We start from the raw sequence: 72,089 nt of genomic DNA on the forward strand, positions 1-72,089 counted from the left end.
TCATGATTTCTATGTGAATGATGGGTATACGGAATTCAGAAGGACCTATAGGCATGATTTCTATGTGCATATGCAGAATTCAAAATTCCTATAGGCATGGTATCTACCCTTTTTGCATACATAGTTACCCGTCCCTTTTCACTAACCATCCCCAAGAGTTTATTACAAGTTATTACAGCCCGGAATAAGGTAAAATACATCAGAACGAAAATAAATAAAGTACAACCAAGGAGAGCCTGATTTAGACTTCATGTTTGAAATATGAGGTAAACCAACTCCAAGAGATCATGATCCAAAGCCTTTCTCTTATTTGAGTGTGTCAAAGTTCCCCAAGAGCCTCGAAGGGACTCTGGGCAATGCTCACACCCAAATGTATTATCAGATTGGGGATGACAGTGCAGAAGGGCCAGCCCTCAAGTGTCCAAGTTCAGAGGGAACTCAATGGGTCTCAAGGCAGGGCTCACCAGAGGGGGGGCAGAACTTAAAGACTAAGAAAGTGTGCAAGTGCAGAACAGAATGCTAAAAAGGGGAAAGGGAGAGGGAAACAGCTACAAGTAAGCACACATAAGGGGTTCGGGGGAATATGGAGATTGTAAAGAGCCTATTGGTTAGGCAAGGGTAGACTTTAGGCATGCCCAACAATGGAGAGTGCTAGCACACCTATAAGCCTGCCAGAACACATACTTTTAGAGGCTAGGATCCCAGGGGATCAAGTCTGATTCATGGACAATAACTTGCAGTATGCCATGCCTCAAACCATAGCTTAAACACATAGGGGGGTAGGGGTTTTGGATTCATAGTAGAACAGGCAGAAAGAAATCAGTATGCTAGAGTAAGTGTTGAATTATACATAAGCAGTAAGCAAACATGGGTACAAAAAGCAGTAAGAAAATACATTGTTGTGGTGCTACAAAGCTTAAATCAGGACATACCAGTTTCAAAGAAGCAAATGGAGAAAGCAGGCAGCAAAACTTGTAAACATGCCACAGTACAAACAATAAGAGAGAATACTTTTTGAGTGTGTGTATAAGTTCAGAAAGACTACGAATGATGGGGTCCCCTGTGTTAATGAAAGAGTCGTGTACTTATAGTGTGAAACACAGGCAGAAATAAGGTAAGAAAATAACTAAGGAACTGGGTATCAATTAAAATCAATCAGTGCAAGACTTTCTTTAATTAAGGAATTCAGACTTACACGGTAATGAGCAAGAAAATTATTTAAGAAAAGAGATCAAACAAGTATTTGTGCAAAGTAGGCAATTAGGGGTAAATACATAGGAGTTTATTTAAGGGCAGAAATTTGAAATACACGGTTACATAAATAAGGTAGAAAATCAATTAGTACACAGTAAATCAAGGAGTCAGAGGTTTGTAATTATTGGTCCATGAATAAACCAAGTCAGAAAAGCTAAGGAAAGTTTTCGACTCAAACCAAGCTATAGGAAAATCAGCAAACAAGGAAAGAAGATCAATCCGATTTTCACAAAGGAAGTTTGAAATCAATCAAAATTGAAAGCCATTTTAGAGGGGAGTTCAGCACATATAAAGAGCACACAAACATGCTAAGTTGAATTTAGGGCTAATAAACGTCATTCCATTGCAAAGATGGTAGTCACATAGGTCAGCGGCGTAGAAGAGAGATAGTATCAAATAGTATACAAAGGGTCCAGTATAAGGACCTTAGAAGAGTTTAGTAGAGAATCAGAATTGCCTAAAGAAATAGAGATCGAAACAAAGATTCCAAGATTCAGTTGAGCAATAGAGGAAACAAATTTAGAAACTCGAAATAGTTAGGGTTTCTGAAATCAAACAATTTCCAAGATGAAGGACAAGCATACCACATAGCTAATGGTCTCAAAACTCGGATGAACCCCCAAATTCTAGGGTTTTTATAATCAATCGAGCGTAGAGATGAGAGGACAAGTAATCAAGGAAAAAGATACAAATCGAAACAGGTTCAGGGGTCTCAGAAAAGAACTGAGACCTTTAACATGCTTTTTCAGTAGCAGGAACTCATGAGAAGCATAGTAAAGAACAACATGCGAAACACAGTAGAAGAACTCAAAGAAACATAGTAGAAGGAACTAATAAGAACACAGTAGGAGAAACTAATAAGAACACAGTAGGAGAAATATATAAAGAAGTATAGTAGAAGAAACAAGAACACAGTAGAAGAAACTTAATAAGAAACATAGTAGAAGAAGCACACAAGAGAAAAAGAAAATCAGAGAAACATCTAAATAACTCAAAAACCCTAGATCGGAAAAATAAAGGTTTTGAAAGCATAGTTTTGAAAGAAATATCTAGAATTCATTTAAAAGTTTAGGGAAAACACGGATCTAGAACAGATCTAAAGAACTCAGAAGAACCTCGAAAACTAGGGTTTCAGAGGAACCCAAATGGTGAGAAAGGCTTGGATAGTCGTTGATCTAAGCAGGAGGAGTCGAGGTCAAGCTCGAGACAGACATGGCTTGCCGGAGCAAGGCCGGGGATGGCCATAAAACTTGAATCAAGCAAGGTCTGGATGAAGCTTCTTCGTGGTCAGGCCATGAAACTTCAGCAACCAAGCGTACAGGAACCATAGAAGGCTGGTAGGTGGTGAGACCACCATGGATTCAGGCCAGGAGGTGGCCTGAGAAGGCGAGTGAAGCTCATCGGAGCGGAGGAGAAAGAGGAAGGTTCTAGAGAGAACCAGAGATAGAGAGATAGAGATAAGAATCGGTTGAGTGAGGAATGAGAGGGGTTTGGGGGGGTCGTTTGTTTAATTTGGTAAGAAAGGATCTAGACCGTTGATCAAAATTGATCAGCGGCCAAGATTTAATCGGACTGGGTCGGGTAGATTTAGGGATTGGGCTTGGGTCTTTGGGCTGGTTTAGTTAGGGGATATGGGCTGGTTTAATTAGGCTAGATTAGAAAGCCAAATCTGGCTATAAGTTATATAGACCTTTTTCCCCATTTAATTTATAGAAAATAGTAAATAAATTTCTGAAAACAAATTGAAAGCACTAATATGATTTATAATATATAATTATCAATTTAAAAATATGAAATTCCATTTTATAAACATGAGACGAATTTAAACCTAAAATGGCTAATATTACAATTTGCAATTTTATCCTTCAAAATACTAAATAAATTTGTAAAAAATATGTAAAAATATCTTAGCTATATTTTAGTATAACATGAGAATCAAATAAATGAATCACCAAAAAATGATAATTTTGGGGACAATAATTGGTTTTTCTTGATAAAATAGGGCAGTAAATTGATTTAAAAATCTTCGAAAAATTAAGGAAAAATAATGAAACCTTGGGATATGCTTACATATGCATATACCGACCGTTTTGAAGGTATTTTGCATATTTAAAAATACAGGGAAAAATTGGGTATCAACACCGGTTATGCACGTTGGCCCAAGTAATAGCCGGATATTCGATCAGATTTTGCTTCAACTGATGTGAAGCCCCGAGCTTCGAAAATTGAGTCCCTGGGTGAAAGCTTCAACAACCCAATCACCAGTGACCGGTGTCAGATCCATCCGTTCCATTTGAAATCGGGACATAAACTCTCTGAGCATCTCATTATCCTTCTGTCTTACTTTGAAAAGGTCTGACTTCCTGGTTTCGACCTTGATTGCCCCAGCGTGTGCATTCACGAAAGAGTCTGCAAGCATAGCAAATGAGCCAATAAAATTAGGAGATAAGTTGTGATACCATATCATAGCTCCCTTTGACAGGATCTCTCCGAATTTCTTTAACAAGACAGAGTCGGTCTCATCATCCTCCAAGTCGTTCCCTTTGATGGCACATGTGTAGGAGGTAACATGCTCGTTTGGGCCGGTCATTCCATTGTACTTAGGAATCTCGGGCAAGCAAAACTTTTTAGGGATCGGCTTTGGAGCCGCGCTCGGAGGGAAAGGTTTTTGCACGAACTTCTTGGAATCCAGGCCTTACAGTATTAGCAGCGCTACCGGGATTTGGTCGACCCTGGAATTGTTGGTTTCTACCTTTTTGTCATTTGCTTCGATTTTCTTCTCCCCTGATTCTACCCGTTTTGCCAGCTCCTCGAGCATTTTTATAATCTCAGGGTTAGTCCCCGATTCATTTTCTTTTGACCTCTCTACGACCGGTTCATCCCTACGGGTGACTTCCCGGGACGGATCGGGTTCAATTCTGCTCTGTGTACGACTTTGGTTCTATAACTTAGCTATCGCCGCCTGTTGAGCCTGTAATATTTCGAAGATCATCCTAAATTGATCCCCTCTACTCCATTGTTTTGTGTATTTTGAGCTACCGAACGGGCTCTAATAAGTAGGGATTTTGACTACTTATTCGCACTCTTTTACTTTCGTTTTAGACCAAAATCGCTGAAAGATATTCCCGAAAACTAATGAAATGTGCTTGCTAGTAGGGGTGTTAGAACATGAGCTAAAGAGATAAAAATCAACTCAAGAAGGAGTAATTTTGGATAAGGACAGAAACAAGGCTAAAAGGGCACTGTGCGAACCACACAATATTGAGTGCGGCCGCAGATCACGAAGAAGACCTCTGACAAGAAATGACATGCAAAGTGCGAACCGCACAATTCTGGTGTGACCACAGAAGACAAAGATTAGAGAGATAGGATTTTAAGTTCAAGAAGAAATGCGGACCGCACTATTTTTCTGCGGACGCATAATCAAAAGCGTGGCCACACTCATTTTTATGCGGTCTGGAGAAGTCTCACACAGCCAAATTCAAAGACCAAGGAGTGCGGACCGCGCTATAATTGTGCGGCCACAGAAGCAAGAGTGCGGCCGCACTCATAAATGTGTGGTCCGCAGAAGTTGAAGGAGTGCTGCCGCAATCCAGAATTGTGCGGCCACAGAACTGGAACCTGTCAAGCCAAGTCTTATTGTGCGGACCGCACACATAATTGTCTGCAGGGGTAATTTTGTCAAATATTTTTTCAGTTTAGTATAAATAGAACTTTTTGTCATTTTTAGGTCAAGTATTGTTTTAGAGGAGCACCTGAGCCGTTTTTCTTTACTGTATTGGGTAACATTGTACTAGTTTAGCATTTTAACATTAGATTTTCTTCCCTTAATTATCTATTATGGATTTTATCTTAGTTTTTTCTTTAATTTCTTTAGTTTTCACGAGTAGCTAAATTTTTAGCTAGGGTTATAGCCCAACCCTAGTGTGGGTACTTGATGGGTGTTTGATTTAGGGCTTGTTTGTGATTGGGTTAGTGATACTTAGCCTAGTTCTTGCTTGAATTCAAGAATTAATGGTTGCAAACATTGATTCATGCCTATTTGACTTAGTCTTTACTTGAGAGAGGGAGAGATATTAAGTCTAGGAAAACTTGGCTAACAAGAAATTGGGGTGAACTCAAGAAATTGATAGCCCCAATTAAATGGTTGAATCTAGAGATAGTAAGACCCGACTTGAGCATTTATCACTTGTTTTGTGCAATACCCATTTGGACTTGAGAAAGCCAAATTGAGCAAAATCACTCAAACTATCGAGAGGTATTGAGTGGGTAATTGCGTGTGATTGTTATATTACAATCCCGACCAATCAAACTTGCCCTAGATTTACAACCCGTTAGGTGACCACCTAGGTGGAAGTCACGACCCTAGATCATTTATCAACTTGAGAAACAACAACACTAAAAATATTGTCTTTTAGCTATTCATTTACAAACATTAGCATAATCAATAGAAGTAGAAAGAAACAACCAAATATGTGGAAGTGCAATCTTGGGCACATCATATACCTGGTCTAGACATATACCTAATCCCATATCTAACTCATGTGGATTCGACCCCGACTTGCGTTGGATTTTTATTTTTGTTTCGACCGCCTCATAACTTATATTTGTGGTGTGAGTTTGGGCGACATCAGGCTCCACCACGGATGCTATTCTCAGGGTCAGTAGGTAGATTTGTATTGATAGCCACATGCGAGTTAGTGTCAAATGGGTCCGCGACTGAAATTCCGACGGGATCAACAGGCGGTACCTCGTTACCGGGTGCTATGTTGTTATTTTCATCGTGATAACCGGACTCATTGTCAACATGCAGGGGTGTTGATTGAGAGTTTGACATATTTGAGTTTTAACATGAATTTAGAGACACTTCAAAGAACAAGTGTAAAGTAGTGTGCAATATGGAGATTTGTATCAAATAATCACTATTATCCTTAGCCCAACGGTGGGCGCCAAACTGTTTACCCTCAAAATTGGATAACAATTGAATTTGTTAGTGGTTTTAAGGATACGTGGATTAACTTGACACGGAGCGATAAATTAAGTTGTAATTGAAATAAACAATGATAAAGTAAATTCAAACCACACGAATGAGAAAAATTTCAATCTTGGAAGGTCAACCGCCCTCGAACTGGATGTCCCTTGATCAGTATCAAGATACAATAGAGCGAGCTTAAAGAGAGAAATAATAATATATTGCTTTGGAATGCGTGTTACAATGTGTTAACGAATTATCAGACCCCCTTTATATAGTGGGGGAATCCTACTTTAGGCACAACTCTATAAGAGCCTGTTTGGAAAGCCACCTTGGAAATGGATTGGGTGTAATTGGATGTAATTACACAGTTTGGCATGTTTGTTTGGCCAAGTAATTACTTGGTAAGCATGGAATTGGGTGTAATTAGAAAGGTGTAATTACACTCTCCAATTCTCAAGGGGGAGGTGAGAATTGGTGGTAATTACACTGTGTAATTACAAAGTTATTTTTTAGTTTCTTTCGTTTTTGTTTTTATTTTAATTTATTTTCTTTATAACTTTTTATTTCTATTATTTTAATTTTTTAATTTTTTAATTTTAATTTTACTTTTTAGTTTCTTTCAAAATTTTAAAATATATTTTTCTTTGTACATTATTTATCTTTTATTTCTCTATCTTTACTTCTCGTGATTCCATGTAATTGCATATATTTTATTTTTTATTTATTTTATTATTCTATTTTTTGAAACTATACCCCCTAATATTAGAAATAACGAGTCATTAACAAACTTGGCATATAATGAGTGATGCAATTAAAGTGAAATTTCGTTGTTGAATGTGGTTATAAACTTATCATGTTTGCTAATCTTAAGTTGTAGTGGAACTTACTATTATTATGTCGGAGACATATGTAAAACAATTTTTGTTTTTGAAATTTGAAATTGTGTTATATTCATGGTTCCAATTTACTTATTTTAGTAGTATTGGCTCACATTGCATGTTGTTCATTTGTAGTTAGAATTGATAGATTAGTTTTGTCAAATATTTGAATAATGTTATGATATTATATTTATAAATATTAATTTATTTTATCAAATATGAATTCCATGATGTTCTTACAAAATGTATATTTTTAGGTTTTGTAAGTATCTAAAATAAATATTATTAATTTGAAATATATATATATATATATATATATATATATATATATATATATATATATATATATATATATATATATATATATATATATATATATTATCTTTACAATATTAGTTATAAATATATGCTTACTAATTAATGTATATTCACGAAGAAATATACTTCTTAAATACAAAATATACTACCATTTATACTTATAAAAATTTATAGGCATATATTTATTTTATTAACTTTTAAGTTTTGGTAATTACTTAATTTAAAATTGAATCTAATTATGTAATTACACTTGTGCAACAGTAAACTTATAATTACACTGTAATTACACTATGACAAACAAACATGTCGTCATAATTACACAATTGTGTAATTACTAGGCTGTGTAATTACTACCCTAATAATTTCACCAATTCCAATTACCTGGTGGCTTTCCAAACAAACCCTAAAAGGTAAAAATCACTTGATTTGCTGATTGCCGGTTCCTTATTGATACGTACCGAGATTTCCGCCGTAATATCCAACCGGTCACGGATATTTCGGTCTTTTGTTGGTTATGCTAACAATATTTCTTCGAGCTCGTTCGGGGTTAGGGTCGATTCCGAGATCACGGACTCAACGTTCTCCGAAGACAGGCATTCTGACCCCGAGTAGTAGTTCGGTGGGACTTGGGGTCGATCTTCAGTCCTTCATGTATACAGTTTTGAATTTTAAATTAGCAGCTTAAAAAGTCAGGATACTTATAGGGTGTTTGGCTAAGCTTATAAGCTAGTCAAACTAGCCTACAAGCACTTATCGGCTTATCTACGTGTTTGGTAAAGTTAAAAGTGTTTATAAGCCAAGTACTTATAAGTCAATATAAGCCAAAAACCATAAGCTGGTCACACCCAGCTTATGAACTTTTAGCTTATAAGCACTTTAAGTTTGACCAAGATTTTTACTATTTTATTCTTAAAATATTCATTTTTAGAACAAAACTCCTACATCGGTACTCACTACCTCAAGTATTCAACCTAAGCCCCCCCCCCCCCCCCCTCCCACACCTCTTCAAGTCTGCAATTCTCATTGACTATTTAAGATAAGTAAATTCTTTATTCCTTTGCATATTTATATCTATGTGATTGTGTATTAATCTGTAAACGATTTGTAATAAATGAGGACATATCAAATTTTGGGTATATTGCTTTCTAAGTGTTGTGGTGATGAAGACAGTGTTTGTTTCTCTTCAAATATTTTGTCCTGTTTAGGTTAATTTTTTACTAAGAAACTTTTGTCAATTTATTAAGTATTATAACTTATGTTATATGCTTATGATAAAATAAATTATATTTATCATAAAAATTATCTTATCAAAGCACAGTTGTATTTAAAATAAAATGACAAATAGAATATTTTGTATTTGAATTGATTTGGAATCTAAAGTTTTGAAGAAATTACTCTCTTATAAGTGTAAACAATTATAAGGTTATTTAAGTCATTTTAACAGAAAAAGAGCTTATCAGCACTTTTTTATCAAATATTGCATCAACTTATTATCAATTTCTGCACTTATACCCAAACACGTAACTGCTTATTTATTTAATCAGTATCAGCACTTAAAAGTGCTTTTCAGCACCTAATGCTTATCAGCTACTTCAAATCAGTTAATCCAAACGGGCTATTAGTCCTGCAGTTTGCTGAATTGGTTACCATTATAAATTATGAATATATTTTAAATAGCAAACTTAAAAGTGACTACGTGCACTTCTCCCGATTTTCCTCGGGGCATTGGGCCACACACATATCAGAGATGCAGCTCTTGGGGCATATTCATCGTACAACGTGAATGAAAAAGCCAATACACAACTCCCCGTGGATATATAAGTTGGAAGTTCTTAAACAGGGATTAGCTAAAGTGGAAAATGACACAGCAATAATCTTTGTGGAAGGCAGAATGGTAGACATCTTTAATTTTGTCGTTGGTTTTTGTGTTCAAAGGTAATAAAGGCAGTTTTGGTGAAGTGCATTCTCTTTTTGTACGTCCACTTGGAGAAAAGGAAGGCTTTTGGGGTTCCTTTTTGGTTATTGAATTAGAAAGAAACTTGCTCTGCTTGTACAGAGGAGGAAGGTGTATTATGACAAAAGAATGTGATACTTTTCTTATCGCAATGACCACCCAAGCCCCGCGAATATGTTTTTTTCCGCGAAAAACATACCCAAGCATTCTCAAAGTCAAATAAATAAAATATGCAAGACGGCAAGTCATTTTTGATTAAAAAAAAATTATATTAAAGTCATTTTCTTTTACCAAATGGAGGAAATGACTTCTCTCACTTTGGCTGAAGCTATTTTCTGTACTACTATCTTAATCCTAACTTCATTTGTTACTTGTTTAAGCTAAATTCCTGTTGTTATTACTAAATTAATACTTAAAAAGTTCATAAAAGACACAACCCACTAATCCACTTTGCTAATATTAATCTTTAATGTTTATGTTAAATGGAAAATATTTTATTCATCAATATTTTGTTGTTGGTAAGGTCTGCATACAGACTACCCTACCCAGACCCCACATATTGGAAATATACTGGGTTATGTTATTGTTGTTATCAATATTTTGCTGAAGTTCGTTCTCATGGAGTAACATTGTAGGCTAGCTACTCTAAATAATAAGCAACACGGGGGCTAAATTGACAAACTAGTGAATAAATGGCTGTGTACCAGTGAATTTGGGATTTTAATTATTGATATACGCGTACATAATTAGATTGATATATATACGCGTACGTAATTATTGATCTTGTGTTTCTTTCATTAATTCAGGTCTGTTAATTAAGACAAGTTTCTGAGCACTTTACTAATTAAAATAACAACATTTTATGTTGTCCCGTATCAGTATATGATTGATCATTCTAAGTGGAAAAGCTCTTTTAATAAATTGATTAAAGGGACTTCTAGTGAGTGGCAATTAATATACGTTGAGTGTACTTGATAGTGACATAAAGCAAAATGAACGCCACTTTTTTCTTTTTCTTTTTCGGGCCTAAAAAAAGAAAGAGAGTTTTGGAGTTGATAAATATAAAGCCTCACTTTAGGAGCCTTTAGCTTTACATGAGGCAAATATACCTACTCACCATTATCGTCTCTTTTTGCTGTAGTCAAAAAGTGGAAACCTTGTTTCTTAACCTAGTAGTTTTCTTTGTGTAATTAGGCTTCTTAAATTTCCTTTAACACACGTGAGTTTGAGATATGTTGGATGTTGGGGACTAATTAAGTGGCGCTAAATCTAATTGGCGTAATTTTTTTAATTCAAAGTTCAAATTGTGAAACTAAAATTCCTTGGTTAAACTTCAACTAAGTTATGGCCATACTTTGGTAAAATGATTGTAAGGTATGCAGAGGCGGACTTAGGATTTGAAAGTGGCGGGACATCACTGTCGACTAAAAATTTAACCAAATACTGGAGCGGAAATCAAACCAAGACAAAAAACTAAAAGTCAAGATGTAAGCCTCAAATCAACCAATGCAACTGCCTAAACTTTGAGTCTTACTATACGAATCAAAATATAATGCACGCTTACCGAAGTAGTGTCACGCGACACCACTTCGTCAGAAAATTTTACTAAATATATGTATTAATACTGTACGGAAACGATAAGTAGGAAAAAATAATACCACTTGACATAAATTGTGTCTTGGTGTGTTGATTATGTGTTTGATTTTGCTCTATGAGGTCAAAGGTTCAAACCTTAACTAGCACATTTTTCTTTTGCAAATATTTGAGAGAGCCTTTATGGAAGGACTGCTAGCAGTGAATTTAAATCTCACACCTCTTGAGATTGAGACAGATTCCACGGAGGTAATCAAAATTCTTGAACATGGTTCCCACGCTTGAGACATTAATTCGCGATTGCAGGTCTTTAATGCTCCAGTTGCATAAGGTGGTAATCAAGCATAACTTCCGAGAAGGCAATAAAGTAGCTCACTTTTTTGGCAAAAAAAGCTCCTAGTCAGTCCAACATCAACAAAACAACTCACTTTTCAGTTCCGCTCCATTAGTAGAATCTATAGTTCATTCTGATAGAGAAGGAACGCATATTGTGAGAATAATTTCGGATAGTATATGCACCAAGTTGGCTGAGCTTGGTAATCAAAATGCCTTAGAAGGCATTTCTATGATTTTGTAATATCTCTGACATCTTTAAGCGTTAATATAAACATTTCTTATTCTGTAAAAATTGTGATAAGTAGAATTGAACTCGTGACATTTTCTAACTTAAGACTCAATAAAATCAATAGACTAAGGCTATTTCTTGTCAAAAAGAATGATAATCAAAGTTATAATTCAGTTCTTCTATAAATTTCGATACCGCTTACAAACCCTGCCTGTAATTTAAGATATATACACATATATTTTTTCCGAAATTATTGAGGGCAATCAATAGGAAAAAAGTTAGAAATGAGGAAAAAAGTAAAGTTAATAAGAGTTGCAATCAATCAAAGGGCATCGTGCTATAACCTGCAAATGCGATTTACGGACACTACGTAAATAATCACCTGTCAGAAAGATTCATGCAGACAATCTAACGTAGAGCTGAAAATCTTAACGGACACGGACCATGGTTAGCTTTATTAACCACTAACCATTCCTAGCCACCTCAGCAATCTTTTTACATGTAACACGTGGCAGTGTCTCATTTGGTACGAAAAATCCACTATAAGTATGAATAGACAGAGAGAGAGGAGAGCCCGAAGTTCCATTATTTTGCTGCTATTTTTTTCTCTTTCTCTCTCAACAATAAAGCTCAAATATTTCCCGGTAAACTCAAATATGGAGAAATCCAATTTCAAATCGAATTCCAATTCCAATTCAAGTTCCAACTCCAATCACAGCTACCACCACCGGAATTTTCACAGGCAGAATAGTCACATATCAATGTCGGACACCGACTCACAGGTGAGTCAAATGGACTCGTTCCACTCACCTCTCCGATCCGACTCACCTCTCCGTTCCGATGAACCCTTTCCCGATCACCGCTCCACCAAGTCACTCTCCTCAAAAGCCTTAGTTTCAGTCGACAAATACTACTCTCCACTTCGATCTCCCCGTAAACCTTCCTGGGAGAATTTAAGCTTACCTCCGACACCTACTCCGCCGTCGGAAGCCGGCAACAAGGATCGGGATTCGGCGCGGACGATGAATTTTAGTAGGGCGGTTAGGGAGGATATGACTACCGGGGTGACGAAGGTGGGACCCGTTCGTGGTGGTGACGTGGAAGGTGGAGAGGTGGCCGGAGGGGAGAGGCCGCCTCCGAGGACACCAGGGCGTTCGAAGAGGGAACTGATGCTGAACAGGGCGGCGTTAGGGTTTAGGGTTTGTGAGTTAATTTTGTGCTGTATTTCTTTCTCGATCATGGTATCTGATAAAACTGAAGGTTGGAGCGGTGACTCTTATGATCGGTACAAGGAGTACAGGTCTTAATTTTCTTTTCCTTATTTTTACATAATACAGTATTAAATATGCGTATTAATTATTGTTGGCAGCTGCTAATTCCCTGTTTCTCATTTATTATTTTCCAATAATTACTTTCCATGACATTTTGTGATGTTAGACCTTTTATATTATGTCACAGGTATTGCGTCGCTGTTAATATTATTGGATTTGTATACTCTGCATTTCAAGCATGTGATCTAGCATACAATTTGGCAAGCTGGAAACACTTTTTCTCTCACCACGTGCGATATCATTTTGATTTCTTGATGGATCAGGCAAGTAATGCCGTTTGAACTTTTCTACTTGGGTAACATGTACTTCTAGTTTGAGTATTGATTTTAGTACTTGGGTTAGAATTGGATTATTGGATGTTACTTCTTCATTGTGGCTGTTACTATGCTGCTAGACAGAAAGGTCAAATAAACTGCTTCTTTGGAGAAAAATGGCATTCCTTGACCTTTTCAAATGTCCAAGCTTTTTGGAGCATCTTAGTGCATTTTAGATCAGAGTCCTCTAAGTTCTTGTTGTGGTTTTGTTCTGAAGAAAAACTTTTGTTCTTAGGAGCTAGCAGATAAGAAAATCATGTTGATGCCTCATTTACACTTTACAATACCTAGTTCAGCATTTAAAGACCAAGGTTATGTGTGGTTGCACTATATCATGAGATAGGAAGTGTGAGGGGAACCCACCCTTTACAAGGGATCAGCGATACAATGAATTTAAACTCATAGTATGCCAGTCATGCTAAAAAGAGAGATTGGTGAGGTGAACCAGATAAAAGAGATGCCGGTCATCTACTATGCTTCCTTGTTTTTTTGGGGGGTGGGGGTGGGGGTGGGGGTGGGGGTGGGGGAGGAGGGATGGCCTATACTTCACTAATCCTATGTTTTCACTGGTCAATTTAATTTATCATGAGAGCTCTGTTGCATACGAAAGTATATGAAACTATCTTGATATGAATTGAATGTTATATACTATCAATGAATAAGCTTTGTGGCACAAATCATTTCGTTTAGATCACGTCTTAACGACTAAGGCTTTCATCACTGATGTAGATGAAGATAGGTCCCCCCGCCGCCTTCAGCCTCCAGTGGACTTCTTGACCATTTTATCTTTTTCGTCAATTTGTAGTAACCACGAAACTATTTAAATAAAGAAAGTCAATGTCTTTTTATCTGATAATGTTCCTCAGCTTTTATCTGAAAGACTTCAAACATGGTACCAAATTCTCTGTTTACTTCGTTGAGTTTCAAAAATTCATATATGTAACCATAAACCTTGTGTCATATGTGAAAGGTATTTCCCAGCATGCGTGTTGGCTTACAAAATTATACTCATTTTCCTGTTTCCACTAGGAGAAACCTTATTAGGAGATGTTAGGTTGCAGCATATTTTAGCATGTTCTAGTTTTCGTATGCGAGTTTTTGAACAATTTTAGAATTTAATGGAAAAACTAGCAAAGTCAAAAAGCTGTGGTTTTCATGCATGCAGGAGAATTGAGATATTCTTATACTGAACCTCCTAGAAAAGTAAAATATGCACTTAGCCTTAACCTCCTAGAAAAGTAAAATATGCACTTAGCCTTAAAAATCTTTCCTTACTTCATAGTGGTGATAGAACAACTGTCTTGAATCCTGGTCACTACTCTGCTTCTTACTTCTGCTGCTGTTTTATGTATTACTGGCTCTCAATTTTTGCTTTTCTGTACAGATATTGGCTTATCTTCTTATGTCAGCATCTTCTTGTGCTGCAACGAGGGCAGATGACTGGATATCAAATTGGGGAAAAGATGAATTTACAGAGATGGCAACAGCATCTATTGGGTTATCCTTCCTGGCTTTTATAGCCTTTGCATTTAGCTCCCTCATATCTGGTTACAACCTCTGCAACCGTAATTCCTCGTGACCCGAGAATGAGTTCATATTAGTCGTTGAGTATATTTGAGTATCGCTACATAAAATTTTATTTCTAGCTGGAAAAGCTGTACAGATTTAGCGAATAGAATCAACTGTATAACTGTTCTTTTCCTACTACAGATAAATAAGATGTGCAGATGTAGTTAGCTAAGTACTGTGTTGGAGTATGTATAAAATGTGAGGGAACCCAAGAGATGAACCAGAAACCAATAGCGAAGAGGTCGTATTCTCAACGTCGTCCTTTTGTTTTTTGGTTACTAAAGCTAGAATCACAGTTAATGTTAATATTTTTTTGGCAGAGAATGAGAAGCCCCTCAGTATCCTTGTAGTATTCAGAGTTGTGAAAACAAATTAAACGGATATTATTTGCTAGTCGTGTCTCGATTAGGCGATAAAGCACTACATTTAATTAGAAACACCAGAAAAAACATACCCTCCGTTTCAATTTAGATGAGGTATTTTGAATCGGAGTTTAAAAAAAAAACTTTTGAAATTTGTTGTCTTAAAAGCATAAGGGGTAAAAGCTTTGTGGGGCCATGATATTTTTGTGGTTATAAAAACTTCTCATTAAGGATAAAATGGATAAAATAAAGAGTTTAAAGTTGAATTATTTCAAAATTTAGAAATGTGTCATTTATTTTGGAACGTTAAAAAGGAAAGTAGCTCAAACTACAAGAGTTTAAAGTTACAATAAGAAGTTGCTCACACACAGAGAAAATGCAAGCCAGGAGAGTGGCCTTTTAAAAAGTCTTGAAACGTAGTTGACGCTTAGATAAAGGTCCTTACAACTCTGCATTCACATGTTAATCCAATATAGTGGCTTTGAGCTAATGTAAAAAAGAAATAGAAAAAAAAAGTATTTCTCTTAAAGAAACACTAGGAAACAGCAAAAGGAAAAAGAAAAACAATGGGATATTCACATTTCTCTGCTACGTGAGAGAATTTCCATGGAAAAAGTATTCGGGATCAAGAGATGTATGGTAAGTAGATATACGATTTGATATCCCAAATCAGTAAAATATCACATTGGAACAAAGTTATTGATCTTGTAATTGAGGGGAAAAAGTGATCCTGTTATATTGGATGGATTAGTCTTCGTTCAGCTTAAGATCGGTATGATAAAATAATTTTTTATAAAAATACTTATTCAATATATTTTCCAAAAATAAATTACTAGTATACATATCTTCTAGATATCTATTTAGTTAGAATAGGATTAGTATTATACTCTTATGCTAGTATTTATTTATACTGCATTAGAGAGTTGTAAAAATATGCTTGTATTCTTGTTGGGTGGACAACTTATAAATACAAAACCCTTACCCTGTTTAGGGGAAGCACAACATTTGTACAAATTATCATGGTATCAGATACAAGCGGCGATCCTGAGTATTAATTCCGTCATCGTTCGGTGTTTCTCTCTCCGGCGACTTCGTCTTTCCGTTACTCCGTTGTTGTTCTTCTTCTACGTTCTCTGCTGCTACGGGCACTTCGTCGGCTTCGGTTGTTAACAAGTCCTTCTAATTCTTTATCATATTTGCTTATTCACGTTGAATTTAAAGTGGAGTTTCCTCTATCTACACCTATTCTTTGTGTCCTCATCGACAGCGGACAAACTCTAACGATTATATCAATTGAGTTTAGGTACTGCCACCGTTTTTTTGTTATTGATTAGGTGTTATTAGTTGGGTAATCTTTTTATTGGAATTGTATTTAACTTGCTTTGGTGGTTCGATTACTTTGTGCAACGTGATTCTTCTTGGATTAGCATTATTCTGCTTTTACATGATGGCATCTGCAATCCCTTTCTCTGTTCATATAAAGGATTTGGTCCCTAAAATATTGCACCGAACTAATTATTTGAAATTAACTCACTTACTTCAATCGGTGTTGGAGATGTATGATCTCATTGGCCATATTGATGGTTTTAATGTGACACCTTTACAATTTCTGTCTGTTACTGAGGGTTCATCATCTGTTCAGCAAATTAATCCTGAATATGCAAAGTGGTGTAAGGTTGACCGTCTTATTATTACTTGGATTCATGCTACTATACATTCTGATCTCATTCCTTTACTCTATGATTGCCCTACTGGTGCTGATGCTTGGTCTAGGCTTAAAATACATTTTCTTCATCAGTCTACTGCCCGTGAGATGCAGTACAAACATAGTCTTCAGACATTTAAAAAAGGAGACCTATCTATTGATTCATACATGGCAAAGATACGTGAATTTGCTGATTGCCTTCATTCTATCGGTTGTGGTGTGGATGACCCTGAATTGGTACGTTGTGCTTTGAATGGTCTTCCTGTCTCTTATGAATCATTTATTGTCATGGCTTCCTATATGCACCCTCCTCCGACTTTTGCAGAGCTGTGGACTATGCTCAATACCCACGAGGTGCGCACTCTGCCTACAAGTGATGTGGCCTCTGCTCCTATGCCTACCACTTTGTTAGCTCATTTTCTGATGTTACTTCATCTTCTCCTGTTGGTCCATCTTCTGGCCGAGGTAACTTTGGTCGTTCTAGAAACTATCGTGGGCAATCTTATCGTGGTCGTGGCTCTGGTCGACGAGGTCGTGGTTCTCCTTTTCAGCTGTCTTATGGAGGTCATTATCAGCATAATGTTCGGCATCAGTCCACAGTTCCTCATGGATATGATAAGGGTGTTCTTGGTGCTTCCCCTATTCAGCTGCCTCCATTTGCTATGTCGAACCCGACTACTCCTATGGTTACTTGTCAGATTTGTAGTATGACTGGCCATACAACTATCTCTTGCCCGCAGCGTCATAATTATTCATTTGCTCCCACCACAGCTCAAGCACACTTGGCATCATTGTCTCTCCATTCCTCGACTGACGGGAATTGGTACTTGGATTCGGGAGAGACCTCACACATGTCTTTTGACCAAGGTAATATTTCTTCTCCTACTCCTACTTTCAATAATTCTATACTTGTTGGCAATGGTGAATCAGTTCCTATTCATTCTATTGGTTCTTCCTCCTTGTCCACTTTGTCGCATACTTTTTTCTTGCCCTCTGTCTTATGTGTTCCACTTCTTCGTAAAAAGTTACTTTCTGTTCGTCAATTTATCAAAGATAATATTTGCTCAATTGAATTTTTTCCTAGGGGTTTTGTTGTGAAGGATTTGCAGACGGGGAAAATCCTCCACAAATGCCATAGTGACGGGCCTCTCTATCCATTTTTTCAACTTGCTCCCTGCTCGTCTTCCTCTTCATCAGAAGCCCCCGCTGTCTCCTTGGTTCCTGCATCAGATTGGCATGCTCGTCTTGGTCATCCAGGATCACCAGTCCTTGCGTCACTTAGGTTTAGAAATTTTATTTCTTTTAATAATACCCTTGGGTCGTTCTTTTGTAATTCTTGTTTAACTTCTAAGCATTCTACTTTACCATTTTCTATTAGTACTTCTTCTTCAACTCATGTGTTAGAATTGATTCACTCTGATGTATGGATGTCACCTATTTCCTCTGTTACTGGATTTCGATATTATGTTATTTTTATTGATGACTTTTCCAAGTATTTGTGGCTTTATCCATTGCGGAGTAAAAGTGAAGTTTTTCATTGCTTTTGTGCATTTTAAGCTCGTGTGGAAAAGCAATTTTCTGCTTCTATCAAATATTTTCGTTCTGATGGTGGGGTGAATTCACTAGTGCGCAATTCTTGACATTTTTTTCTAGTAATGGTATTATTTTTCAGCACTATTGTCCTCACACACCACAACAAAATGGTGTAGTTGAGCGCAAGAATCGCCATCTTGCTGATATGGCTCGTACTCTCCTTTATCATGCCAAAGCTCCGCTAAATCTTTGGGTTGAGGCTTTTGAAACAACCACATACTTGATAAATCAGCTATCGACTCCCTTACTCAATTGTTCCTCTCCCTTTCGTCTTCTTTTTGGGATTGATCCCGACTACTCTATTTTACGTCCATTTTGGCTGCCTCTGTTACCCCAATTTGCGCCCTTATCGAATTCACAAACTAGATAATCTCTCATCTCCTTGTATCTTTATTGGCTATAGTTCCAATCACAAAGGACGATGTCTCCGTCTTGATATTCAACGTGTTTATACAAGTCGATTTGTTCGCTTTGTCGAACATCGCTTTCCCTATGCCACTCCACATCTTCGTCCTTCTTTCCTTAATTTTTCTTCCTCTACTTGTCATACCCCATTGCCTCAGCCCTCCCGCGTTGTATCACCTACTACAGTACACTCTAATTCTCCCTCTTATGATGTTCTTGCTCCTCCTACATCTCAAGTTTTGCTTGACCATTCTTCTATTGCTCCTCAGAGTTCTTCCGCATTGCCTTCGTCTAGTTCCACACCATCTATACCTATATCTCCTGATCATTCTACATCAATTCCCTCCGTGCCTCCTACTTCACCATTGCCACCTCCTTCTCATCCTATGGTTACCATGTCAAAAGTTGGTGTTGTCAAACCCAATCAAAAGTATGCTTTACTTGCTCAGTCTCTATCTGAATTACCTGTTGAGCCATCTTGTTATAGTTCTGCGGTTAAGGATTCTCGTTGGCGTACTACTATGGATGATGAGTTTAATGCTCTTCTAGCTAATCATACATGGTCTCTTATTCCCCGCCCTCCAAATATCAATGTAGTTGGTTGTAAATGGGTATATCGGGTTAAGCAAAAATCTGATGGATCTCTTGATCGTTGTAAGGTATGTTTAGTAGCTAAGGGATATACACAGTCTTATGGTGTGGACTATGGTGAGACATTCAGTCCGGTGGTTCGTCCTGCTACTATTAGACTAGTTCTTTCTATTGCCTTATCTCGTGGATGGCATATTCGTCAATTTGATGTTAAAAATGCATTTCTTAACAGTTTACTAACTGATACTGTTTATATGGAGCAACCACATGGCTTTCAGGATTCTCACTATCCCCATCATGTTTGTAAGCTTCATAAGGCTCTCTATGGTCTTAAGCAGGCTCCCCGGGCTTGGTTTGCTCGATTTGGCCACTTTCTTATCTCTCATGGATTTTCTAACAGTCGAGCCGATAGCTCCTTATTTGTTTATAAATCTGGAGAACGATATTTATATCTTCTCCTTTATGTGGATGATATTATCCTTATAGGGTCAGATTCTTCGTTGTTATCATGGTTTTCTGACATGCTACATGTTGAGTTTTCTATTAACGATCTTGGAGATCTTTATTTTTTTCTTGGAGTTCGTGTTTCTCGCACTTCCGCATGTCTTCATCTTTCTCAGGCTAAGTATGCTCGGGATATTCTTGATAGAGCTGGTCTTATTGGTTGCAAGCCAGTTGCTACTCCAGTATCTTCTTCTACTTCTTTGGACTCTTCACTCTCTTCTGCAGTTGACAACTCCCTTTATCGCAATTTGGTTGGTGCTTTGCAATATCTAACATTAACGCGACCAAATATTTGTTATGCTATTAATAGTGCCAGTCAACATATACAGTCCCCTCAGTCTCATCATTTTTCAGAAGTCAAACGCATTTTAAGGTATGTTGCTGGTACATTGCATCACTGTCTTCTGCTACGTCCTTCGAATTCTATCTCATTAACTGCTTACTCTGATGCTGATTGGGCTGGTTGTCCTGATACTCGACGCTCTGCCTCTATTTCTCTTTTATTTTTTGGTAATAATCTAATCTCTTGGTCTTCTAAGAAGCAACACACCGTGTCTCGCTCTAGCACAGAGGTTGAATATCGTGCCATGGCACACACTGTTGCTGATATTCTTTGGGTTCAGGAATTATTGCGTGATCTTCATATTTATCTTCCAGATCCTCCTCTTGTTTATTGTGACAATATTAGTGCATTATACCTGACTGTGAATCCTATCTACCACTCACGGACAAAGCATTTAGCTGTTGATTTCCATTTTGTTCGTGAACGGGTTGCTTCTGGTTCTATTTTGGTGCGCTATTTACCAACCTATCAACAACTTGCTGATATTCTTACTAAAGGTCTTGTTTCCCAGAAGTTTAAACATCTTAGAGACAATCTCTACATGCATCCATGTGTCGATTGAGGGGGCGTGTTAGAATAGGATTAGTATTATACTCTTACGCTAGTATTTATTTATACTGCATTAGAGAGTTGTACAAATATGCCTGTGAATGTACAGTGGACAACTTATAAATACAAAACCCTTACCCTGTTTAGGGTAAGCACAACATTTGTACCAATTCTATCATTTAGCGCCGACTCTAACGTTATCACAAGTAAGGCTTGTACCTTAGGTGTCACGACCCCAGTTCACCCTCCATGAACATGTCGTGATGGCACCTAGTTCCTACAACTAGGTAAGCCTATCAATGCGGAAATAACAACTTAACTAGCGAAATGGTTAAATAAAGCTAAACATGTTAAAATAATAACTGCATATAAGGCCGCTCGGCCTATACAACTCAAAAGAAATGCGGAAGTCTACAACTCAATCCCAAAACCCGGAAACTCACGGGAACCACAGGCTAACAGAAACATAGTACGCTGCTCCAACTCCTGAATATCTAAACAACTGAGAGAAAAGGATAGAATAAATACTAAAGCTGGAACAGAATAGAGACTCCTGGTCTGCGGACGCGGCAGATATACCTCGAAGTCTCCGTGTATCTCCGCCTCAAGGATAATGCGCCTGAGAAGAGGTACCTGGATCTGCACATGAAAAACATGCGCAGGAAGGGCATGAGTACACCACAACGGTACTCAGTAAGTGCCAAGCCTAACCTCGGTTGGGTAGTGACGAGGAAGGTCAGGGCCCTACTGAGGTAAAATATAATAATAATCAACAGTATGAAATTCTGTCAGAAATAATGAGTACAGCATGAGATAAGACAGGTCAACGAGGCAATAACAACTACACAAAGAACAAAATAAACACAGAATGACTACAGCTCAATACCAAGGATAACAATGAGGGTCTTCCAGGATACTTTCCTGTAGCCCTTTCCTCAACTGTCCAAAGGATCTCCCGGGATACCTTCCCGTAGTCCAACTCATTTGCCAAACCGAAGGATCTCCCAGGATACTGTCCCGTAGTCCAACCATCAATATGCAGGGGGATCTATCGGGAATCTAACCCGCAGTCCCAAAGTAAAAGTGCAGGGGGATCTACCGGGAATCGAACCCGTAGTCCCAAAGTAAAAAACAAGGGGGGAGCTACCGGAATCCCACATTCGTAGTCCCAATATAAATGCACAATCACAACCAGAAGGTACACGGAACCGAAGTACAAAAGACAAGCAAATAGGTAGTACTGGCCTAGCATGCTTCACGTAGTACAGTCAAGGCAACTTAAACAATTAGGCAAGTTAAATCAACTAAACATGCTTTCCTAATCTAGCACAGGTTATAATTGCAAGTAGAATAAAGTAAATATGAGAGGAACTCAATCTCACTATCGTAAGTAAAATCAGGATTTTCAACAATTGGCTCAAGTACGCGCTCGTCACCTCGCGTACAAGGCACTCAAAATAACAAATAACAAATCCTAAGGGGAAAGGTCCCCCACACAAGGTTAGACAAGCCACTTACCTCGAACCGGCTCAATATCAACTAGAAACCACGCCCTTACCACGAGTATCCGACTCCAAATGACCCAAATCTATTCAATTCAATTATACATTGTAAATAACATCGCAAATAACTGGTTTTGCTATTTAATTCAAAGCTATGGCGTGAAATTAGGTGAAATGACCAAAATGCCCTTCAGACCAACGTCTCGAAATCGAATAATTTTCACTTTTTCATAAACCTCGTACTCTCACGAGTCTAACCATATAAATATCTCCCAAATCGGAGGTCAAATGCTCACTCAAAACTCAATAGTTTAGCCTATGAAGTTTTACCCAATTTCTTCCAATTTTGATACCAAATTCGAATTTTAATGATGGATTTAACTACAAAATGATGAAATATAACTAGAAGGGATTAAAGGAACGTTACCCAATAGTTTTCTCTTCAAAACCCTCTGAAAATCGCCCTTACCCGAGCTCAATTTGGTTTTTCTAACTTATGAAATCAAACCCTCGAATTTTCTATATCAGAACAGGCATTTCCGCTTCTACTTATGCGGTCCCGCTTATGCGGAAACAAGCCGCTTCTGCGGTCTACAGTTAAATGGTCAGGACCGCATCTACGAGAAATGAGTCGCAGGTGCGAAAGCGCATCTGTGAGGGACAATCCGCTTCTGCGGAAACTAACGAAACGCTGGAGCCGCATCTGCGATGCCTGAGCCGCTTCTGCGGCTCCGCTTATGCGAGAATAGCACTGCTTCTGCGGTTTCTGAGGGAAAGGAGCAAAGACACTTCTGCGGTTATTTAGCCGCCTCTGCGGCGCCGCATCTGCGGTTCCCAAGCCGCAGATGCGAAAATACCAGAGGCAGCAATGGTTCAGCTGTTGCAACACTTCAAAATTTCTTCCGTTAACCACCCGAAATCATCCCGGGGCCCCCCGGGACCTCAACCAAAAGAACCAATAACACCTAATACCTCATTCAAACTTGTACCAATCCTTAAACCACCTAAAACAATGTCGAAAACTCGATTAATTCAAGGATTTGAGCCTAAGAACTTCAAATTCCATCAAAATACATTTTCGATCAAAAATCCAACCAAAACACGTCCGAATGACCTGAAATTTTGCGCACATATCCCAAATGACACGACGGAGCTACTGCAACTTCCGGAATTCCATTCCGGCCCTCGGATCAAAATTTACTATCGGACTGGAAACTTCAAAAATTCAACCTTCGGCATTTCAAGCCTAAAAGAGCTACGGGCTTCCAAAATACATTCCAAACACGCTCCCAACCCCGAAATCACCTAACGGAGCTAACGGGACCATCAGATTTCCATTCCGAGGTCGTCTTCACACTGTTCCGACTACGGACCACTTTTCCACACTTAAGCTCTCATTTAGGGACTAAGTGTCCCAAAACTCTCCGAAACTCAACACCGAACGTCCCGGCAAACCAAAATAGCAGAAATGAACTTAGGGGAAGCAGTTAATAGGGGGATCGGGGCGTAAATTCTTAAGACGACCGGCCGGGTCGTCACATCCTCCTACACTTAAACATTCGTTCGTCCTCGAACGAGCATAGAGAACATACCTGAAGTAGTGAAAAGATGAGGGTACTGGCTGCGTATATCCCGCTCGGTCTCCCAAGTCGTCTCCTCGGCCGGCTGACCCCGCCACTGAACCTTCACTGAAGCAATGTTCTTCGACCTCAACTTTCTGATCTGTCTGTCCAGTATAGCCACTGGCTCCTCAACATAGGATAGATCCTTGTCCAACAGGACTGAACTGAAATACAACACGTGAGACGGATCACCGTGATACCTCCGGAGCATCGAAACATGAAATACCAGATGAACTCCAGCCAAACTGGGAGGCAAGACAAGCTCATAGGCAACCTCCCCAACTCGCCGCAAGATCTCAAAAGGGCCAATAAACCTCGGACTCAACTTTCCTTTCTTCCCAAACCTCATGACGCCTTTCATAGGCAAAACCCGAAGCAGAACCCGCTCACCAACCATATATGAAACATCACGAACCTTCCTGTCCGCGTAACTCTTCTGTCTGGACTGAGCTGTACGGAGTCTATCCTGAATCATCTTAACCTTCTCCAATGCGTCCTGAACCAACTCTGTGCCCAATAGCCTGGCCTCACCCGGCTCAAACCAACCCACCGGAGATCTACAGCTCATACCATATAAAGCCTCATACGGCGCCATCTGAATGCTGGACTGATAGCTATTGTTGTAAGCAAACTCCGCCAATAGCAAGAAATGATCCCAAGACCCTCCAAACTCAATCACATACGCACGGAGCATATCCTTAAGAATCTGAAAAGTGCGCTCGGACTGTCCGTCCGTCTGGGGGTGAAATGCTGTACTCCACCTGAGTGCCTAACTCCTGCTGCACGGCTCTCCAGAACCGCGATGTAAACTGGGTACCTCTGTCTGACATAATAGAAACTGGAATACCATGCAGCCGGACAATTTCCCGGATATAAATCTCTGCCAACCGCTCCGATGAATAAGTGGTACGCACAGGAATGAAATGAGCGGATTTGGTCAGCCGATCCACAATGACCCAAATGGCATCAAACTTCTTCAAGGTCTGTGGGAGTCCCGATACAAAGTCCATGGTGATGCGCTCCCACTTCCACTCTGGAATCTCTATCTGCTGAAGCAACCTACCAGGGCGCTGGTGCTCATACTTCACCTGCTTGCAGTTGAGGCATCTAGACACATAACCAACTATATCCTGCTTCATCCGCCTCCACCAATAGTGCTGCCTCAAGTCCTGATACATCTTCGCGGCACCCGGATGGATGGAATACCGCGAACTATAGGCCGCTGCTAGAATCAACTCTCGAAGACCATCACCATTGGGCACACAAATCCGGCCCTGCATCCTCAATACCCCGTCATCTCCAATGGTCACATCTTTGGCATCTCCACGCTGAACCTTGTCCTGAAGGACAAGCAAATGAGGGTCATCGTACTGCCGCTCCCTGATACGATCAAATAAGGAAGACCGGGAAACCACACAAGCTAGAACCCAACTGGGCTCTGAAAGATCCAATCTCACGAACTGGCTGGCTAAGGCCTGAACATCCATCGTCATAGGCCTCTCTGAAGCTGGTAAAGATGCCAAACTCCCCAAACTCTCTGCCCGGCGACTCAAGGCATCCACCACTACATTGGCCTTGCCCGGGTGATACAGGATAGTGATGTCATAATCCTTCAGCAGCTCTAACCACCTCCTCTGACGCATATTAAGATCCTTTTGCTTGAGTAAGTGCTGCAAACTCCGATGGTCAGTATAGATCTCACAAGGCACACCATACAAATAATNATCTGCGAGAAATGAGCCGCAGGTGCGAAAGCGCATCTGCGAGGGACAATCCGCTTATGCGGAAACTAACTAAACGCTGGAGCCGCATCTGCGATGCCTGAGCCGCTTCTGTGGCTCCGGTTATGCGGGAATATCACCGCTTCTGCGATTTCTGAGGGAAAGGAGCAAAGCCGCTTCTGCGGCCATTTAGCCGCCTCTGCGGCGCCGCATCTGCGGTTCCAAAGCCTCAGATGCGAAAATACGAGAAGCAGCAATGGTTCAGCTGCTGTAACACTTCAAAAATTCTTCCGTTAACCACCCGAAATCATCCCGGGGCCCCCGGGACCTCAACCAAAAGCACCAATAACACCTAATACCTCATTCAAACTTGTACCAATCCTTAAACCACCTAAAACAATGTCGGAAACTCGTTTAATTCAAGGATTTGAGCCTAAGAACTTCAAATTCCATCAAAATACATTTTCGATCAAAAACCCAACCAAAACACGTCCGAATGACCTGAAATTTTGCACATACATCCCAAATGACACGACGGAGCTACTGCAACTTTCGGAATTCCATTCCGGGCGGGTCGTCACATCCTCCTACACTTAAACATTCGTTCGTCCTCGAACGAGCATAGAGAACATACCTGAAGTAGTGAAAAGATGAGGGTACTGGCTGCGCATATCCCGCTCGGTCTCCCAAGTCGTCTCCTCGGCCGACTGACCCCGCCACTGAACCTTCACTGAAGCAATGTTCTTCGACCTCAACTTTCTGATCTGTCTGTCCAGTATAGCCACTGGCTCCTCAACATAGGATAGATCCTTGTCCAACAGGACTGAACTGAAATCCAACACGTGGGATGGATCACCGTGATACCTCCGGAGATCGAAACATGAAAAACCGGATGAACTCTGGCCAAACTGGGAGGCAAGGCAAGCTCTTAGGCAACCTCCCCAACTCGCCGCAAGATCTCAAAAGGGCCAATAAACCTCGGACTCAACTTTCCTTTCTTCCCAAACCTCATGACGACTTTAATAGGCGAAACCCGAAGCAGAACCCGCTCACCAACCATATATGAAACATCACGAACCTTCATGTCCGCGTAACTCTTCTGTCTGGACTGAGCTGTACGGAGTCTATCCTGAATCATCTTAACCTTCTCCAATGCGTCCTGAACCAACTCTATGCCCAATAGCCTGGCCTCACCCGGCTCAAACCAACCCACCGGAGATCTACAGCTCATACCATGTAAAGCCTCATACGGCGCCGTCTGAATGCTGGACTGATAGCTGTTGTTGTAAGCAAACTCCGCCAATAGCAAGAAATGATCCCAAGACCCTCCAAACTCAATCACATACGCACGGAGCATATCCTCAAGAATCTGAAAAGTGCGCTCGGACTGTCCGTCCGTCTGGGGGTGAAATGTTGTGCTCAACTCCACCCGAGTGCCTAACTCCTGCTGCACGGCTCTCCAGAACCGCGATGTAAACTGGGTACCTCTGTCTGAAATAATAGAAACTGGAATACCATGCAGACGGACAATTTCCCGGATATAAATCTCCGCCAACTGCTCCGATGAATAAGTGGTACACACAGGAATGAAATGAGCGGATTTGGTCAGCCGATCCACAATGACCCAAATGGCATCAAACTTCTTCAAGGTCCCTGGGAGTCCCGATACAAAGTTCATGGTGATGCGCTCCCACTTCCACTCTGGAATCTCTATCTGCTGAAGCAACCCACCCGGGCGCTGGTGCTCATACTTCACCTGCTGGCAGTTGAGGCATCTAGACACATAACCAACTATATCCTTCTTCATCCGCCTCTACCAATAGTGCTGCCTCAAGTCCTGATACATCTTCGCGGCACCCGGATGGATGGAATACTGCGAACTATGGGCCTCTACTAGAATCAACTCTCGAAGACCATCAACATTGGGCACACAAATTTGGCCCTGCATCCTCACTAACCCGTCATCTCCAATGGTCACATCTCTGGCATCTCCACGCTGAACCTTGTCCTGAAGGAAAAGCAAATGAGGGTCATCATATTGCCGCTCCCTGATACGATCAAATAAGGAGGACCGGGAAACCACACAAGCTAGAACCCGACTGGGCTCTGAAAGATCCAATCTCACGAACTGCTGGCTAAGGCTTGAACATCCATCGCCATAGGCCTCTCTGAAGCTGGTAAATATGCCAAACTCCCCAAACTCTCCGCCCGGCGACTCAAGGCATCCGCCACTACATTGGCCTTGCCCGGGTGATACAGGATAGTGATGTCATAATCCTTCAGCAGCTCTAACCACCTCCTCTGACGCATATTATATCCTTTTGCTTGAGTAAGTGCTGCAAACTCTGATGGTCAGTATAGATCTCACAAGGCACACCATACAAATAATGACGCCAGATCTTCAAGGCATGAACAATGGCAGCTAATTCAAGGTCGTGGACAGGGTAATTCTTTTCATGTATCTTCAACTGTCTGGACGCGTAGGCAATCACCCTACCGTCCTGCATCAACACCGCTCCAAGGCCAACTCTCGAGGCATCACAATAGACAGTATAAGACCCCGAACCGGTAGACAACATCAAAATTGGGGCTGTAGTCAAAGCTATCTTGAGCTTCTGAAAGCTCGCCTCACACTCCTCTGTCCACTGAAATGGGGCACCCTTCTGGGTCAATCTAGTCATAGGGGCCGCAATCGATGAAAATCCCTCCACGAAGCGACGATAGTAGCCCGCCAAGCCAAGGAAACTGCGAATCTCTGTGGCTGAGGACGGCCTGGGCCAGCTCTGCACGGCCTCTATCTTCCTCGGATCCACCCGAATACCCTCACTCGAAATCACATGGCCTAAGAATGCCATAGAACTCAGCCAAAACTCACATAATGAGAACTTTGCATATAACTTCTTCTCCCTCAAGGTCTGAAGCACGGTCCTCAGGTGCTGCTCATGATCTTCCCGATTCCGGGAATACACCAGAATATCATCAATAAAAACAACAACGAATGAGTCAAGATATGGCCTGAACACGCTGTGCATCAGATGCATGAAAGCTGCTGGGGCATTGGTCAACCCAAATGACATAACAAGGAACTCGTAATGACCATACCGAGTCCTGAAGGCAGTCTTCGGGATATCTGGCTCCCGAATCTTCAACTGATGGTAACCTGAGCGCAAGTCAATCTTAGAAAACACCTATGCGCCCTGAAGCTGGTCAAACAGATCATCAATGCGAGGCAAAGGATAACGGTTCTTCACTGTAACCTTATTCAGCTGGGGATAATCAATACACATACGCATAGAACCATCCTTCTTCTTCACGAACAAAACAGGAGCACCCCACGGTGAAACACTGGCTCGAATAAAACCCTTACCAAGCAATTCCTGTAACTGATCCTTCAACTCCTTCAACTCAGGAGGAGCCATACGATACGGAGGAATGGAAATGGGCTGGGTGCCCCGCAACAGATCAATGCCAAAATCGATGTCTCTATCGGGCGGCATGCCCGAAAGATCAGCTGGAAACACATCGGGATAATCCCGTACCACTAGAACTGAGTCAGCAGAAGGGGTATCAACACTGACATCTCTCACATAATCTAAATACGCGGCACACCCCTTCTCAACCATACGCTGAACTTTAAGAAAAGAGAACTCTACTGGGAGTGTGATCCAAAGTACCACTTCACTCAATACGCGGAATACCTGGCATACCCAGCGTCACGGTCTTGGCGTGACAATCAAGAATAGCAAAATGGGGTGACAACCAGTCCATGCCCAAAATAATGTCAAAATCCACCATACCGAGTAACAATAAGTCTGCTCTGGTCTCAAAACCACGAATAGTAACCAAACATGACCGATAAACGCGGTCCACAATAAGAGCATCTCCCACAGGAGTAGAAACATAAACGGGGGCACTCAAAGAATCCCGAGGCACACCCAAATAAGGAGCAAAGTAAGAAGACACATAAGAATAAGTAGAGCCCGGATCGAATAGAACCGATGCCTCTCTTTGACAAACCAGTATAATACCTATAATGACGGAGTTGGAGGCAACAACCTCAGTACGAGCAGGAATAGCATAATATCTGGCCCGGCCCCTCTCTCGAGGGCGACCTCTATCTCCCCGACCTCCGCCCCTAGCCGGCTGGGCAGGTGGGGTAGCAGCTGGAGCTGTGACCATGGCCTGAGAACTCTGAGGAGCACGTTGTGGCTGAGCAGTCTGTGAAGATGCACCCCTACCAAGTCTGGGGCAGTCCCTAACCATGTGCGTGTATCACCAAACTCAAAACAAGCTCTGGGAGGATGCGGTGGCTGTGACTGACTAGGGCCAGGTCTGCTGGACTGACCTCTGGAAGCACCCCACGCAGGAGGCGCGCTAGAAACTGGAGGTGCATAATAAGGCTCCTGAGGTGTAGGTGGAGCTGGAGTACTGCCGGCTGCTGGAGGAGCTGAATGAACAGGGCGACCCGCATAACCTCTGTCATAACGACCTGCTGATGGGGTACGGGCACCAGAGTAGTGACCCGACTCTCGAGACCTCTTGGCCTCCCTCTCCCCTCGCTCCCTGGCGAGCATACCCTCAATCCTCCTAGCAATGCTCACTACCTGCTGATAAGGAATGTCCGTCTCCAACTCTCGATCCATGCTAGATCTGATGGGTGGAATAAGACCCTCAATGAACCTGCGAACTCTCTCCTGAACTGTAGCAACCAAAGACGGTGCATGCCTGGCCAACCTGGTATAACGGATAGCATACTCCGAAACGGTCATAGCACCCTGGCGCAAATGCTCAAAATCTGCGCGCCATGCATCCCTGAGACTCTAGGGGACAAACTCTCTCATGAGTATATCCGAGAACTGGGTCCAAGTGAGTGAAGCAGCCTCGACTGGACTGTCTATCTCATAAGTGCGCCACCAATCATAGGCGGCTCCCCGAAGCTGAAAAGCAGTAAAAGAAACCCCGCTGGACTCCTGCCCATAGTACGAAGAATACGATGACACTCCTCTAGAAATCCCAAGGCATCGTCTGATGCTAATCCACTGAACACTAGGGGATCATATTTCTTGAACCTCTCAAGTCTCCGTTGCTCGTCCTCTGAAGCAGTTGACCCATCCTCGGGCTGAACTGGCGCTGCAGGCGGTGCCGGAATAATCTCGGGAGCCTACTCAACCTGCACTCGCTGCTCAGCAGTGCGGACGGCGGGAGTCTGTGCTCCTCCCCCGGCCTGGGATGTGGCTGCAGCAAGGGGAAGCAACCCTGCCTGAGCCAAGGTGGTGTACATACTCATGAACCGAGCTAAAGTCTCCTGGAGCGCTGGGGAAGTAGTGGCAGTAGTAGGTGTGCCAGGTGCCTGGGCTCCGGCTGGATCTGCTGGTACCTCGACGGCAGCTCGCGCAGGTGCTCTGGCTGCACCACGTGCGCGTCCTCGACCTCTCCCCCGGCCCCGGCCTCTGACGGCTGCAGTAGGGGGCGCGGGTGCCTGCTAATCTCGAGTGGCACGTGTCCTCACCATCTTTGAGAGAATAGAAGTCAGAAGTTCAGAATTGATGTCAAAATATCGCATGACAAGGAATTCAAATGAAAGGAAGATTTTTCCTAAACAGTTACATAGCCTCTCGTAGATAAATACAGACGTCACCGTACCGATCAACGAGACTCTAATAAACCGGCCTGTGTTCCGTGACTCCTATGAACCTAATGCTCTGATACCAACTTATCACGACCCCAGTTCACCCTCCATGAACATGTCGTGATGGCACCTAGTTCCTACAACTAGGTAAGCCTATCAATGCGGAAATAACAACTTAACTAGAGAAATGGTTAAATAAAGCTAAACATGTTAAAATAATAACTGCATATAAGGCCACTCGGCCTATACAACTCAAAAGAAATGCGGAAGTCTACAACTCAATCCCAAAACCCGGAAACTCACGGGAACCACGGGCTAACAGAAACATAGTACGCTGCTCTAACTCCTGAATATCTAAACAACTGAGAGAAAAGGGATAGACTAAATACTAAAGCTGGAACAGAATAGAGACTCCTGGTCTGCGGACGCGGCAGATATACCTCGAAGTCTCCGTGTATCTCCTCGCCTCAAGGATAGTGCGCCTGAGAAGAGGTACCTGGATCTGCACATGAAAAACATGCGCAGGAAGGGCATGAGTACACCACAGCGGTACTCAGTAAGTGCCAAGCCTAACCTCGGTTGGGTAGTGACGAGGAAGGTCAGGGCCCTACTGAGGTAAATATAATAATAATCAACAGTATGAAAATCTGACAGAAATAATGAGTACAGTAGTGAGATAAGACAGGTCAACGAGGCAATAACAACTACACAAAGAACAAAATAAACACAGAATGACTACAGCTCAATACCAAGGATAACAATGAGGTCTCCCAGGATACCGTCCTGTAGCCCTTTCCTCAACTGTCCAGTGGATCTCCCGGGATACCGTCCCGTAGTCCAACTCATGTGCCAAACCGAAGGATCTCCCCGGATACCGTCCCATAGTCCAACCATCAATATGCAGGGGGATCTATCGGGAATCTAACCCGCAGTCCCAAAGTAAAAGTGCAGGGGGATCTACCGGGAATCGAACCCGTAGTCCCAAAGTAAACAAACAAGGGGGGGAGCTACCGGAATCCCACATCCGTAGTCCCAATATAAATGCACAATCACAACCAGAAGGTACACGGAAACGAAGTACAAAAGACAAGCAAATAGGTAGAACTGGCCTAGCATGCTTCACGTAGTACAGTCAAGGCAACTTAAGCAATTAGGCAAGTTAAATCAACTAAAAATGCTTTCCTAATCTAGCACAGGTTATAATTGCAAGTAGAATAAAGTAAATATGAAAGGAACTCAATCTCACTATCTTAAGTAAAATCAGGATTTTCAACAATTGGCTCAAGTACGCGCTTGTCACCTCGCGTACAAGGCACTCAAAATAACAAATAACAAATCCTAAGGGGAAAGGTCCCCCACACAAGGTTAGACAAGCCACTTACCTCGAACCGGCTCAATATCAACTATACATTGTAAATAACATCGCAAACAACTGGTTTTGGTATTTAATTCAAAGGTACTGCGTGAAATTAGGTGAAATGACCAAAATGCCCTTCAGGACAACGTCTCGGAATCGAATAATTTTTACATTTTCAGAACCCTCGTACTCTCACAAGTCTAACCATATAAAAATCTCCCAAATCGGATGTCAAATGCTCACTCAAAATTTAATGGTTTAGCCTATGAAGTTTTACCCAATTTCTTCCAATTTTGATCCCAAATTCGAATTTTAATGATGGATTTAACTACAAAATGATGAAATATAACTATGAGGGATTAAAGGAACGTTACCCAATAGTTTTCTCTTCAAAACCCTCTGAAAATCGCCCTTACCCGAGCTCAATTTGGTTTATCGAACTTATGAAATCAAACCCTCGAATTTTCTATATCAGAACAGGCATTTCCGCTTCTGCGGACAAGGGACCGCTTCTGCGGTCCCGCTTATGCGGACACAAGCCGCTTCTACGGTCTAACAATTAAATGGCCAAGACCGCATCTGCGAGAACTGAGCCGCAGGTGCGGAAGCACATCTGCAAGGGACAATCCGCTTCAGCGGAAACTAACGAAACGCTGGAGCCGCATCTGCGATGCCTGAGCCGCTTCTGCGGCTCCGCTTATGCGGGAATAGCACCGCTTCTGCGGTTTCTGAGGGAAAGGAGCAAAGCCGCTTCTGCGGCCATTTAGCCGCCTCTGCGGCGCCGCATCCGGGGTTCCCAAGCCGCAGATGCGAAAATACCAGAAGCAGCAATGGTTCAGCTGCTGCAACATTTCAAAAATTCTTCCGTTAACCACCCGAAATCATCCCGAGGCCCCCGGACCTCAACCAAAAGCACCAATAACACCTAATACCTCAGTCAAACTTGTACCAATCCTTAAACCACCTAAAACAATGTCGGAAACTCGATTAATTCAAGGATTTGAGCCTAAGAACTTCAAATTCCATCAAAATACATTTTCGATCAAAAACCCAACCAAAACACGTCCGAATTATCTGAAATTTTGCACACACATCCCAAATGACACGACGGAGATACTGAAACTTCCGGAATTCCATTCCGACCCTCGGATCAAAAATTCACTATCGGACCGGAAACTTCAAAAATTCAACCTTCGGCATTATCAAGCCTAAAAGAGCTACGGACTTCCAAAATACATCCGAACATGCTCCCAACCCCGAAATCACCTAACGGAGCTAACGGGACCCTCGGATTTCCATTCCGAGGTCGTCTTCACACTGTTCCGACTACGGACTACTTTTCTACACTTAAGCTCTCATTTAGGGACTAAGTGTCCCAAAACTCTCCGAAACACAACACCGAATGCCCCGGCAAACCAAAATAGCAGAAATGAACTTAGGGGAAGCATTTAATGGGGGATCGGGGCGTAAATTCTTAAGACGACCGGCTGGGTCGTCACCAACCCCCCCCCCCCCCTTCCCAGGTCCATAGCCCTACGCGTTCGCGAGAAGCTTGTCGTGTTCGTGAAGGGTAAATCTCCTATTGCTCCGCATTCGCGACCCAGCTACCGTGTTCACGATTAAGAAAATCCAACCCAGTCCCAACTACTCTTCGTGATCGGGGGAGAATCTCCGCGATCGCAAAGAAGGACACACGAGCTAATAGTAGAAGCCAAAAACTAAAAATCTTAAGTTCACATGGTCCGTAGCCTATCCAAAACTCACCTAAGCCCTCCGGGCTCCGAACCAAACATGCACACAAGTCCAAGAATATCATGCGAACTTGCTTGTGTAATCAAAACATCAAAATAACACCTAGAACCATGAATCGGACACCAAAACAAATAAAATTTTCAAAGAAACTTATGAATTTTTAATTTCTCAACCGGACATCCGAATCACATCAAATCAACTCCGTTTTGCACCAAAATTTGCAGACATGTCATAAATACTGTAATGAACTTATACCAAGTTCCGGAACCGAAATCTGAACACGGTAGCAATAAAGTCAAACTACGGTCAAATTTATTAATTCTTTAAACCTTTAAACTTCTAGTTTCCAACAAATTATGATGAATCAAGATAAGGACTTCTGAATTCGATTCCAGGCATACACCCGAGTCCCAAATCACGATACGGACCCACCGGAACTATCAAAATACTGATCTAGGTCTGTTTACATAAAACATTGATAGCAGTCAATTCAAATGAGTTTTAAGGCAAGATTTCATATTTTCATTAATTTTCTCATAAAAACCTTCCGGAAAAAGGATACGGATTGTGCACGCAAATCAAGGAAGTCTAAACGGAGCTGTTATAGGTCTCGAAACATGATAAGAAGGATAAAATTATAAATGATATATCGGGTCATCACACTCTGTCTCATATTATCTGTCATGATTCGCTTGTACACGCCCTTTAAGAAAAATTAATTAGGATGAGATTTTAACTACTTTACCCTTATTCATGTCTTAATATTTAATATTTCGTCATTGGTATTTGAACAAAGTTATCCATAGTTGAGGGACTTGTAGTCTTCGAGGATAACTATTACCAAGGGTAAAAAAGAAAAAAAGATAATTAATTTTGTCTTGAACTTCTAAAGTAATAAATAATTTGAGACAACTATTTTTAATAACCACAATTGATAATATGAGACGGAGGAATATAAATTAAGCAGAACCATTTTTTAGAGCATAATCGATTATTATTTCTGAATCAAAAGTCATCAATGACTTTTTTATTACATCATAAAAAGTATAAAGGACGAGGAAATAAGAAAAACAAAGACAACAGTGAAATCACATATGACATACAAGTGAATAATCGAGATTAGTAGAGTTCCTGCCTCTTGACATTAATACCCACTGCACCGGTATTCAGAAAATAAAGATGAGTATCGACAATTAATACAAATCCAGCCATCCTTGCAGTCATTGGTTAAAGTACAGGATCTAAAACAAGTATTAAGTTGTGGCATCACTCTTTTCTTGAGGCCGGAGAGCGTATGATCAACATCTGGTGTAGCTATAACTTGTTTTTCTGATAACCACATTACATTGACTGAAATATTTTTCACCATCATAGCTATTAGAATCAAATCCATTGGCATAATATGAAAATCCAATATTTATACATCACATAATGTACAGAAAAGGACCAAATATACCCATGTACTATCAGAAAAGGTTTAAATATACTACTCGTTATACTTTGAGTCTATATATATCCCCGTCGTTATACTATTGATTCAAATATACCCCTTTCCGTTAGGTATTTAGGGGCAAAATTGGAAATCTAGAGGAAACCCCACTTAACCTATATAAACTCAAGCTCGCCCAAGGTTAAGGAATCAAGTTTTTCATAGGCTAGTGCAAGGTATCAAGAGGCAAGAGGCAAGGAGGAGATTTTATCATCAAGTTCTTGTTTTCTTCTCTTTGTTTTTGCTATTTGTGATGAAATTAATCCCTATTGTGTTAAACATTAGTATGAGTAGCTAAAACCCATTATTCTGGGGTCATGGGTGAAACATGAAAGTTGTTGTTTGATGTTTAATTCGACGAAGTTGGTTTGTCATATTGGATTGTTTATTTAATTCTGATTTTAATTATTTTGCTGAGTAGCTAACAGTGAAATACTATCTACGAATCTAGAGTTGAACTCGAAAGTGGAAACTTTAGATTGCATATAGAATTAAATAGAGCAGGTTCTTGAACCCGGGCCTCAGGGAACGGATTCGCAATTGAGATAGACATATACCCAATTGCCTTGCTTGGTTGGAATACATGAATTGTAAAGGCGTTCTTGTTAATCTTAATTCCATATACATATAGGCATTGAGTTAGCTTGAATAGGCGAGTAAGAACTCGACAGACTCTTATGAGTAATATAAACCCTGTCAATCAACAATCCAGATAAATCAATTAGTCATTTTAAGCCAAGAACACAACACGATTGTTAACTAGCCTGTGACCCTGGAATATCCTCTCCTACTGTTTGTTACGTGAACTTGCTACTCATTTGGTTAATTGCTCTAGTTAGATTATTTCTTGATAGTTAGGTAGTAAAACAGTTACACCTCGATTTTGTGAAAAACCTCTTGGATAAATAAAGTAAATGAGTTGAATCAGTCAACAGTTAATCATAAGTCTTCGTGGGAACGATACTCTATTCACTAATCTATTACTTGACGATCACGTGCACTTGCGTGAGTGTTTTGGTCGCAACACAGACGGAATAAGCAACAGGTTAAAGATTTTGAACCAAATTTGGTTTGAATCTCTTAAGATCTGCTTGCCATTTTAGGCAAGCTATTAGATAATACCAAAATCGGGTAGCCAGTAAGGAGAAGGGGCCAAATAAGGTAAGGAATCATGGATTGATTCCATTTTTTGGTTTAGAATTAGGGAGATTTGAGTGACGGCGCTAGGGTTTTTGAGAGGAGAGGGGGAAGGTTCGAGAGAATTTCAGAGGCGGCGGGGGCTGGGGATAATGGTATCTAGGGTTTGGAGATGGGGNTAATACAGGATTTTCTATTGAATGCGAAGAAGTAGAAGCGCAAACAATCTCCTTCCTCTCGATCCCGAAATTGAATGAACACTTCACAGATTGAGGAGGGAGGTGGACCCTAGAACCAGAATTGAAAGAGAGTTGGACATCGTAGTTCAACTACAGCCAATTGAGATGGCAGGTAATGAGGAACGCGCGGTGATTGAAGCCGCAAGGCCCAGTCTGGCTAATATGACTCAGGCTATTGTGAAGCCTGATATCACTGGGCACTTTGAGCTGAAATAATACATGGTGCAGCTGATCCAGTCCACAGGGCTATTTGTGGGTTTACCTCATGAAGATCCGCAGAGGCACATTCAGAATTTCTTGGAAATTACGGATACTTACAATTATCCGAACGTTTCCAAGGACTATGTCAGGCTGACACTTTTCCCCTTTTCATTGATCGGGGAAGCTAAGGAGTGGTTGAATAAGGAGCCAGCTAATTCAATCCGCACTTGGGATGATCTGGCAAGGAAATTCTTAATCAAGTTTTTCCCCACCAAGAAAACAAAGGTGTTGAGGAGTCAAATTCTTGGGTTCGAACAACGAGCTGGCGAGACACTTCGTTAAGCATGGGAAAGGTACAAGAAGATGCTCAGAGACTGTCCTCACCATTGCCAGACGGACGAGGTATTGGGTCACACTTTTGTAGATGGGCTAGATGATGCTTCAAAGATGAATCTCGATTCAGCTTGTGAGGGTAGTTGCATGGCCAAACCGTACAGTGAAATCCAACTCTTGCTGAATAACTTCACTGCTAATAACTGGCAAGGTGATGGTGACTCACGAAAGGCAGTTAAGAAAAAATCAGCTGGGTTACTTGAGCTCGACGAGGTGTCAGCAATGAGAGCCGAAATTGCAAAGCTGGCCAATGAGATGACTAGGATAACAATGCAGCAGCCACAGCCAATGGAACAGGTACAACAGATGACTATTTGTTGCGAACTGTGTGGTGACAGTCATATGAGTGATATGTGCCCCACGAATCCAAAATCCATCTATTATATGGGGCAACTAAACAGGGGCCCACCGAACCAGCATGCACAATACAGGAATTCTTACAATCCAAATTGGAGGAATCATCCCAACTTCTCATGGGGTGGAAATCAGCAGAATCAGAATCAGTATAGACCCCAAGGGGGTTTCAATCAGCCTCAGAGACCACCCCAACAAATGGAAGAGGACACAAATGATTTACTAAAGAAGTTGTTGATTGACAATCAGCAGCTTAGGACCGACTTTAGAAATCTTGAGAGGCAGATGGGGCAGTTAGCAACAAATCAAAACACTAGACCTGCAGGCGCTCTCCCCAGTGATACAGAAAAGAATCCGCAAGTGAATGCAGTTACACTTAGAAACGGGAGGGAGCTTGAGGAAGTGCCAAAGAAAAGGAAAGATAAGCCCGTACCTGAAGGGGAGTTGATCCCTAAAGTGACAAACGAGCCAAAGAAGACTACTGAAATTCTAGAGTCAGTGGAGGCCCCAAGGCCACCACCACCTTTTCCCCAGAGATTGCAGAAAAAGAATGATGATCGCATGTTCATCAAATTTCTCTCCATGTTGAGCCAGGTTCAATTGAATATCCCACTTGTTGATGTGCTTCGTGAAATTCCAAAGTATGCTAAGTACATAAAAGATATAGTGGCTCACAAGAGAAGATTAACTGAATTTGAGACAGTTGCACTTACTGAGGAGTGCACTTCTAGGGTCCAAAATAAGCTCCCTCAAAAGCTTAAGGATCCTAGCAGCTTTACGATTCCTGTGCGCATTGGTAATATTGATGTGGGTCGTGCTCTTTGCGACTTGGGGGCAAGCATTAATCTAACGCCCTTATCTTTGTTCAAGCAATTGGGCCTGGGAGCTCCAAGGCCAACTACTGTGATGTTGTAGCTAGCTGATAGGTCGATAGTGCACCCCGAGGGGGTGATTGAAGACGTGTTGCTGCAAATTGGGAAATTTATCTTCCCTGCTAATTTCATTATCCTCGATTATGAGGCTGATGAAATGGTCCCAATCATATTGTGGCGACCTCTCTTGGCTACTGGTGACGCAATTATCAAAGTGAGAGAGGGAAAGATGATCTTGAGGGTAGATGACGAGGAAGCAGTTTTCAATGTCTACAAAGCAATCCAACTTCCCCGTCACTATGAGGAGCTCTCCATGGTATCTGTTGTTGAGGCTGATGAGCAAATTCGTGATCCAAGTGTATATCTAGACGATTCTCTAGAGAAAGCACTTATGTTGTTTGATAGCCTGGGGAACGATGAGGAGGTCGAGGAGATGATGCACATCCTTGATACATCTTGTGCATACATGCATGGGATACACCCCTTTGAACCTTTGAACAGGCCAGAGGGACCTCTCCAAAACCGTCAATTGAGGAAGCCCCAAAACTGGAGCTTAAACCTCTCCCACCTCACCTGCAATATGCTTATTTGGGTGACTCCGACACCCTACCTGTTATTGTTTCCTCTGACTTGTCTAAATTGCAGGAAGAAAAGCTGTTGAGAGTGCTACGTGAGCACAAGCGAGCAATTGCCTTTTGCATGCACAAAATCCTCATGGAGGACGGACACAAGCCCAGTGTAGAGCAACAACGACGACTCAATCCAATCATGAAAGAGGTGGTAAGAAAAGAAGTGATTAAGTGGCTTGATGCAGGTATTGTATTTCCTATCTCAGACAGCAAATGGGTAAGCCCCGTCCAATGTGTACCCAAGAAAGGGGGGATGACTGTAGTAATTAATGAGAATAATGATTTGGTCCCTACAAGAACTGTCACCGGGTGGAGAATTTGCATTGACTATAGAAAATTGAACAATGCCACCCGTAAGGACCACTTTCCCCTTCCCTTTATTGACCATATGCTTGATAGATTGGCTGTCCAGGAGTACTACTGCTTCTTGGATGGTTACTCTGGGTATAATCAGATTTCTATAGCCCCAGAGGACCAAGAGAAGACCACTTTTACGTGTCCTTATGGCACGTATGCGTTCAAGAGAATGCCCTTTGGTCTTTGTAATGCACCTGCGACTTTTCAAAGGTGTATGATGGCCATTTTCACTGACATGGTCGAGAGGTTTGTGGAAATATTCATGGATGATTTTTCTGTGTTTGGATGTTCTTTTGATAACTGCTTGATGAATCTTGATAAAGTGCTTGCTAGGTGTGAAGAGACTAACTTGGTGCTAAATTGGGAAAAGTGCCATTTCATGGTACGCGAAGGTATAGTTTTGGGGCACAAGGTGTCCAAAAATGGTTTGCAGGTGGACAAGGCAAAGGTGGAAACGATTGAAAAATTGCCTCCACCAATATCTGTCAAAGGCATTCGCAGTTTCTTGGGCCATGCAGGTTTTTATCGTCGTTTCATTAAAGATTTCTCGAAAATTTCCTCTCCTTTGTGCAGGTTGCTGGAGAAGGATGTCGCCTTTAAATTTGATGATGCCTGTCTGCAGGCATTCGAGGAGCTGAAGGGAAGGTTGGTGACTGCACCAGTCATCATTGCTCCGGATTGGGAGCAGCCATTTGAGTTGATGTGCGACGCGAGTGACTTGGCTATTGGAGCTGTTTTGGGGCAAAGGAGAAACAAAGTCTTCCACTCCATCTACTATGCAAGCAAAACTTTGAATCCAGCTCAGATGAACTACACAGTCACTGAAAAAGAGTTGCTTGCAGTGGTGTGGGCATTTGACAAGTTCAGGTCATATCTTGTGGGGACCAAAGTCATCGTCTACACAGATCATTCAGCTATCAGATACCTGTTTGAAAAGAAGGACGCCAAGCCGAGACTGATTCGGTGGGTCCTACTCTTGCAAGAGTTTGATTTAGAGATCCGAGATCGCAAAGGAACAGAGAATCAAGTGGCTGATCACTTGTCCAGATTAGAAAATCGGAATCATGTAGCTGAAGGGGGTGTAATCAAAGAAACATTCCCTGATGAGCAGTTATTGGTGATTGCCTCAAGCACAACCCCGTGGTATGCAGATTATGTGAATTTTATTGCAAGTGGGGTGACACCACCAGAATTGACACCAGACAATAGAAGAAGGTTCCTGCATGACGTGAGGCTCTACATGTGGGATGAGCCATTCTTATACAGGCTCTGTGCAGATCAGTTGGTGCGGAGATGTGTTCCTGAGGAGGAAATGAGTGCCATACTTCATAGCTGTCACGCCTCACCATACGGAGGTCATCACGGGGGAGATCGGACCGCCCAGAAAGTGTTACAATCAGGTTTCTATTGGCCAAAATTGTTTAGGGATGCACACGCCTTTGTTAAAATGTGTGACAGGTGCCAAAGAACCGGAACGATCACAAAGAGGCACGAGATGCCGCTGCAAAATATTCTGGTAGTGGAGCTCTTTGATGTGTGGGGAATAGATTTCATGGGACCGTTTCCACAATCTAATGGTCATAGGTACATCTTGGTGGCAGTCGACTATGTTTCCAAGTGGGTGGAGGCCATTGCTCTTCCCACTAATGATGCAAAGGTGGTGGTGAGCTTTGTCAAGAAGCACATCTTTACACGCTTTGGAACTCCAAGAGTATTGATCAGCGATGGAGGAACGCATTTCTGCAACAAATTGCTGAATAATGTCCTTGCAAAGTATGGAGTCAAGCACAAGGTATCCACTGCCTATCACCCCCAGACGAGTGGTCAAGTGGAGGTGTCAAATAGAGAGGTAAAGCAGATTCTTGAGAAAACAGTGAGTACAAATAGAAAAGACTGGGCCGGGAAATTAGACGACGCATTGTGGGCATATCGAACTACGTACAAAACTGCCATAGGTGCTTCTCCGTATAAATTGGTTTATGGGAAGGCATGTCACTTGCCCGTCGAACTTGAACACAAGGCCTATTGGGCAATTAAAAAGCTGAATATGGATGGGGACCTAGCTGGAGAGAAGAGGTTGCTGAAACTCAACGAGTTGGATGAGTTTAGATTTCACGCATATGAGAATGCCAAATTGTATAAAGAAAAGACTAAGAAGTGGCATGACAAGCACATTCAACATCGTGAGTTCGAGCCAGGGCAAGAAGTTCCGTTGTTCAATTCGAGGTTGAAGCTTTTTCCGGGAAAGCTTAAATCTCGTTGGTCAGGCCCTTTTGTTGTAGTAAGTGTGAAGCCTCATGGAGCTACGGAATTGCGGGATATGAGTTCAACTGGTACTTTCTTGGTGAATGGTCAAAGGATAAAACATTACTGGGGTGGTGACTTTGCACGTCACAAGACCTCGGTGGACTTGACGGATGCTTGAGAACGTGTTGAGTCGTGCCGCAACGTTAAATCAGGCGCTGGATGGGAGGCAACCTATTGAATTGTTGTAACCGTCGTGCCACGACGTTAAATAAGGCGCTGGTTGGGAGGCAACCCAACGATAGTAGTAGTGTTTGATTTTATGTTTTAGCACACTAACTAATGCAGGTAACGAAGGGCGGGTGAAAAGACCATCGACCGAGAGCAATACAAGTGAAAAAGTATAAAAAACTGAATGCCCAGACGCGCGAGTTCGCACATATGTTCGCGCATTTGTTCGCTCATCTGGGCAAACATTCTGCCTGGGATGCGCGAAGGACGTGCGAGTTCGCGCATTTGTTCGCGCAACATTCTGCCTGGACGCGCGAAGGACGCGCGAGTTTGCGCATATGTTCGCGCGAGCCCGTCGAATTTCCGGCGTTTTTGTGTGTTTTGTTTTCTTTTAGTTTTATTTCTTATTTCTTTATTTTATTTGGTTAACCTATAGACTAAAATCACCCCACCCCTTCTCATAACCCACGATCCCCCCTCTCATCTCTTTCTCCCATTCACACAAAACAACATCAAGCCAAAACCCCCTCATCTCTCCCATCCCTCATCCAAGGCACAACCCTTCCTCCAAACGACCCCAACCCTTCAAGTTCACTAGCATCTTCCCCATTCTCCTTCACCACAGGTATGAGCCCTAGGTTCTTTCTTCTCTTTTTCTTTCTTTATTTTTTAGATTTGTTTGTTGTATTCTTATGCTATATTGTAGGAGTTGTACTTAGATGTTGTGTAGAAATTGGTGCAATGTGTTGTGGGGTTGGTTTGTGGTAAGTGTGGGGTACTTCATTGGTGCTATTGTATGAGATTTTGTGGGGGATTCTTGTTCTAAAAAGCTTCAAAGGTGTTGTGAGGGCCTAATGCCCACAAGGTGTTTGTGGAAAGGTCCCAATGAGCATGATTATGTAGTTGTGACCCATTTTGCGTGTGAAGTCTGAGTAACCGCATTAAGTCATAATATTTTTGTTGGGCTGGGCTGATGAGTTCCCGTTTTGCAGGTATCATGGCACCACCGCGAAAGCGCCAAGCCACTGGCCCATCATCAAGCCGCCAAGCTAGCACATCTAGGACACAAGGGGCATTACCTGCACGCCCCTATGACAGCAGCAAATTTGTTTCAGCTGCGGCTCAGACCCGCTTTACGGAGAAAGCCGCTAGAAAGCCCATTCCGGAGAGGGGCATTGACATCCATTCAGTCAAGGAGCGGTGCCCCCACATGTATTCGGAGTTGATGGCGCGGGGTTTGCAGGCCTTCATTGATGAGCCAGGGAGGCTAATGTAATGGTTGTGCGCGAATTCTATGCTAATCTGCCAGAGCATATAGACAATGTGGTCACGGTGCGCCGCAAGGCGGTAGATGCATCCATTGAGGCAATACGCACATCATATCAGTTGCCCGATCGTCTACCTGATAATACAGACTTTTATGAGTATGGCAAACATCCAACAGATCCCAAGTGGGAGCGCTTCTTTGATGAAATTTGCACAGCGGGAAGAATGGTGGAGTGGCTGGAACACGGTGAGAAGTTCCAATCCTCCGTCTTAACTCCAGAGGCGAAGAGTTGGTTATATGTGATTAACAGTCGCCTTATTCCCTCCAAAAATACTATGGAGGTGAATGGACCCCGAGTTGCATTGATTTGGTGTTTCGTCAATGGTCTTCCTTTCGATATGGCCAAGGTGATCCACGACGAAATGTTTATCCGGAGCTCTCAACTCAGGTATGGGTTCTTTTTCCCCTCTTTGGTGACTAAGCTTTGCAGGCAAGCGCTGCCCAAAAATCTTGGTGTGGATGGGCTGGTAAAAAAAAGCCACAAGATCCGATCTGAAAAGAGCACCATGGTTCCAACCCCAGGAGCAGCAGCAGGTGGAGCGGTTGAGAGTGGCTCTGATGCATCGGAGGACGAGTAGGATGAACAAATGAACGTGGAGGGCGGAACGCAGGCCCATGCGCCCAGCGCAACAGTTGCAGCACCGTCAGGAGCAGCGTCCTTTTCAGGAACTGCTAGGGTATCCCGGTTCACAGCATTGGAGCAGGAGGTAGCTGGGCTACGCTCCTCAGTGACTGATTTGGGCATCCGTGTGGACGATATGGCTGACCGACAAGCCAAGTCGGAGAAGAAGTTCATGGGTTGGCTGCGAGCTCTGGGGCGTGCGTGCAACGTAAACCCAGACACCGTCTCTGACCAGGAGTGCCCCTCAGGGAAGTCCCTTTACCTCGCTGCTATTTTATATTTTAAGCCATGGGGACATGTCTTCATTTTTAAGTGTGGGGTGGGGGGTACTTCGTTGTATGTTTGTAGATGTATCATTTGAATGATGTTTTTGGTTTTGTTTTGTTTGATTTTGCTTGTTTAGCATTAAGTAGGAATCATTAGTTAAAATAGATAAATGGCTCGTCCCGACGACGGATCCCTTTCGACGGGGTTCTTGAGGGACTAAGTCGAAAAAAAAAGAAAAATTTTTTTTTTGGAAAATATGTAGACTCTTCCTGATGACGGATCCTTTGGACAATTTTCTTGAGGGAAGTTAGTCTAGGAAAAACACCAAAAAGATTTTTTATTTTTTCTTAGGTAGTGTAGCAACTCCCCCTTGGCTTTTCTTTATACCACGGTTCTTTTCCAAGGGTTTAACTTGAATCGGGTGTAGGTAGTTTTTATTTTGTTTTCTTTTTATTTGTAGATTAGGTTAATGGGCTACGAGCTAGAAAATTCAAAAGAGAACCCATAGCGTTAACACGCCTGAACACAATAGACCCTAGAGTGTGACGCTTAGTCTTGTTTGTTGAATCTCACTAAAGTGCCTTAATCTGTATGTTTGACTGAATTGAATGCCCGTAATGGAGTATCTTGATGAGCTGATCCGAAACAAGTCATGTGCCATGTGTGGTGAGGTTTTGTGTAGTCCATGTTGTGTACTTGTGTCTAGAACTTGCCCGGTATGTGAGTTGAAGCGAAATTCAAGGTTATGCTCGGTTTGAAAGATGATTTTAGGCTCTCTTTGATCTTTTGAGCGTAATTGCTTATCACAAATAAAATTCATCCCTAGTTAACCCTTTTTAGCCTATAGAATTTTCTTTGGCACCCACATTACAAGTCTGTATCCTTTTTTGTTCTTATTCGATATCATTGATCCTTTTTCCTCTTAAAGCACTGTAATTGAAAAATGAGCGCTAAAAGGAATAGGAAGGAACTAAGTGAGGGGTGGCTTTTGAGTGGAACCAATAAAAGGAAGAAAGGTGAACTTGTTTTGTAAAATAATACACCACTAGCGGAAATTGAAAAGAAAAAAAAAGAAGAAGGAAAATATAGGTGAATAAATTGTTGTCTTGTTCTTGCTAGTGGGGTATAAACTAAAGTAGTGCTTAAAGAAAGAGGGAGAAATTCTGGGGTGATATTGTTTGTGAAATTGAAGTGGGGATTGAAGAATTTCCGCTCAAAGTGATTATTTGATGTGTTAAAGTACTTAGGAGGGTGAACCACTATTTCTAAATATATATCCTACCCGTCCCTTAGCCAGATTACAACCATGAAAAAGTCCTAATTGATTTTAGATCGAGTGAACATACATTAGTAGAGATTTACATTAAGGGCAAGCTAATGGTACCAATTGCATGCATGTGACTTCTTTTGTGAGTGTGAGTGATTTTTCTTTGACATATATATAAGCATGAAATTCGATTGTGTGGATTTATCAATGTAATTCTGCTGTGAATGTGAGGGCATGTGGTTCGTGAAGGAGAGGCAAGTCTTGATCTCTGTGTAGAGTACTTTGAGGAAGTATGAATATTTCATGGCATGTGAGAGTTGACTTATGAGGCTAGGATTGTTCACTGCTAGGAGTAATGTATGTTAATTGTTCAGGGTGTAATGCGTTAGGGGAAATGGTTGAGTGAAGGAATCTCTAGAGAGTAGAGTTTGATTGCTCGAGGACTAGCATTGAATTAAGTGTGGGGTGTTGATAATAGGCTAAATCTAGGTGATTTAGCTATTGTGTATGCTTCCGCTTGATTATATTCAAATGTCATAATATGGTTAATTGATGAAAAATAGGCTCTAATTGTGAATTGTATACATTGCAGGATGAGGAGCTTATGTGATACTTTCAAGAGGCTATTGGAATAATTTATGAGCAGGAACGACCCCTCGGAGCTGAGTGCGCGCAAGGACGAGACAAAGAAATGGAAGAAATGATGGCCCAGGTGCGCGAGCAGACGCGCGAACTCATGCGCGAGCTCGCGCGTGTTAGGGGGCTGAGGCAGAATGTTAGAGAAAACGCGCGAAGTTATGCGTGAAGTAGTGCGCGAGCTCGCGCGTTTCCCAGTCCGGAAAAGAATTGTTCAGGGGTAAAATTGGAAATCTGGAGAGAAACCCACTTAACCTATATAAACTCAAGCTCGCCCAAGGTTAATTGAAAAAGTTTTTCATAGGCTAGTGCAAGGTATCAAGAGGCAAGAGGCAAGGAGGAGATTTGACCATCAAGTTCTTGTTCTCTTCTCTTTGTTTTTGCTATTTGTGATGAAATTGAACCCTGTTGTGTTAAACATTAGTATGAGTAGCTAAAACCCATTATTCTGGGGTCATGGGTGAAACATGAAAGTTGTTGTTTGACGTTTAATTCGACGAATTTTGTTTGTCATATTGGATTGTTTATTTAATTATGATTTTAATTATTTTGCTGAGTAGCTAACAGTGAAATACTATCTACGAATCTAGAGTTGAACTCGAAAGTGGGAACTTTAGATTGCATATAGAATTAAATAAAGCAAGTTCTTGAACCCGGGCCTCGGGGAACGGATTCGCAATTGGGATAGACATATACCCAATTGCCTTGCTTGGTTGGAATACAGGAATTGTAAATGCGTTCTTGTTAATCTTAATTCCATAGACATATAGGCATTGAGTTAGCTTGAATAGGCGAGTAAGAACTCGACAGATTCTTATGAGTAATATAAACCCTGTCAATCAACAATCCAGATAAATCAATTAGTCGTTTTAAGCCAAGAACACAACACGATTGTTAACTAGCCTGTGACCCTGGAATATCCTCTCCTACTGTTTGTTACGTGAAATTGCTATTCGTTTGGTTAATTGCTCTAGTTAGATTATTTCTTGATAGTTAGGTAGTAAAATAATTACATCTCTATTTTGTGAAGAACCTCTTGGATAGATAATTAATTGAGTTTGAATCAGTCAACGGTTAACAACAAGTCTTCGTGGGAACGATACTCTACTCACTACTCTATTACTTGACGATCACGTGCACTTGCGTGAGTGTTTTGGTCGCAACAAGTTTTTGGCGCCGTTGCCGGGGACTTAGAAATTAGCTACTTGACTGAATTGAGCTTTTATTATTTATTTATTCGAGTTTTAACCTTCAGTTCACTTTGTTTGTGCTAATATAGGATTTTCTATTGAATGCGAAGAAGTAGAAGCGCAAACAATCTCCTTCCTCTCGATCCCGAAATTGGTCGAACACTTCACAGATTGAGGAGGGAGGTGGATGCTAGAACCAGAATTGAAAGAGAGTTGGACATCGTAGTTCAACCACAGCCAATTGAGATGGAAGGTAATGAGGAACACGCGGTGATTGAAGCCGCAAGGCCCAGTCTGGCTAATATGACTCAGGCTATTGTGAAGCCTGATATCACTGGGCACTTTGAGCTGAAACAATACATGGTGCAGCTGATCCAGTCCACAGGGCTATTTGTGGGTTTACCTCATGAAGATCCGCAGAGGCACATTCAGAATTTCTTGGAAATTACGGATACTTACAATTATCCGAACGTTTCCAAGGACTATGTTAGGCTGACACTTTTCCCCTTTTCACTGATCGGAGAAGCTAAGGAGTGGTTGAATAAGGAGCCAGCTAATTCAATCCGCACTTGTGATGATCTNAGAATTTTCTGGAAATTACGGATGCTAACAACTATCCGAACGTTTCTAAGGACTATGTCAGGCTGACACTTTTCCCCTTTTCTCTGCTCGGGGAAGCTAAGGAGTGGTTGAATAAGGAGCCAGCTAATTCAATCCGCACTTGGGATGATTTGGCAAGGAAATTCTTAATCAAGTTTTTCCCCACCAAGAAAACAAAGATGTTGAGGAGTCAAATTCTTGGGTTCGAACAACGAGCTGGCGAGACACTTCGTCAAGCATGGGAAAGGTACAAGAAGTTGATACACCACTGGGAATATGGCCAAAGTTGCAACAAAAGAAGACTTCATATGGGCCTCAATTGTGAAGAAATTTCATGGCTAGTGTTTATAACTCAGTTACTTTACCTTATTAGTTTGCATAACGTGATCTCAATGTTGAGTTCATTGCTAAACATTGATAATGTGATCTATGTACTTGACAATTTTTTATTCTTTCATCTTGTAAGACCTCCAGACAATTGTTTGGTTGTTCTTTATTTTATATATAAAACTAGCCCTAGGCACCTTGCCTAGTGGATTTGCTAAAAAAAAAGAAAAAAAAAAGAAAAAAAGAAAAAACCCAATCCTTGAAACAATAAACCATATCCGATTGAAAAAAAAATACTCTTTTCAATTATCTCCTTCGTGGCAAAGTTTGGTTAACAATACTTAATCAGATACACAAAAACTAAATTAGAATTTACTAATTATTGAGAGACTAACAAAGTTATCTTCTCTTTGATAAAATAATAAAGTACTAGTATAATTTTGATTACACGATAATTTACATGCGAGTGAATTACATTACATAAGTCTAAAGCTAAAAGGGAGAAAAGATCATTCATGAAATAGAACAGAATCTATCCCATAATGCAAATCAAATTACTTAGCTTGAGTAATAATTAAATTAAAATAAACTATTTGACCCCCAATATCATTTTTAACGGGCACTTTGAGGAAAAAAAAAAAAAAATACTCTTTTCAATTATCTGATACAACATCTCTCTGTCAAAATCAAAAACATATTTCCTCACATATGAGTTGGTTTAGTTTTTTTCCTTCCAAAAGTTTCAAAATTGATGTTTGTTTTCAAATTTTCGAATTCAAATAACCTCTGAGCTTTATTTTATTTTCTTGATACAATTTCTTTATTTTTCCTTTTTCTTTTAAAAAAGTGTAACCAAAATACAAAATGTTTAACAAGTTAGACTAGTTGGAAAAAAAATCAAGCTTTCCATACTTTTGATCAACTTCAAGTTGATCTCAAGATGATTACTTAGTTCAATCATTACAATTGTTTAGAAATCACTGAAAAGGTGGAATTCAAAATTTACAGCAACATAAAATAAGTAACGAGTTTGTAAATGTATCAGAAAAGTTCATGTAAAATCCAAAATTTTCCTTGAGAAGATCATTACATGATATGCCTAATAATCATATCGAACCACTTAATTTTGTTCCTGTTTACCCTAAAAATCGAGTAACAACTAAACTTGTAATGTGGTTTCAAAAATACGTGATTTCACTTAATATCAATTGATTAATTTAGAGACAAGTGATGGGAATTGACAAGAATATAAAACGAACCGATGCTTGGACAGTGCTCTCGAGCTGACCTCGAGAGTAGTAAAGTAAGAACAGTTAAAGAACAATGAGTTGGTGAACAATAGAGAAATATTATATTGCCTTGATTTGTATGTATGTGAGGCGTTTACAGATGATGTGGACCCCCTAAAAATATTAGAGGAATCCTAATTATAGTACAATTTTAATTACGGAAGTAAATCCCATGATTGGTACAAATAACCGCCCTTGATTTGATCTGTTCCGAGATTTCCGCCGTGATCTTCGACCGGTTACGAATATCTCGCCTTTCCGTTATTGCACTTCACTCGAAGTCGGTCATACTTAATCTCGATTGCTGCTGGCTTCGATCTCAACGGAACTTCGATCTTTAGACTCGATGCCTCGTCTTCGAGCTCGGGTCTAATTCATTACGAGGCTACCTCCGATGCAACTCCCTTGTCTCAATCAAATAGTAAAATCGGGTAGGCTCGATTTTGACCGTATACAGATAGTCCCCTCGTTTCTTGGAATGTAACGAGAAGAAATGAACTAAGCCTTCGATTTAGTATCTCGACCAATTATGATGTCACCCTCGTGACGTAAGCGACGGATACCACTTTTGTCACGACCCAAATCGATGGGCAGCGACGAGTGCCCGAGTCCTACCTGTCGGACACACCTAAGCATGTGTCTAAGATATGAACCTGAATGACGTCTGCTGAATTACGAGAATAACATACATGAAGGAAACATGCCAAAAAGGCATAGATACATATATATATGCGGAATACAGTGGGCGAGCCGGCAAGGCTGCTATAGACAAGTATATACCCAAAACTGAAAGCTGACAAGGCCACATGCTATCCAACTATACATAACTGTCTACAGACCTCTAATAGAAATACAACTGTACAAAGACGGAACTGAGCCACGTCATACCCATATATATATATATATATATATATATATATATATATATATATATATATATATATATATATAAATAATATTATATTAGTTACCAAAATCAAAAGCAGCTCCGGATCAAAATCAAAAGCAGCTCCGGATCAAGTGGAGCATGCCAACTCTCGCTAATCAAGGGTCCTAAGAAGGGGGGCGGTCGGCTTGCCTACCTGCACCTGCGGGCATGAAACGCAGGCCCCGGGAAAAAGGGCGTCAGTACGAATAATGTACTGTATGTAAGGCATGAAAATCAGTACATAAAAGATAAAGATGAAACATGGAATATAGAGATCTATCTGTAAATTCTGAAACATTCATAATGTCATGCACGTGCGTATAAATGTCGTGTCATGCATAGGTATAGATGTACATAATATCATCAAGGGTTTGAGGGAATCCCGTCATATCATCTCGGTCATTATGGGCAAATTATCAACATATACCAGCTGATCAGGTGGTGGTGCGTATATAACGCCGTAACCTTTTCCATATCCTCATATTATATAATATATATATATATTATATATAATAATATATATATTATATATATATATATATATATATATACGCGTAATATAACGTCATCTTGGTCATGGGTCAATGCACATGTATAAATGAATGAAATGCATGAAAATATGTTAATAATCTCAACATTCCCTTCAGATAAACTTTATCAACTGCGTATTATTCTGAGACCCATGAACAGATGATATAATAATATGTCACATGGGGAATCAAGAACACAGAGACCCCTAGTATTTCTATGAATAGTATTGTTGATACCCAATTTTTCCTATATGTTTTCAAAATAACATATGCATGCATATATAAGCATGCCAAAGCGTTTTAGTATTTTTTCTAATTTCTAAAAAGATTTTTAAAATCAATTTATTGCCTATTTTAGCAGTATAAATACCAATAATTATTCCCAAAATTATCATTTTGGTGGATAATTTGTTTTATTTCCCATATTTTATACCAAAATATAGTAAGGTAATTTTTGTATTTTTTTTAAATTTATTTTTGGTTATTATTAAAAGCTAATTGCATTATAATTATAATTTTAGCCTATTTAAGAATTAATAGCATTTTATAACTATAAATTTGTGTTCCAATATTTTTTAAATTAATACTTATATTAGTATTTACTGATTCAGTACTTTTTAATTTTTTATTCATAATCATTTTTACTATTTTTTATTAAAATAAAAGGGAAAAACTGGCTATTTAAAAAACTAGCCCCATTTACATTTCAATTTATAGCCAAATTGATCCCCTAATTTACCCAATCTCAAGTCTCGAACCGGACTAGCTCAACCCTAAAATAACCCGACCCTAACCCGTCAACACACCGCGCCGGTCAATCTTTTAATCTAGGCTGTTGCATCATTTTGAATTCAAACGGCCCACGATTAGCCCTTACCTATTTTAATTCACCTAACACCTACCCAAATCCCCTCATTTCCATCTCTCAGCCGCCTTCAAACACTCTCTCCTCTCCAAAACTCTCTCGAAGGTTCCTTGGAACCCTAGTCACCTTCTCTTTTCAACCGCACTTTCACCGGAATCTATGGCTTCTCAGGCCATGGGATGCCTATACTCACCCCCCTTCCACATTATAACCCTGGGTGTTCGAAGTTTCGAGGTTTGACCTCGATGGTGTTCTTTCAAATCTTCTCAGATCCATGGGCTTTGAGCCTCTCCGGCCTCGCTCCGGCGTACCAAGCATCAGGAGCCTATTTTCTGACCTCTCCGACTCAAGATTGGACTTTCTTCCAAGCTTTCTCATTTCTAGGGTTCCTCTGAAACCCCAGCCCTTCGACGGTTTTCTCTGATTGTTTTCATAAAAATCTATGCTATATCTGTGCTTTATGAGGTTTTTTAAAACGCTTTCCCCAAATTTTCTTCAAAATTACTTCTTTCTGATCTAGGGTTTCTGAAAAGCTTAAGATGTTTTTCTGACTCTTCCTTTTCTTTTCTTTGTATGTATTCGTCTATACTATGTTCGTATATTTTCTTTTCTACCACGCATGTATTTTCTTCTGCTTTCTTTCTACTATACATGATTCGTTTGTGCTTTGTGTTCTACTGTGCTTCTACACTAGGCTCACATGTTCATCCTGTTGTGTTTTTCTATATGTCTTGTTGATATACTTTTCTTATATGTTGAGCCCTTTTACTGTATGTGTTTCCTACTGATTCCTTAAGTTCTTTATTTGCCTTCTTTTAAACACGTTTCCTCTACTGTTTTCCTAAATGTCATACTGCCTCTTTTCTCTTCTGAACTTGTGTAAGTTCCAAACTTTTCTTAAAACCTTCTACTCTCACTATGCTTTAAATTAGTTTCTTCCCTCTATTTGCTTCGAATGTGCTATTATATCTGTTTGTTTTCTCATGAGTCTCTGAAAGAGATCTCTGAGCCTGTTTCAATTACTTGGCTCCTCGTCTCTGTATCTGATTCGACTTAGAAACCCTAGAATTTGGGGGTTTTGATGAGGTTGATTTTGTATTTGAACTAGGGTTCTACTTTGGAACCCTTGACTCTCAGACTCATTTTGAGTCTATAAACTGAATTTGGGCCTCTTTGTTTGCGACTCTGAACTTTTCTATACTAGAGTCTTTCTAATTAGCATGACAGTTCTTTCTTGTTTGACATGTTTGTATGCTTTATATATGAGGAATTCTTCCTTCAAAAAGAAGGTTTTGCCAATTTGTGATTTATTCAAAATTCCCTTTAATAAGGTTAGATTGATCATTACTGATTTTTCTTTAATTAAACCTTTCTTCACCTTTTCTGGTTATATTCATTCATACCAAAACTCAATTTCGGATTTTTACTGGCTGTTGAGTGATTGCCTTTCCTTATTTGCACAAACCGTGTTGCTATCAAACTCTTTCCTTAAATAGTTTCTGTGTATTTGCCCTTCTTGTACTACTTTGGAAAAGATTTTGATCAAATTCCTTCCTTATTTATTCTGCCCGTTTAAAATCAGAATCCCTTAATTAAAGGGAGGCCTTATGTAATTGATTTCAAAACTATTTTCTTACCTTTTTCTTACTTGCTTTCTGCACTATAAAGGGCACGACCTTTCAGCACTTTAAGACACCTTGAGTTCAATACTCTAACACGCATTACTTACTTTCAATTTCAATACTCTTACGCTTCACCCAACACTCTACTCTCTTCTGAGATATTCTGACTATTTGCTTGCAATTTGGCTTTACAAGACTACTGCTTTTACTTTCTTGTTTTCCTGAAACTGGTATGTTCTAATTTAAGTTTCAGCCTCATCCCAATGTGTTTATTTCACAGCTTATATCATCCTGTCTACTTTGCTGTCTTTGCTTAGTGTTAATTATGTGTCTTGTTCTCTTTGCATCTGTTTTCTGCTGTGAATTCCCATACCCCTATTCCCCTCTATGTGTTTGAGTTATGGTTCAGGCATGGCAGCATCCAAATTGTTGTTCATGTCTGTGCTTGATCCTTTAAAGGATCCTAACTCCCAAACAATGTGGCTAACAGGCTGGTTGGGGTGTGCTAGCACTTCAAATTGCTGGGTATGACCACCAGCCTGTCTTGACTTTCCCCTAAACCCCTTTCTGCACTTACACTCACTCTTAGTTTCTATGTTCTGCCCCCCTCCTATGAGCCTTGCTTTGGGGACCTTGAGTTCCCTCTGAACTTGGACATTTGAGGGCTGGCCCTCCCACTGCACTATAATTCTGTAATGAATTTGGGTGTAAGCACTTCCCGGAGTTCATGAGGCTCTTGGGAACTCTGACACACCCAGAAAATGAGAAAGGCTTTGGAAATTGGATCTTTGGAGTTGGTTTATTTCATATTTCAGACCTGGAGTTTGAATCAGGCTCTCCTTGGTTGTACTCTAATTTCTGATGTAATTTTACTCTTCTTGATTCGTTCTTGTTTGTAATAATTTTGTAATAACTTATGGGGGTTTTAGTAAAAAGGGAAGGGTCACTAATGTATGCATAAGGGTAGATATCATGCTCTTAGGTATTTACTTCTGCAACCGTATCCTTTTTTTTGGCAAATTATACTACTAGGCGTGCCTAGTAGTTTTTTATTATTAATAAAACAAGAAAACCACAAAGGAAGAGTACATGTAAGGGGGGCATGGACCTCACCTTACAATTCCTATAGAGGCATGGATAACCTCATCTTCTAGCAGGCATGTAAAAAATAGGAACTTGCAAGTACTAAGTACTCTATGATCGTCATAGAGTTTATAACACACTCTATGACGCTATTACATGCGATGATGCTCTGAAAATGATATACTAAAAAAATATAGTAATTAGTGTCTTGCCCCTCATTTATCAAATCTGTGAGTTCTTCATTTTGAAGTTCCTTAAAATCCTCTTTAACTATCTTCAAAATATCTTCAAAATTCTTCATTTCTTCTCTGATCTATTGGACCTCGTAGATGTGGAGGGGGCAACCCCTTTTTGCTTTGCAGTTCTCATTGGGAGTTGCCTGAGTGTTATTCCTTGATTCACCTCCTTTTTTTTACAATGCTTAGGAGAGAAATCTCCACTTGTAGCCGCCTCTTCCAGACAAGATTCAATCAATTCATCTTCTTTAGCTTCATCGGAAATAGCAACACGTAAGTTGGCCTGTAGTTTTTGGTTAGTTTCTTCTTGTATAACCATCCATAATGGTTCATGCCTCTTCATTCTCTTTGCACTACATGGTTCATGTCTCTTTGCCACTGGAACTTTCATCTTTCGTGAAGTCGTTTTTGAGCCAGTTGAGTATGCACATCTATGAGGTTTTGGACTGTCCAAAGTATCCACTAGTGCCCGGTCATGGTCTGAAATCAAAGCCATGTTTGAAATCGCGCCTGAAGTGCTTGCATTGTGATATTGCTGTTGTAGTAGACTGCTTGTAATCTGCTGCTGATGTCCAGCCATGAAGCTTAATGGATGACCATCAGCATAAGCAGCTTATTGACTGTTTGGACGACGCTGCTGCTGCCCAGATTTTTGTGTTAATACATTGTGCACCTTACCTATTTCAGTATGTTGCAACTGCTGAAACTTCTGCTTTCTCTCTGTTGATACATTTGATTTTGGTGTTCTGTTTATTTGTGCGCTGGCTGAACTTGTGTTTTTCTTAACGATTTCCCGGTAACTGTCCGCTGAATCAGCTTCATTACCTTCCTCCTCCTCGACCTGATCTGCCCAACTTTTGGATTTACTCATATCTGCCTCCTCTAGCTCGTGGAAATTCTGTACAATGGCCTCATTGGTTTCCACATTTTTAGTGAGCATTTTAGAGGCAGAAGACATCATGGAAAGAGCCTCACGACTGCGTGTTGGGTGCACTGATTCTTCTGAAAAACTACTAGCATCGTTGGAGGGAATATCCTGATTAGAGGTGTTTAGTCCAACCTTATAAACAGTAGCATTGTTAACTTCAGCTTTGTAGTGTTGTGCTAAAGGAATTGGAGCCAAATTTCCCGTGAAAGCATGCGTTGGATTCATATTCTCCAAAATTTGAGCCCCAAGAGGAGTAAGATTCAACGCTGCTGGAGTCGAGCAACTGTTTTGATCAAGGTTTTGTGCATTATTACACTCCACCAGCTGCAAATTCTCTCCAGCAATCTTCCCATCATCATCATTCACATTGGCAAGAGCAGCAAAAGGATTCGAATTGTTTCTGGAAATCTGCTCAACCTGCTGCACTTTGTTCTTGTTTGGAGTGCCTTTTTTGCTGGACACCATTGTCCAATCTTTCTCAGGTAAATTCTGAACTTGATCATCACCCTTAGCCCCATCTTGCCTAGTATTAATGTGCCCAGCAGCTGAAGGAATCCTAGCTTGAACATGATCAAAACCAGGCCCCTTAGCAGCCTGTTTTTCCCCCTCCAGAACATGAGAAACATTCTTCACAGCTGCAGGTTTAGAACCTGCTGGTTTTTCTTCAGCAATCATAACATTTGTTCTATCATGTACATTCACTACACCTCGAACAGTAGTTCCAACCCCCAAAGGAGCTGCTTGAACACCAGCAGTAGCCTGATCATCAACAAAATTTTGAGGCTGCGTAACATCCTTGTCACTGCCTCAACACCAGTAGCAACTGTACCATTCACACCAGTTGCATTCCCAGCAGTAGTAGCCTCCAAACTTGCATTCACAACCTCTTTTTTCTTCTCAAAAATTTGCTCAGCTTCAATTGGAATTGCAACAGCAGTAGCCAGAGCTTCAAACTTTTGCCCAGTTCCCTTTGTATCAGCTTCAACACGCAAATGTCCAACTGCTATGTTTTCAATAGTAGTACGATCACCAGTAGCATCCTGCTTATCAACACCCCTTGGAACACCAGCCTCAGCATCTCTACGACCAACGGGCATACCTGTAATATTTGTAGTCTGCTCATCACCAGCAGTCCCAATCAAAGTAGGACTAGAATTGGTATTCTCTTTTGTTGCATCTGCCACCAAGGCATGTGATGCCCTAATTGGTGCACCATCAACCATAAGCTCTGTAGACTTAACCAGCTCCATGTTGTGCTGTTTCTTTGCATTCAAATAATCCCTTGCATCACCTTGTAGTTTTTCAAAAGCTGGACCATCTTCCTCGACCAACTCATGTACTCCTTGAGCTGTTGCTACTGTTTTTCCTTTTAACACACGACATTCTCTTTCTTCATGGCCTTGGTGTTTACAATAACAACAATATGATGGAAAATTATCATATATAATTTCCTGGAAATCCTCCACAATCTTACCAGTTATGGAATCGACATATCGAAGTCGCACCTTTTCAGGAAGTTTATCCAGCAAATCCACGATCACTTTCACTCTTGCTGTGCTTGGACGAGACCTTACCTGAGTTGCCTTATCAATTGCAATAGGTTTGCCCACTGTAGCTGCAATAGACAGTAAAGCCTTGCGCGCAAACAGTTCAGGTGACAATTGTGGCAGAGAAATCCAAACAACTGCCTTTGAAGTTTCCTCATTTGGACTGAATCCGACACTCCATGGGAAAACTCTATATTGATGCTCTCCTCCATTGTACTGAAAGTAGTTTACAGCTCTTGCCAAACAACACACATAATCTTCGTGTTGATCACAACGAATTAAGAGTTGCCGTGGGGCCAATAAACCTATCAAACAATTACCTTTGATGCCAATGATTTTCGGCAGAATATTCCTTAAAACCTGCAAATTTAGTGCGTCACTGGACAATTTAATGGTCACTGCTTGGTGTAATCCTTCCTCCTTTGAAAATTCTTCACATTCATCCATTGAAAACTGAATCATAGGAATTCCATGAACAAGTTCAATGGGTTTCAAAGTTGTTTTTGAGAGTGGGGCGGCAGATTGCTTGTAATTCAAGCTTGAAGCATATGAGATGATATTGTTAGAGTTTGGAATACCTTCATTAGTGTTTAAATTCGTCTCTCCCACAGCCAAAGGCTGGGGAGAGGTGTTGGCAGCCATGGGAACCCTAAGACTCCATGCTAGAGAGAAAACGGGAGGAGAGAGCGGCTGGAAACAATAGGCCTTTCTGCAATCGTATCCTGCTTTCATTTCTGCATTCTCGAAATTCTGCGCATAGGTTTTCTGCATTTCTACATCTCATATAGAGAACATGTCTATAGGATTCTGCATTTCTGCATCTCATATAGAGGACATGTCTATAGGATTCTGCATTTCTGCATCTCATATAGAGAACCTGTCTATAGGATCTCTTAAATTCTGCATAAACATCTATCACTAGGCAAACAGTTTTATAGGTTTAAATAACAAATTGCCTTCTAGATACCATGCCTATAGGACTCCTGCATTTTATAAACGTTTTTCAAACCAACCACGCTTAGAAAGCATGCCTATAGGAGTAATCAGCTGAATCTGAATCGTTTACAAGTCTAAAATCAGTGGTATCGATACTCAATACCTGCAGCACTTATGTTTTTCTATAATCAGCAAGCCTTCTTTAAAATCAGTGTACTCCTGCATTATTAGATATCATGCCTACATGTTTCACCTAGGCAAGCCATTAGGTAATTAATCAACTGCACCAATCTTTGATAATTACAACCAGCAGGCAGGCCTAAATCAGACTTCTTATCTGAAAATATGTGATAAATCAGCTTGCCTTAACGCTTTAAGTTAATTCAGACCATAATTGGTACATGCAAGACATGCTAAACAATCTGTCTTTAAGTGAGGAGGCCTGTCTGAGCCTTTTTAACTGCTATGTGTTTCCCATATCTGCTTTATGTGTTTTTGTTTGTCGCCTTAGAATTTTATCCTTTTAAACTCTGAAAAGCCCAAATCTCCCTTCCCCCTTAGGACTAGTAGCCCCAAATGCCTCCGGAACTGATAGGATTGAGACGGGTAGTAGCATGCAATAGGACAACGAGACCATTCCGCGCTTTAATACCTTAACGGGGTGGGAAAGGGTAGATATGAATATGATGACCACGCGATAACACCACGTGTATAAACGGTTACCGGGTGTTGTGTGGGGTGATCCATATTATTTATAAACCTAGGATGCCCCCCTACCCTTTACTTTTTTAATCTTTCAGAATTTCTTTTTTAAAAAAAGAAGAGAAACTGCTCAATTTTCAGCTTCTTTAACTTTTCTTTTACTTCAATTACTTGCATCAATTGCTTGTTTATTTTCAGAACTTTAAAATTGCTTTCTTCCCAACTTTCAGCTTCTTTAACTTCTTTTGTTTCAGTTGCTTGCAACCGTTATGTGAAAACTATCTCGCATTTACAATTCTTGCTTGTTCACTTGTCATTTGCAGTTAAAGTCACAACAGTAGCATGGCCGGGAATCACACTAGTGGATCTTGAGGGGTGCCTAACACATTTCCCTCGAGATAATTTCAAGCCCTTATCCAATCTCTGGTTTTTCTAAATCAAATTTCTTTAGTGTCCTAATGCACTTAATCATTAGGTGGCGACTCCTCAATTGCAAACCCAATTCCCAAAAGGAAATGAGTTGTCCGCCCAAATGTCATAAATCCAATTTCGCGAGAGAAAGGGTGCATCGACAGCATGGCGACTCTGCTGGGGATTTCTTTAAGGCTTTTACCATTGCATGCTATTTGTGACTTTTTGTTTCTTTACATGTCTTTACTTGTTTAAATGCCTTTAAGTATTTATTCTTTCTTCTACTTCAAAACTAACTTGGCTCTTTGTGTCTTTTCTTATTGCTTTCCTTTATCACATTCCTTTAATACTGTTATAAATTATGAGAAACTGTTGTAATTATTACTCTATGAAAGTGCAAATACATGCAATTTGTTTAATTATTGTAACGACATATTCAACATCATATTCCACTCGTGCCAAACAAAATACCATGGCAATGCTTATAATGAGTGGTTGCGCCCTTCCGATATTATCACCCCCTAAATCCGGCAAAGGCATATTTGCGGTAAAACCAGTCGAGCAACGGTGTAGTCGACGGTTCCGTGCCTTTCCATCTTGAGTTGTCCGCTCAAGGGTACCAGTCTAATACTCCATAGAAACCCTACTCTGTTTAATTGTGCATGCATCATTGTCAAACCTAGCCGAGTCAGTTATGTTGTCTGCATAATGACTCTTTAAGATAGCCTTGTCCAAAGTCCACTGGGTTTCCTTGAAACCCAAACGGACACTACCACGTTCTGTGCATTCATTTGGAGAACTAAATGCTTCTTATGCTAATTGTTGATATTAAATTGTCGAGTCTGGTAGGGGTAAGGGTCTAACACTTTTGTCTTGCAGAATGAGGCACGAGGTCCCCAGATTCGGCATGGTCACCAACATTCACCCCATATTGTTAAGATGGTGGGAAGATCTTCATTCCACTGATCAAGCTCTTGTCCGAAAATATCTAGGAAACCTACTTTCTCTCCTAGAAATTCAACCCGACAACAAAATCATAGAAGCTGCCACTCTATTCTGGGACTGTGATAGGTCGGTATTCCGCTTTGGAGACATTGAGATGACACCCCCGCTCGAGGAAATAGGAGGACTGACTGGTATACCGTGGGAAACTCCGGGTTTGTTAAAGCCGAAAAATCGCAAGGGTAGAGGTTTTCTCAAAATGATGGGTCTAAAGAAGAATCCTGACTTGACATGTTTGAAGGAGTCGTACATTCCCTTTGACTATCTGTACGAAAGGTACGGTCACAGCAAATCTTACCGTACTTATCCTGACGAGTTCACCCTTACATCATTGGGGCATATCCATCGAAGGGTCTTTGTCTTCATGTTCTATTTCTTGGGGATGATAGTGTTTCCAATGAAGAAAGCAAGAATCCATACCAGGCTAGCTATGGTCACCAAAACTCTAATGGAAGGAATTGGCGGACAACCATTCAGTCTCGTGCGAATGATCATTGCAGAAATATACCGAGCCCTAGAAAGGTGCCAACAGGGAGCCAAGCATTTTGAGGGTTGTAATTTGCTACTTCAACTATGGCTCATGGAACACCTCCAAAAAGCTGAATACCGACAGGAAATCTATCGTAGAGACTGGGACGATCATATCGCCTTTCATCACCCGAAGCGAATGAATTACATGCCCAACATGTTCGCCCAACCGGAGAATGCTAGAGAATGGGTCGAACTCTTTGATAATCTGACTGAGGACCGAGTGCAATGGATGTTCGAGTGGTTCCCTACTAAAGAATTCATCGTTCGATCTAGGGATGCGCCATTTCTAATATTGATCGGTTTGAGGGGAACCTACCTTTATGCCCCTCTACGAGTTATAAGACAGGCTGGCAGGAAGCAGGTTATACCAAGGGTCGACAAGATGAATCACTTTCGAGTTGACTTCCAGAATGACGACAGTCCGCATAGGTGCCAGGCTCAGCATATGTGGCACTGCAAAATTGTCTTGGGAAAAGACACCATCGAACCAGATCGCTACCATGCTGGTTTTACCCCACATTATTCAGGCTGGCTGGAGGACAATCACAACGGTTTGGGTCAACCTGGGTTTGTTCGAGGTCACAGAATCATCGATGAAAAGGCTGAAGCACAAGTAAAGTACAACCAACTGCGCAAGAGGATGCGGGAATGTGAAAATGAGCACCGTGAAATACAAGAAGCCAATCAAAAATTAATTGAAGAATGGAAGGATATGGCTGTCAGCGCCAACAAACGACTGATCTGCTTGGAACGGGGTATAGTGGAACTGGAGAAGAAGTTTCTGAAGAGGGTCGAAGACTGCCGAGTTGCTGAAGGGAATGAAGGAGGACATCTGGCCAGAGCTTACCTGCTGCTAGGATTGTGCGAGCTGGGAGAGCTGTTCGAGGGAGCTAACACTGCCGAGTCTGGGGAAGGTCCTTCTGGGACCAAATAGATAGGAGCTTTTCCTTTTTGCTTTGAGAAATGTAATAAGGCCTACGTCCACTAGTGACATTTTTATTTCCTGTTATTTAGTGTCGTTTTGGGATTCGTCTACCTTTTTATCAATAAAATAAGGCATTTAGCATTCCAAGTTCTCCAAATTTACTTGTCGCTAGGCCTACCTCGAGCACAACGAGGTCCTCAAAATTAGGACACGCTTTATATCTCCTGCACTACGTGTTTAAATATCGCAACATTTTTCCTTATGATCCTTACTAACTTATCACCTTTTTGTTTTACTTTTGTTTATTCCCCTCCCCAAAGGTTAGTTCGTGAACTCTGGCAACATCAGCACACTTTACCAGATCCAAGGGCCCTCCACCTACTCCTCCTCCCAATCCCGTCAGGCACAAAAGCAAGAGAAAAATGGAAGATTCAAACAACTCAGCTGAACGGGTAGAGGTCACTAGTAGTGCTATGGTCCCCAAGGAAAATGCCTCTCAAATAGAACAAAAACTACTGAAATTCCAAGAAGAGCTTGATCAAGTCCGGAATTTGGCAAGTCTGTCATTTTCCCTTACCACTCCAGAAGTCCTTCCCAAATACTCAGAATCCCATACCTCCACAAAACATCCCGAAGCAGCCTGCTCCTCACCACCACTGCAATACTTGCCACACTCCCAACAACAGTCCACTGCTCATCCCCGAACCGTTGGACTCCACAAATGACCACTGCCACACCCGACACAACACCCCCATCTATGTGGAGACCGTGCCACACTCCACCCAACCCATCTCAACCACACCCGAGTCCAATGATAAGGATTTGCTCATCAGAAATCTGGGCGAAGAGCTTAAGAAGTTGACCACCAGAATTCAAGGCGTTGAAGGTAGTAAGGGAATTGAGGGGCTAAACTATGAAGACTTATGCATACAGCCCGATGTCGAACTTCCCGAGGGGTACAAACCTCCCAAGTTCGAAATGTTTGATGGTACAGGGGATCCCAGGGTTCACTTGAGGACATACTGCGACAAGCTAGCCGGAGTAGGAAAAGATGAGAAGATCCGCATGAAGCTTTTCATGAGTAGGTTGAAAGGAGATGCTCTGTCCTGGTACATTAGCCAAGACCCAAAGAAGTGGTCAAACTGGGTAAGTATGGCGTCTGACTTCATGGACAGATTCAGGTTCAATATGGAAAATGCACCCGATGTATTTTACATTCAGAATCTAAAGAAGAAACCCACAGAAACATTCCGCGAGTACGCCACTCGTTGGAGATCAGAGACTGCTAAGGTTCAACCTGCTTTAGGGGAAGAACAGATGAACAAGTTTTTCGTCCGGGCTCCGGATCTACAATACTATGAAAGACTGATGTTGATCGAAAACCATAAATTTTTTGACATCATCAAGCTAGGAGAAAGGATCGAGGAAGGTATCAAGAGTGGTATGGTTACAAACTTTGAAGCTTTGCAAGCCACCAACAAGGCTCTACAGTCTGGTGGTACGTCCAAGAAAAGAGACGTAGGTGCCGTAATGGTTGCACAGAGAACCAAATCACTTGTCGAATACCAAACTTACCCAATACCTCTACTTACATATCAGCCACTCCAAATTTCCAAACACCCGCACCCTCCTACCAAACACCACCGCCTACCCATCAATCGCCTCCACCTCCTACATACCAACCTGTTTCACCCAGATATTCCCAGCCCGCACATGTCTACCAAGCTTACAACACTCAACAATCCCACTATCAATCACCTCCCCCTCGCCAAAACTTTCCTAGACCCCGACCAAATTTCGACTGCAGACCTCCCAAACAGTATACCGCCATTGCTGAAGCAATCAACCAGCTGTATGAAAGACTCAAAGCTGCTAGTTATGTCACCCCTATCCCTGCTATAACCCATGAAAATCCTTCCCAATGGGTCAACCCAAATAAAACCTGTGCATACCATTCTGGCATGAAAGGGCACACCATTGATGAATGCCGCTCCCTGAAGAATAAGATCCAGGCTTTGATTGATAACAAGATCATCGTGGCAAAGGAGCCAGCCACGAATGTCCGCAATAACCCTCTACCAGACCACAAGGGTGGAGGTGTCCATATGATTGAAATAGAGGATGATTGGGATCCCAAGGGATCAATCGGTTTGATCACCGAAGGCGACGATCCAAAGAAACCAACAGTCACCCTTAATCCGATTGTAGTCCAGATTCAGCCTTCTGAAGATGCTGAGGTGAACATGTCCATACCACTTGAGTTTGAAACACCGGCCTCTGCAAAGAAACCAACACCAATTAAGGTCGAGTTTGGGTCCCCAAAGGCGCTTGAGCCATTTGAAGTTTCTGTATTACCTTCCAAAGCAAGGGTGCCCATTTCAGTAGCAATGACAGCCGTAACGCCATTCCACACAAAAGCCATACTATGGGACTACACAGCCGAGGAAAGAAGGAAGGGAAAGCCAAGTTCGGGGAAACGGTTGCGGCACAGGGTATGACAAGAACCGGCAGGGTCTATACTCCGGAATACTTGGCTGAGTCAAGTAAGCAGACCTCTGGGCGACAAGCCATCACTGAAACCGGGCCCGATGATCTCTGGAGAAAGAGTTCCGATATCTATCCTGGCTTTGCTACAGAGTTCCGATATCTATCTGCAAATGGGGCCTACTTGGTTTGATGTTGATTTTCAAGTGATAGACGTGCCCGCATCTTACAACTTGCTTCTGGAGCGGCCTTGGATTCATGCCGCTGGGGCCGTAGCATCAACCCTACATCAGGCAGTGAAGTTTGAATGGAATCACTAAGAGGTGATTATTCACGGCGACGGTAGCAATCCCATATACAGTCGCCAGACCATCCCAGTGATCGGAGGAAGAAGGAAGATAGGTGGGGAGACCTATCATCACATCGAGCGAGTCAGCGCCGTCGATAAAGATAAGTGGTGGGGTAACAAAATCGAAAGCATATTGAACTAGAGCGGGTATGAACCTGGCAAGGGACTTGGCAAGAATCTCCAAGGAATCGCTAAACCCATCAAGCTCAAGAAACACGGCACCACATTCGGATTGGGATATGAGTATACCTGGAAGGAATTCAATGAATGGTCGCCACCCTGGCGCGGTCCTTACTATCCGTTGGAACAACCAATACCTCGCTTGGAACAGACTTTCCAGCCGGCCGAGGTTATCTACGGGTTAGAAGAAGAGGAAGCACTAGTAGCAATGAGGAACTTGTTCCTAGAAGATGATGACATGGATTGCTGTGTTATTTTTCAGGAGGAGGGGGAGGAAGGCCCTTCCATACAGGCTGTAAGCGGAGGATCATGCCTCAACAACTAGACCGTCAGAACCACCAGAGCCCGGCATGCCTCGGGGTAGCAAGGCTGAACAAGCACCATGCACTATTTTATTTTTACTAGTTTACTTTCCTTTCACATTTTTGTTTTGGCAAGAAAGAGCTCCAACGTTTAAAATATTTATGGAATTTATCAAATGCAATTCGGTTTTCTTATAAATCTTACTCTTATTATTTTCTCTCATTACTTTACTTATACAGCATTACTATTACTTATCTTGATGAACCGATGACTGTGACTTGCAACGAAACAACGCAACAAACAGACATAGATTCAGAGGAAGATGATATACCAAAAGAAATTGTTAAAGAAGTTGATAATTTTGAGAATAGACCTAAGTTCAACCTGGACGAGACAGAAATCATCAACCTGGGAAATGCAGGAAACATCAAAGAAACACGAATCAGCGTTCATTTGTCACCATCAGAGAAGGAAAAATATACAGAGTTTTTAAGAGAGTATGAGGACATATTTGCCTGGTCGTACGACGACATGACTGGTCTGAGTACATCTATTGTGGCTCACAAATTACCGACTGATCCAACCCATCCGCCAGTAAAGCAGAAGATCAGAAAGTTCAAGCCAGATATGAGTTTGAAAATCAAGGAAGAGGTCACTAAGCAAGTCAAAGCTAAGGTTCTCAGGGTAGTAGAGTATCCGACATGGTTAGCCAACATTGTGCCAGTACCGAAGAAGGATGGGAAGGTTAGAGTCTGTGTCGACTACCGGGATCTCAACCGGGCCAGCCCAAAAGACGACTTCCCCTTGCCGAATATACACATCTTGATTGACAACTGCACCAAGCATGAGCTGCAGTCATTTGTTGATTGTTTTACTGGGTACCATCAGATATGGATGGATGAAGAGGATGCTGAGAAAACAACTTTCATTATGCCATGGGGGATGTATTGCTACAAGATGATGCCGGTTTTGAACTACGTCTGACCTGATTCCCGTTTAAGAGGGGATACGTAGGCAACCTTATGGGTTCGGTCACAATTCAATAAAATTTTCATTCCCCCCCTTCAATTGGAAACTAGGGCAGAATTTTGAGGAGGACCCTCAAAATTTTGAAGTAACTTCAGTCGATCACCGCAAGCAGCCGTCAGAAGCACCAGCCCAGTAAATTGGGGCAGAATTTTGAGAACGACCCTCAAAATTTCGAAGCAAGAGAGATTGCAATGTCTTGAACCGAGTCGCAGTCGTCGGTTCACCTAAAGAAAAACTATTCTCAATTATATATTTATGTCGTATTTTTACTAAATCATGCATGTCTATTATCAAAATTGTTTTTTTAGCAACGCTACCCCGAGGATATGCACAGTATCACCAAAACAGAGCCGAGCGGGTGAAGCAAACGTCAGCAGGGATACGAACTAACCTTTTCCCCTTTACATAACTCATGATTTTTCTTTGGGTGCAACTACCCGAGTCGCAAACCATCGAATACATTTATACACTTATACAACTTTCAGAACAATCACCTATCTACAATTGCTATCCGCACACAATATCCCCAGCAGCCACAGTATTGCAATTAGCTATCAGCTAAGAGATTTTACTACTATTCGCCTTTTATTTCCCTGCATTGCATAAGGCTACCTTTCTGCCTTTCGAGACTAAGCTCTATCTCCATCTGCATCGGCTGAAATATCACCACTTCATTTAAATCCTGCATCGGCTGAAAGATCGCCATTTTGTTTACATTCTTGCACCGGCTGAAAGATCGCCACTTTATTTAAATCCTGCATTGGCTGAAAGATCGCCATTTTATTTACATTCTTGCACCGGCTGAAAGATCGCCACTTCATTTAAATCCTGCATCGACTGAAAGATCGCCATTTTATTTACATTCTTGCACCGGCTGAAAGATTGCCACTTCATTTAAATCCTGCATCGGCTGAAAGATTGCCATCTTATTTACATTCTTGCACCGGCTGAAAGATCGCCATTTTATTTACATTCTTGCATCGGCTGAAAGATCGCCACTTATTGTATTTCATGGGCTGAAAGATCGCCAAACTGTCCAAGGGCGTCATTGTTCAGATGCACCATTTGCATAGCCCGAGAACGCCATGCCCTGGCCTGAGGACCCCATTTTATCTTTTGCATAGCATTATTCAAAGGCATCATGGTTCGAGGCATCATTCTCATAGCCCGAGAACATCATTTCATAGCCGGCGAATCCTTTATTATACGCTTCATGGCCCAGGACGTCATGGTCTGAGGACATCATCTTAACCGTCCAAAGACAGCATTCATGGTCCAACGGGAACTTACATCACGTAATTTTATGCACAATATATGTTCGTATTGTTTATTTGCAGGTAAACCGGCTAGCAACGACCATCTCAGCAGGAGTGATCCCGCTCCAGTTCCCGCAACCCTACTAGACTATAACCATCCACCCCAACCCGAATATCTCGTGCGTTTTTGAAAAAATCTCCATCGGCATATTCCGCCGACGGATCCTGAACTACATATGGCCTGATTCCTATAAGATCAGGGATATGTAGGCAGCTTAGGAACCAGAGCACGGTCAAATTCTTCAAGCCGTTTCGTTCGGTCAAGTTGGCCATCATATCTTTACCCGACAACTCTTTCATCCTTCCCAGGTAAAGATGGGCAGCTGTTGATACCCAATTTTTCCCTATATATTTTTCAATATAACATATGCATGCATATATAAGCATGCCAAAGTGTTTTAGTATTTTTTCTAATTTCTAAAAGATTTTTAAATTCAATTTATTGCCCATTTTAGCAGTATAAAAACTAATAATTGTTCCCAAAATTATCAGTTTGGTGGATAATTTGTTTTATTTCCCATATTTACCAAAATATAGTTAAGGTCATTTTTGTATTTTTTTAAATTTATTTGGTATTTTAAAAGCTAAATTGCATATAATTGCAATTTTAGCCTATTTTAAGATTAATAGAATTTTATAACTATAAATTTGGTTCCAATATTTTTTAAATTAATATTTATATACTATTTACTGGTTCAGTACTTTTAATTTAATTTCAAAATCATTTTTACTATTTTTTATAAAATAAAATGGAAAAACTGGCTATTTAAAAACTAGCCCCATTTGCATTTCAATTATAGCCAAATTGATCCCCTAATTGACCCAATCTCAGTCTCGAACCGGACTAGCTCAAACCCTAAAATAACCCGACCCCTAACCCGTCAACACGACCCGCCCGGTCAATCTTTTAATCTAGGCTGTTGATCATTTTGATCAACGGCCACGATTAGCCCTTACCTTTTTAATTCACCTAACCCTACCCAAATCCCCTCATTTCCATCTCTCAGCCGCCTTCAAACACTCTCCTCTCCCAAAACTCTCTCGAAGGTTCCTTGGAACCCTAGTCACCTTCTGCCCTTTTCAACCGCACTTTCACCGGAATCTATGGCTTCTCAGGCCATGGATGGCCTATACTCACCCCCCTCCACCTTTAAACCCTGGGTGTTCGAAGTTTCGAGGTTTGACCTCGATGGTGTTCTTTCAAATCTTCTCAGATCCATGGCTTTGAGGCCTCTCCGGCCTCGCTCCGGCGTATCCAAGCATCAGGAGCCTATTTCTGACCTCTCCGACTCAAGATTGGACTTTCTTCCAAGCCTTTCTCATTTCTAGGGTTCCTCTGAAACCCCAGCCCTTCGAGGTTTTCTCTGATTGTTTTCATAAAATCTATGCTATATCTGTGCTTTATTGAGGTTTTAAAACGCTTTCCCCAAATTTTTCTTCAAAATTACTTCTTTCTGATCTAGGGTTTCTGAAAAGCTTAAGATGTTTTTCTGACTCTTCCTTTTCTTTTCTTTGTATGTATTCGTCTATACTATGTTCGTATATTTTCTTTTCTACCACGCATGTATTTTCTTCTGCTTTCTTTCTACTATACATGATTCGTTTGTGCTTTGTGTTCTACTGTGCTTCTACACTAGGCTCACATGTTCATCCTGTTGTGTTTTTCTATATGTCTTGTTGATATACTTTTCTTATATGTTGAGCCCTTTTACTGTATGTGTTTCCTACTGATTCCTTAAGTTCTTTATTTGCCTTCTTTTAAACACGTTTCCTCTACTGTTTTCCTAAATGTCATACTGCCTCTTTTCTCTTCTGAACTTGTGTAAGTTCCAAACTTTTCTTATTACTGGGACCTTCACCAATTTCAATATCTTTGACTTCATTCAACAAGTTTCCGAGAGGCTTCTCATATCACCTTGTTTTCTCATGAGTCTCTGAAAGAGATCTCTGAGCCTGTTTCAATTACTTGGCTCCTCGTCTCTGTATCTGATTCGACTTAGAAACCCTAGAATTTGGGGGTTTTGATGAGGTTGATTTTGTGTTTGAACTAGGGTTCTACTTTGGAACCCTTGACTCCCAGACTCATTTTGAGTCTATAAACTGAATTTGGGCCTCTTTGTTTGTGACTCTTAACTTTTCTATACTAGATTCTTTCTAATTAGCATGACAGTTCTTTCTTGTTTGACATGTTTGTATGCTTTATATATGAGGAATTCTTCCTTCAAAAAGAAGGTTTTGCCAATTTGTGATTGATTCAAAATTCCTTTTAATAAGGTTAGATTGATCGTTACTGATTTTTTTTAATTAAACCTTTCTTCACCTTTTCTGGTTATATTCATTCATACCAAAACTCAATTTCGGATTTTTACTGGCTGTTGAGTGATTGCCTTTCCTTATTTGCACAAACCGTGTTGCTATCAAAATCTTTCCTTAAATAGTTTCTGTGTATTTGCCCTACTTGTACTACTTTGGAATAGATTTTGATCAAATTCCTTCCTTATTTATTCTGCCCGTTTGAAATCAGAATCCCTTAATTAAAGGGAGACCTTATGTAATTGATTTCAAAATTATTTTCTTACCTTTTTCTTACTTGCTTTCTGCACTATAATGGGCACGACCTTTCATCACTTTAAGACACCTTGAGTTCAATACTCTAACATGCATTACTTACTTTCAATTTCAATACTCTTACGCTTCACCCAACACTCTACTCTTTTCTGAGATATTCTGACTATTTGCTTGCAATTTGGCTTTACAAGACTGCTGCTTTTACTTTCTTGTTTCCCTTAAACTGGTATGTTCTAATTTATGTTTCAGCCTCATCCCAATGTGTTTATTTCACAACTTATATCATCCTGTCTACTTTGTTGTCTATGCTTAGAGTTAATTATGTGTGCTGTTCTCTTTGCATCTGTTTTCTACTGTGAATCCCCATACCCCTATTCCCCTCTATGTGTTTGAGTTAAGGTTCAGGCATGTCAGCATCCAAATTGTTGTTCATGTCTGTGCTTGATCCTTTAAAGGATCCTAAATCCCAAACAATGTGGCTAACAGGCTGGTTGGGGTGTGCCAACACTTCCAATTGCTGGGTATGACCACCAGCCTGTCTTGACTTTCCCCTAAACCCCTTTCTGCACTTACACTCACTCTTAGTTTCTAGGTTCTGCCCCCTCCTATGAGCCTTGATTTGGGGACCTTGAGTTCCCTCTGAACTTGGACATTTGAGAGCTGGCCCTTCCACTGCACTATAATTCTGTAATGAATTTGGGTGTAAGCACTGCCCGGAGTTTATGAGAATCTTGGGAACTCTGACACACCCAGAAAATGAGAAAGGCTTTGGAAATTGGATCTTTGGAGTTGGTTTATTTCATATTTCAGACCTGGAGTCTGAATCAGGCTCTCCTTGGTTGTACTCTAATTTCTGATGTAATTTTACTCTTCTTGGTTCGTTCTGGTTTGTAATAATTTTTTATGAACTTATGGGGGTTTTAGTGAAAAGGGAAGGGTCACTCATGTATGCATAAGGGTAGATATCATGCCCTTAGGTATTTACTTCTGCAATCATATCCTGCTTTTATTTCTGCATTCTCGAAATTCTGCCTATGGGTATTTTTGCATCTCATGTAGAGAACATGTCTATTGGATTCTGCATTTCTGCATCTCATATAGAGGACATGTCTATAGGATTCTGCATTTCTGCATCTCATATAGAGAACCTGTCTGTAGGATCTCTTAAATTCTGCATAAACATCTATCACTAGGCAAACAGTTTTATAGGTTTAAATAACATATTGCCTTCTAGTTACCATGCCTATAGGACTCCTGCATTTCTATACACGTTTTTCAAACCAACCACGCTTAGAAGGAATGCCTATAGGAGTAATCAGCTGAATCTGAATCGTTTACAAGTCTAAAATCAGTGGTATCGATACTCAATACCTGCAGCACTTATGTTTTTATATAATCAGCAAGCCTTCTTTAAAATCAGTGTACTCCTGCATTACTAGATATCATGCCTACATGTTTCACCTAGGCAAGCCATTAGGTAATTAATCAACTGCACCAATCTTTGATAATTACAACCAGCAGGCAGGCCTAATTCAGACTTCTTATCTGAAAATATGT

At 41.0% G+C, this 72,089-nt stretch overlaps 2 protein-coding genes across 2 annotated transcripts; both read left to right on the plus strand.

Annotated features, from left to right (window-relative positions):
* Nucleotides 1–12,092: 12,092 nt before the first annotated feature.
* Nucleotides 12,093–15,103, plus strand: LOC109219800 (CASP-like protein 4A3). Its single transcript, XM_019384273.1, has 3 exons — nt 12,093–12,837; nt 12,996–13,131; nt 14,567–15,103. Exons 1-3 carry the CDS (start codon nt 12,194–12,196, stop codon nt 14,759–14,761), a joined length of 975 nt encoding a protein of 324 aa, XP_019239818.1. The 5' UTR covers nt 12,093–12,193; the 3' UTR covers nt 14,762–15,103.
* A 1,457-nt stretch (nt 15,104–16,560) lies between these two features.
* Nucleotides 16,561–20,816, plus strand: LOC109219799. Its single transcript, XM_019384271.1, has 3 exons — nt 16,561–17,147; nt 17,231–18,100; nt 18,815–20,816. The coding sequence occupies exons 1-3, from the start codon at nt 16,561–16,563 to the stop codon at nt 20,814–20,816; spliced, it is 3,459 nt and encodes a 1,152-aa protein (XP_019239816.1).
* The last annotated feature ends 51,273 nt before the right edge of the window (nt 20,817–72,089 follow it).

The sequence above is a fragment of the Nicotiana attenuata genome, unplaced genomic scaffold, assembly GCF_001879085.1.
Source record: "Nicotiana attenuata strain UT unplaced genomic scaffold, NIATTr2, whole genome shotgun sequence".
Classification (NCBI taxonomy): Eukaryota; Viridiplantae; Streptophyta; class Magnoliopsida; order Solanales; family Solanaceae; genus Nicotiana; species Nicotiana attenuata.

Excerpts from the sequence above, each read along its gene's own strand:
- LOC109219800 (XM_019384273.1), top strand. The coding sequence starts at position 12,194 with ATGGAGAAATCCAATTTCAAATCGAATTCCAATTCCAATTCAAGTTCC. Across the intron at positions 12,838-12,995 it reads GATCGGTACAAGGAGTACAG|GTATTGCGTCGCTGTTAATA; the intron begins GTCTTAATTTTC and ends ATTATGTCACAG. Across the intron at positions 13,132-14,566 it reads TTGATTTCTTGATGGATCAG|ATATTGGCTTATCTTCTTAT; the intron begins GCAAGTAATGCC and ends TTTTCTGTACAG.
- LOC109219799 (XM_019384271.1), top strand. The coding sequence starts at position 16,561 with ATGGCATCTGCAATCCCTTTCTCTGTTCATATAAAGGATTTGGTCCCT. Across the intron at positions 17,148-17,230 it reads CCTCCGACTTTTGCAGAGCT|CTCATTTTCTGATGTTACTT; the intron begins GTGGACTATGCT and ends CCACTTTGTTAG. Across the intron at positions 18,101-18,814 it reads CCAGTCCTTGCGTCACTTAG|TTCCAATCACAAAGGACGAT; the intron begins GTTTAGAAATTT and ends TATTGGCTATAG.